Consider the following 54,284-nt stretch of genomic DNA (forward strand, 5'->3'; position numbering starts at 1 on the left):
TTTGGGAAAACTTGTGAGTCTCATGTTAGGATGCCTTGAAAAGGTCCTTCATAAATTGGTCTGAATCACTAGTATTTAAATAAAATAAATTAATTTTGTACTTAATACATATTAAGTTACAAAGCCACAACAAATAAAAGGAGGATAAGGAGCATAAAAATAGGGGTTATAAGTAGAAATTAGGGTTTTGTAAGCTTTTATTTTATTAAAATTAATAAAAAATTATATTCCAATAATTTTAGTAATATTATAATATATAATTTATATAGATATTTATTATAACAATTTTATTTAACAAGAAGTAAATAAATAAATAAAATTATTGAATGAACGAAATAAAAGAGAATCGCCACGAAGAAGTCCTTGGACAAGGCATAACTAAATTGACGCTTTGGGTGCTTGTTGATGGAGACAAGTGTCCAGAGTCCAGAGACTCTCAGTGTTGGGCTATTCATGAGGAGTTCCAGCGTGCTGGAGGCGAACCTGTAGTGTTAGGGACATCAAAATCATTTCGTTTTGCTGACTCAAGGAGCCTCGGCCTGCAATATCTTTCCTCCACTCCCCTCTGGTTGGAGAATTCTGAAGAAATAGCAGAGAAAAAGTAGAATCACTTGAGGCGAGATAGATTAGAAATGGCGCAGCTCGCAGAAATTTATGCTTGCGTGCCCTCAACAGAGCGAGGGCGGGGCATCTTGATATCTGGGGATCCAAAATCCAATGCCATCCTGTACTGTAATGGAAGATCTGTTATCATTCGCTACCTTGATAGACCTCTCGAAGCCTCCATCTATGGGGAACACGCCTATCAAGTCACTGTGGCTCGTTTCTCCCCCAATGGCGAGTGGATTGCCTCGGCGGACACGTCCGGAACAGTAAGGATCTGGGGACGTTATAACGATTTTGTGCTGAAAAACGAATTCAAGGTTTTGTCGGGACGCATTGATGATCTTCAGTGGTCCCCTGACGGGATGAGGATTGTTGCCTCGGGCGACGGGAAGGGGAAGTCTCTCGTTCGAGCCTTTATGTGAGTACTGTTTCCTTCTTCCATTTTGAGAGTTTTTATCAGAAGGGATTGCAATGCATTTGATTCCTCGAATAGATTTATTCATTTAAGAGAAGTAATTCTTATGAATGGTTGAAAAATTGGAGTTTCTATTATGCATTGGTTGCCGATGATTTCTTCCACCTAAATACAGTTGGTGGGAATTTATTTATTGGTAGATCAAAGCCAGTATTTCTAATTTAGTAGGATTTTGAAATGAGACTATTAACAAGTTGCTTAGTGGCTGCTGATCAATAGTTCATTTGCTGTCACTACCAGCAAATTTTGATGTGATTGTGTTTTTGCTTATACGATAGCATTATATCTTTGTGGAAAAGAACTTGAGGTGGCAAATTTAATAATGATTGATACATTTTTTCTGTTGAGATGCTAGCATCTTAATTTGGTGAAAAGCAAAGTGTCTATGATTGTCTATGCCTGTTGGACTTGATGATCCGATTTTGAAGACATATATGTAAGTTTGAAACATCACTTATCATGCATTGTTTCTCATCATCTGTGTTTTCTCAACTCGGCTTAGGCCAGTTGTATCAGCATATCTAATGTGTAGCACTCATGTCCATGGTTTTTTGGTAGGTGGGATTCTGGTAGTACTGTTGGAGAGTTCGATGGTCATTCACGGCGTGCTTTAAGTTGTGCCTTTAAGCCAACAAGACCATTCCGCATTGTGACTTGTGGGGAGGATTTTTTGGTAAACTTTTATGAAGGGCCGCCATTTAAATTTAAGTTATCTCACAGGTTAGTTTTTAGTTATTGCAGTTCAGCTTTTCATTATGTGTTTGTGTGTGTACATATATGCAGCCTGGTCTGACAACCAAGCCCATCTCTCTCTCTCTCTCTCTCTCTCTCTCTTTCTATCTATCTTTATCTCTTTGAGCACCTTAACACGTTAAACTGAATGAATCTCCATCTATTGTAATTTGGAAAGGTTTTCTATACAGAAGAAGATTGGCTCATGGAGTAACTACATGTCACACTTTTATCTGGGATATTAAAATAATGTTTTTAATTACCGGCTAACTAATAATCGATCCAAAACAAGGTTCATAAATTGTGGACAGGAAGGGCTGTAATCATGTACTAGCTTGTTCCGTATGAGGTGAAACTAGATTGAATACAATGGCATCTAGAGATGTTTTATATGTTTCAACTTCTTCAAGCATTTTGTGTTTATTTTCTTCTATTGTACTTGTATATAGACCGGGCATGCTATGACGCATTATGATTTTCTTGTACTTTAAATAGATAGAACAATCTTGAAGAACTTCAATCTTAGCCAGTGTTAGTAGACTCATCATTCCTACTATAGGGTGAATAAGTAAATTTGGCTTCTTTAGACCATAAAATGTTGACTCCATATTCTAATGGTTTATTGCATTCATGAGATTCCACTTTTGGAATGACAGGAAGCATGCGAATTTTGTAAATTGTATAAGGTATTCTCCTGATGGTAACAAGTTCATAAGTGTAAGTTCAGATAAGAAAGGCTTTATCTATGATGGCAAAACAGGCGAAGTGATTGGGGAGTTAGTGATGGAAAATGGTCACACAGGCAGCATCTATGCTGTTAGCTGGAGTCCTGATAGCAAACAGGTGTGCATTTCTGTCAACATCAACAGTATGATGTATGTTGAACAGTCAGTGTACCATACATTATCCACATTTCTGTTACTTCTGTATTTCTCAGATGTATGTGCTGGTTCCTGGCATATTTTTATTTTCATTTGACTCGTGGTCTTTATTTTAGGTGCTGACAGTATCTGCAGACAAGTCTGCAAAAATATGGGAGATTGCTGAGGATGGAAATGGAAGGGTAAAGAAAACTTTGGCTTGCCCAGGATCTGGCGGAGTAGATGACATGCTAGTTGGATGTCTATGGCAGAATGACCATCTAGTTGTCATTTCTCTTGGTGGAACAATCAATATATTCTCAGCAAGTGACCTAGATAAATTACCTATATCTTTTTCAGGGCATATGAAGAGTGTGACTGGATTAGCTGTATTCCAGCAGAGCTCCCAGAAATTCATCTTATCTAGCAGCTATGATGGGGTGATAGTGAGGTGGGTTCAAGGTATAGGATATAATGGTAGATTAAACAGGAAGGAAATTTCTCAGATAAAGTGCTTTGCTGTGGTGGAAGAAGAACTTGTCACATCTGGGTTTGACAATAAGGTAAATACTGAACTGTTTACCAATGTGAGAGAGAGTTGATTATTCTAATTAGTTTTCTAATTATTTTTATTTGATATTTCTTCTTTGCTTAAATGCTTAGGTTAGGAGAACTCCCCTGATTGGTGACCAATGTGGAGAAACAGAGGTCATTGACGTTGGTGCTCAGCCAAAGGACCTCAATCTCACCCCTAACATGCCTGAGTTTGCTTTGATTTCAATTGAGTCAGGAGTTGTCATGATTCAAGGATCTAAAGTAACCTCGACCATCAATCTTGGGTTTCTAGTGACAGCATCTGCCATTTCACCTGATGGAAGAGAGGCCATTGTTGGGGGCCAGGATGGTAAGCTACACATATATTCAGTTAAAGGAGATATGCTTGTGGAAGAAACGGTCCTGGAGAAGCACCGAGGTGCCATCACTGTTATATGTTATTCTCCTGATTCTTCTATGATTGCCTCAACCGATGTCAACCGTGAAGCTGTCGTCTGGGATCGTATCTCCAAAGAGGTAATGCAGTTAACTTCTCTTTCTTTGCAAGACCTTATATTTTGCACCATACAGCTGGAATGTCCAGCATTTCTCCTCATAGATGATTATTTATGAGGCCATGTATGGCCTCCTCTGTAGTTGTTTCTAGTTCAGCCTGTCAAATAGTGCATATGAAGGCCTGTACCAATTTGGCTAACATGTGAAACACACACATTTTACAGAGAGTTGTTTAATCTTTTACAGTAGCTGCTTACTAGTGAAGCTGGATAGGCAGTTTGTTTGTATCAAAATTCTGCCCCTGTGTATAGGTTTCATGAAGGTACTTGCTAAGAAAGGACTTTCAAATGGTGTATATCAACTTGTTAACTCCAGATTTGGTATAAAATTATGCTTCTATGCTTCCTTCAAAGAGTTCATACAGAAAAGTGTCTGTTGGCCCTTACCCATCCTTAGGTAGATATTGAGACAAATTTGCTCTGTTGCCATCTCTTGGTGCATTTGGCTTGAGTCAAACCAGAGAAATTCAGCCACAAAAGCTGTTCATTGGAGGTTATTGCGATTCTTCATCAGTTCTTCTCTTAGACTTACCTGTTGGATGTCTTTGAAAATTCTACCAGCACTGTGATCCACTGGAGGCTGATAGCTTCTTGTCTCCTCAAAACCAGCCTCTTACTCCGTAGAATCCTCCTTCCTTCTCCTGGATTTTTTAGTATGATGAACTCCTCATTGTTGTGGAGAGCAATGTGAGGTGAGTGAGGCGAGAGTGGCAACGTTAAGTATGGCGAGGCAAGAGTGGCGACATTGAGGATGGCGAGGCGAGGAGAGTGAAGAAACCCCTCGAGAACAGGACACAGTGAGGAGACCTGGCAACCAGAGATGCTCATTGCCGAGAGGGATGGCAGACTGTCATGAGAAGAAGAGATAAGGAGGCCTCAGGGTTAATGGAAGCAGCTGAAAGAAATGTTTCTCCTTCAGGTATGGAAGAAGTCTCACCATTGAGGAGAATCTAAACTGACAGAATGTGGTAATTAGAGTCACTGTCCAAAATGGTGACAAAAGATGGGTTCATCAGTATTCAAAAGGTAGTGTGTGAGAACTTTGTCCAGCAGCTTCAAAGCACTATCGGTGGTCAAGCCTACCGCACCCGAACCAGGGAGCTCTGGACAAGTAACCTTAGCTTCTACTTTTGTGTTTCAAATACAGAGGTGCTTGGGAGTGCAAAATACTGCAATGTTGTGGATGGAGTGATGATGTCAGGATCTGTATTCCAGAACACACTGCAAATGGCTTTGGACGGATCCTACCCACTACCTTTGTAGCTTCACCACAACCACTGAACGTGCAAACCCCTCCACCGAAGCACCACCTCGACAGCCCACACTTGGTAGCTTCTCTCCATTACTACCGCAACCTGAAACTAGAAACCGTGCAACCACAAATGCCTAGTTACTTTCCTCCATTACCACCATGACTCAAAACCAAAACTCCTGCAATCACCCTGCCTCCAACCAAATGCTGCCCAAACCTAACCCTGAGAATACCAAGGATGAAAGAATAACCATCATGATTCACCCACATACTCAAATTGATGGAAGGGAGAAGATGGTGAAATGTTTGGTGGTTCGATTTGCTGATGATGCTGGTAAGGCCTTCTTTAAGAGCATTGAACTTCCCCTGACCACCTCTTTGCTACAATCAGAGATTCGTGTCCAATAGACTCTGAAGACCCCTGTGGGCAATGGATTCGCATATATGGACTCCCAGTGACCTCTGGCAACCGTCTGTTATCCAACAAATCATGCACACTTTCGGACACATGATCTAGCAGGAAGCGGTCACTGCTATCATGATCAGACTTGATTATGCCAGAATGTTGGCCATCCCTGCTAAGCTCTGGAGTGGATCTCAGATGTTAAAATTAGAAGTAGGAACTGAATGATTCTGGATCACAATCATGTTTTGAGGAATTTACCAGAAGAATGAAGAACACAGCCAAAGGGAGTAGCGGAAGAGAAGATGTCAAGTTACCAGCTAAGATGCTAGTGACTCGCCTTCAAACCGGCATCAAGTGGACCTGGAAAGCAGCATCACAACTTGTGACGACTCAGATAGTGAGTCAGATCAGGCTGAGGTCCATCTTGCCTCTGCTCCAATTTTGAATTTGAATTAAAATGTTGCCTGTGATATCTGCAGCATTGGCAATGGAGCAGCTGCAATTCTGAACCCTTAGCCTTTGACACCCCACCCTTTCCAACTCTCAGAACTTGCCCCCCACCACACCTCACTCAAATTCCCTGTGACCATTGAATAAGGACGAGATTAAGGAGAAATAGAAGAGAGGGAGAGGAGGGAAGAGAGGAGGGAAGTTGGAGAAGCAGCAAGTGACAGCTATTCTTGGATTAGGTCTCTGAATTTGAGCCTAGTTGTCACGCGGTTAGATTTGGGCTAGGTCCGTCTAGCCAAGCGGAATATCTACCCCGTGCGGCCTAGCTCTTCCGAAGAACTAGTCAGCCTCCTTGAGCCTCGGATCCTCCAACCAATACTTCACACAAGAAGTTGCAAGCCAAATGGGACAACGAAAACACCAAGGTATAGAAGAGAAAAGCCTACTTTGTATTGAGAATACAAGATTACAAAGGGTGGCCAAACACTCTTGAAGGCCAAGGCTAAAAACTCTCTCTATACACTAAACGATTAAAGAAGGCTAAGGATTTTTCGACCCCTTTACAATGGGAGAGGCCTCTCTATTTATAGTCTCTCCTCTTGCCTTTTGAAATCTCAAAAAACGCTCAAAAACCCGTCAGATCCCAAAAATTCGGTTTTTGGCGTCAAGGGGCGCCCTGGTCAGACGGGCGCCTGGCTACCTGGTCGCCAGGAAACCCCATTTCGCGCGGGGCGCCTGGCGCCTCAGGAAACCCCATTTCGCGCGCGGGTGCCTGCCGCCTCAGGAAACCCCATTTCGCCCGTGGGCGCCTGCGCCTGGCATCCTGAGGAAACCCCATTTCGCCCCGCCTGGATTCTTGGTTGCGCCCAACCCCATTTTGCCCCGCCAGAAGTGTCTGCTGGCGTGCTGCCTTGTGTCTGAGCTGGCTGTTGGGGTTGTTGTGCACCTTGTTGCTTGGCCATCCGTTTGGCAAGCTCAAGCGTGTCTTTTTTTGCTGAAGTTGATGCCGGGCAGGCCATATGTGTGCGCCCCTCTGGGCCGTGCCATTGCACTTGGCCTTGGCCATTACTTCTATTGCTGTGCACTGGACTTGCATAGTCTTCCACCTTGGTGTTTGGCCACACCATGGCTTCATCCTCCGTCTCATACTCCCATTGCCATAAGGCAGATGCCCTCGTCTGCAACCCCTGGCGATAGTCGGCTACCTCCTTTTCGAACTGCCATAACTCGGCAGCGTCTTGCCATATTGCCTCGCTTTCCGGTTGACCTTGCCACTTGACCAAGTATTGCGTCCTCCGGGGCTTGCCCCTTTGGTGCTCCTCTCGGTCTGCAATAATATACTCTACCCTATTGTCAAAGGTAGTAGATATATCCATGGGAGCTCTTGGGTCAACTACTCTGTCCGGGTTCGGGTCTTCAAAATAGGGTTTAAGGTTCGATAAATGAAAAACATTGTGGAACTTAAACCTTTTTGGCAGCTGCAATTTGTAGGCGAGGTTGCCCACACGTTCAATGATAGGAAAGGGTCCTTTATATTTCTTCAAAAGACCTTTGTTCCTGCTTCTAAGGTGATGAAATTGCTCAGGTCTGAGTTTGAGAAGGACCCGGTCACCGATATTGAAAGAAGACTCCTTCCTCTTCAAATCAGCATGTTTCTTCATCTTTTTGGCTGCCTTATGCAATAAGACCCGTGCCAGCTCCGTTTTCTCTTTCCACCTCTTCGCCAGTTGATGATCTGCTGGACTTTTCTGTGAAGTGTCTGGAAAGAGACCCGTGGGAGCCAAAGGCTGTCGTCCTGTCGCCAACTCGAAAGGACTATGCCCGGTTGATTCCGATTTCTGCAAATTGTATGAAAACTGGGCCACGTCTAACAAGTCTGGCCAGTTTTTCTGATTTGCTGCAACAAAGTGGCATAAGTACTATTCTAACAAAGCATTTACCCGCTCAGTTTGGCCGTCACTTTGAGGATGAAAACTAGTGGAAAAACTTAGAGATGTTCCCATTAGTTTGAATAACTCGGTCCAGAATTTTCCTGTGAATCTGGGGTCATGATCACTGATGATCGTTGTGGGCAATCCCCAATGCTTCACCACATGTGCCATGAATGCTCTAGCTGCTCCGTCTGCTGTACAATCACTCGGCACTGCTACGAATGTTCCATACTTCGTAAATCTGTCTACCACCACCATGATAGACGCTAGCCCATCTTTCTTACGTAATCCAGAGATGAAGTCCATCGAAATAGACTCCCACGGCCGCTTTGGAATAGGTAAGGGCTGTAGCAAACCCCTAGGCTTGCGTTGTTCGATCTTATCTTGTTGACAGATAAGACACGTGCGCACAAACTCCTCCACATCATTCTCCATGTCTGACCAATAATACTGGCCAGACAACAAGTCCAACGTCCTTCTTTGACCTGGATGTCCTGCCCACAAGGTATCATGGCATTCCCTCAAGAGGTCACGCCTTAGGTTATCGAACTTAGGCACATAAAGTCGATTACCTTTGGTCTTGAGCAATCCGTCGTCAAGCCAAACTCTTCTCGTCTCTCCCAAGGCAGCAGCTTGTACAATGCTGTAAGCCTGGGCATCTTGGCGAATTCCAATGCGAATCTTGTCTAGCAACTCTGTACCAACTTGTGTAATTGCTGCTAAGGCTTGTAATCGCAAAGTTTCATTTTCTGTTTCTGTGCCAAGGTGGTCTTCCATGCGCGCGCGCTTGCCTTGCGCAAAGCGCATGTCTCCTGCGCCTACTCTTGCGCCGCGTGCCTCTTCGTGTACTGCTGCTACCGCACTGCGCGTGGTGCGCGTGAAGCAAGTGCCGTCTGCTGCGGTATGCGGGGATTCAGCCGCATGCGTCTTCTCCTCTGCCGCATGCGTGCAAGGTGCTGGTCCTTCTTGCGCCATGTGCGCCAAGCTCTGGCTGGTCTCTTCCTCGTAAGAGATAGGTGCGTCCACCTTCCTGCTCAGTGCGTCGGCAACACCATTTGTCTTTCCCGCCTTGTACATCATCTCAAAATCAAACTCGGCCAAGAAATCTTGCCACCGGGCCTGTTTTGGACTGAGCTTTTTCTGTGTAAGAAAGTAACTAAAAGCAACATCGTCAGTTCTTACAATAAATTTGGAGCCTAAAAGATAGCGCCTCCAAAGACGTAAACAATGCACTACCGCCGTCATTTCTCTTTCTTGTACAGTGTACCGTTGCTCAGTTTCATTGAGCTTCCTACTCTCATAAGCGACTGGGTGTCCTTCTTGTTCTAGCACACCCCCAATGGCATAATCTGAGGCATCGGTATGTACCTCAAATGGCTTGCTGAAATCAGCAAGGTGAAGCATTTGTTCAACCATCATGGTATCCTTCAGCCGCTGGAATGCTCCTTGGCATGAGTCCGTCCATTGCCATTTTTGGTCCTTCTTTAGGAGATCGGTCAAGGGGGCTGCTATAGCTGAGAAACCCTTGATAAACCTCCTATAATAGTTGGCTAAGCCAAGAAAACTTCTAAGCTCACGCACCTTGGTAGGGATAGACCAATCACGCACAGCCTCCACCTTCTTGCTGTCCATCCATATCCGTCCTTCCCCTATCCAATGTCCAAGAAAGGACACCTCTTGCAACCCAAATGAGCACTTCTCCTTCTTGACATATAGCTGACTGTGTCTTAATTTCTTGAACACTTTTCGAAGATGTTCTTTGTGCTTTTCCATACTCTTGCTATACACCACAATATCATCCAAATACACAACGACAAATTTGTCTAAGTACTCGGAAAATACCTCGTTCATGAGAGTGCGGAAAGTTGGTGGTGCGTTGGTTAGGCCAAAGGGCATAACCATGAACTCGTAAGCCCCATATCTCGTTACACAAGTAGTCTTCCCCTCGTCTCCTTCCGCAATTCGAACTTGGTAGTAACCATTTCTCAAATCCAGCTTGGAGAAAACTCTAGCCTCCTTCAATTGATCAAAGAGATCAGCAATAAGAGGAATAGGGTACTTGTTTTTTATGGTTACCTTGTTGAGCGCCCTATAGTCGATGCATAGTCTCATACTTCCATCTTTCTTTGTCTGAAATAGTATAGGGGCCCCATAAGGTGCTTTGCTTGGCTTTATGAACCCAGAATCCAGCAGCTCGCTGAGTTGTCTCCGTAATTCATCCAACTCTTTGGGCGCCATCCGATATGGTGCTTGTGCTGGCTTCCTTGCTCCGGGCTCAAGCTCTATGCGATGGTCTACCCCTCTCCTAGGTGGCAACCTCGCTGGAAGTTGCTCCGGCATGACGTCTCCATACTCATGCAAAACGGTTTGTATCTCCTTAGGGGTAGGCAATGCCTCATTCTGCTCCATAGCACAAAGAGAAGCAATGTAAGTAGAACAACCCTGCTTAAGACCTTTCTTAAGCTGGAGGGCTGATAGCATTAAATCCTTGTTTGTTACATCTTTGTTCTCAACTTCAGAAATTGTACAAGGACTTTGCTCGTCCATAATTCCCACTACCCCCACATGTGGCATTATAAATGCCTTACAAACCTTGAAGAACTCCATTCCCAAAATTACCTTGAAATCGTCCATGCTAACAATGGTAAAGTTCTGAAATCCAACCCACTTGCCTATCACCACCGGTACATTCCTGGCAACGCCTTGGACTTCACGAGCAGCAGAATTTACCGCCTTCATCTTGCTTCCATCTTTCTCTCCTCGTATTCTTAGGCGCCTAGCCTCCTCCTCCGAAAGGAAGTTGTGGGTAGCGCCCGTGTCCACCATTGCCTTAACAGTGTGTCCAGCAAGTGTGAGAGAAATAAAAAGAAGTTCTCTTGAGGGTCTTACCGGAAGTGGAGCAGCCTTCTCCTCCTTGGAACGGACAACAGCATTGAGAATGGTTAGAGAACCCATCCTAGGCTCAATTCCTCCATTGTCCATTTCTGTTTGAGCAGCGTTGAGGAGTCTCTTTTTAGGACAATCCCTCGCATAGTGCTCTCCCTCACAAATGAAACAATGTACCTTCTTCCTCTGCTTGTCCCCTCTCTTCTTTTCTTCCGGCCTAGCCTTGGTATCCTTTACCCATGGCTTCTTCTCCCCTTTCTCCTTCTTCTTAAAATTTGTTTTACCATTATTTTCCTTGGACACCTTGTTAACCGAATCATTCCTCCTCTCGTATTCGGTTAACTTTTCAGCCGTAGATAACGCTGAAACTAGTGTTTTTACCTCCCTCCTTCTCAATTCTTGCTCAGCCCATGGACGAAGGCTAGCAAGAAAGGAGAAGAGACGGTCCTCATCCGTCATGTTGGAGATACAAAGCATAAGAGAAGTGAAGGATTGTACATACTCTTTAATTGTACCTTTTTGCGTCAATGCACGTAGTTCCTTCCTTGCTTGGTACTCGACATCCTCCGGAAAGAATTGCCTCCGCAGCTCCCTCTTGAAATCCTCCCAAGTGTGGACGGGGTCCTCTCCCTCTTGCTCATCTCCCATGCGTCTTCTCCACCAAAGAATAGCATCATCGGATAGGAACATGGCAGCCGTACTAACCTTAGCTTGCTCGTCGGTGAGCTTGCTTGCATGGAAGTATTGCTCCACTTGCCATAGAAAATTATCTATGACCTTCGCGTCTCTCCCTCCATTGAAAGACTTCGGCTCGGGCACCTTTATCTTCGCTTGTGTGTGAACAACCCCTCCATTTGCTAAGGCTCGTTCGCACAAAGTGAGTCTTGCCCCAAGCTCTCCCGAGAGATCTTTGACATCCTTCCCCAATCGTTCCATTTCCATCCTCATGACAGCCATGGCCGAATGGACGTCCTCCTCAAATCCTCTCAGCCAATTCGGAGTTGGCTGATGCTCCTCAATAGCCTTTTGAACGAATTCCTCCCAATTCGTACAAAGGTTCTCAACACTGTCCAAACGATGTTCAAGAGTAGAAAAACGAAAGTTAACATCACTTACTTGATCTTTGCCTCTTGAAGCATCTTCTCCACTTGTGGAAGCCATTGATTGCAACGTACGCTCTGATACTGGTTGTCACGCGGTTAGATTTGGGCTAGTCCGTCTAGCCAAGCGGAATATCTACCCCGTGCGGCCTAGCTCTTCCGAAGAACTAGTCAGCCTCCTTGAGCCTCGGATCCTCCAACCAATACTTCACACAAGAAGTTGCAAGCCAAATGGGACAACGAAAACACCAAGGTATAGAAGAGAAAAACCTATTTTGTATTGAGAATACAAGATTACAAAGGGTGGCCAAACACTCTTGAAGGCCAAGGCTAAAAACTTATCTATACACTAAAAGATTAAAGAAGGCTAAGGATTTTTCGACCCCTTTACAATGGGAGAGGCCTCTCTATTTATAGTCTCTCCTCTTGCCTTTTGAAATCTCAAAAAACGCTCAAAAACCCGCCAGATCCCAAAAATTTGGTTTCTGGCGTCAAGGGGCGCCCGTCTGGCGACCTGGTCGCCAGGAAACCCCATTTCGCGCGGGGCGCCTGGCGCCTCAGGAAACCCCATTTCGCGCGCGGGTGCCTGGCGCCTCAGGAAACCCCATTTCGCCCGCGGGCGCTTGCGCCTGGAGTCCTGTGCGCGTGGGCGCCTGGAGTCCTGCTGCGAGCGTGCCTGCGCCTGGCGTCCTGAGGAAATCCCATTTCGCCCCGCCAGGATTCCTGGTTGCGCCCAACCCCATTTCGCCCCGCCAGAAGTGTCTGTTGGCGTGCTGCCTTGTGTCTGAGCTGGCTGTTGGGGTTGTTGTGCACCTTGTTGCTTGGCCATCCGTTTGGCAAGCTCAAGTGTGTCTTCTTTTGCTGAAGTTGATGCCGGGCCGGCCATATGTGTGCGCCCCTCTGGGCCGTGCCATTGCATTTGGCCTTGGCCATTGCTTCTATTGTTGTGCACTGGACTTGCACAGTCTTCCACCTTGGTGTTTGGCCACACCATGGCTTCATCCTCCGTCTCACTAGTCCTCCTCTTATACCACTTAAGTGAACAATTACAGAAATGGCAAAAAAACCCTTAAGTAGAAGTATGCCTATATCTCGTACAATATATATCAGAATTGAATGAAATTAAAGGCATAGATAGATGAGAAATAATGTAGCAGATTTGAACTGATGTGGCTTCCATATATGATTGTCAAATTACTAAATTACCCTTCTACCAGAGTTTCTACACTCCCTCAAGCTGGAGAGTAAATATCAAACAGTCCCAACTTGTCACAGAATGCTAAATGCTTCTGCCTTCCAAGTGGTTTAGTGAACACATCCCTTAACTGCTTTGAAGATTTAACAAAAGGCGTGATCACTTTCCCTTGCATAACGACATCTCTTATGAAGTGACAATCTACCTCTATATGTTTAGTTTTGTAGAAGTTTGGGTTATTGGCTATGAATATAGTTGCTTGATTGTCACACTTTATAGTCATAGGTTTTGAAAGTGAAAATCCAAATTCAACTAGACAAGATTTTTCCCACATAAGCTCAAAGGTTGTGTGAGCCATTGCCCTTTACTATGCATTAGCATTGGATCTGGTTACTACAACTTGTTTCTTGCTCTTCCAACTCACCAAGTTACAAAACAATAGTAACCGGTGGTAGATTGCCTATCCATTTTACACCTAGCATAATGTGCATCAGAATATCCCTTAATATCAACCCTACCATTATGAGTAAACCGTAGACCTTTACCAATTGCACCTTTCAAATACTTTTAAGATTCTTGGAGCTGCTTCTAGATGTACCAGTCTTGGGTTTTCCATAAATTGACTTACTACTCCCATTGTGAACAATATATCAGGCCTAGTAACTATAGTATATATCAATTTACGTACTAGGCGTCCATACTAAGTCTTGTCTTTGATTTCAGGATTGAGAATTATGTACGTTGGCATTCATCTCCGTAGGAGTATCTACTGGTTTAACACCCAAAAGACTATGTTCCTGCAACATATCCTCAATGTACTTCCTCTGAGAGAGAATAATTCTTTCTTTGTTGCGAGCCACTTCAATCCCAAGGAACTACTTTAGCTGCTCCAAATCCTTGGTTTGAAAGTGAGTGGCCAAATATTTTTTTATCTCAATTCTTTCCAAGTCACTTAAAAAAAGGATAATATCATTAACATCAACTACTAAGACAACCGTGCCTGTCCTTTTTGGCACAAAAACAGAATGGTCACAATGACTTCTACAAAAACTAAAGTTCATAACCACAATGTTGAACTTTTCAAACAAAGCTCTAGAGCCTTGTTTAAGCCCATAAATAACCTTCTACAACTTACAAACTTTCTTGTCTCCCCCTGAGCAACATGCCCCGGAGGTTGCTTTCTGTACACTTCTTCCTTAAAGTCTCCATAGAGAAAGGCATTCTTAACATCTAGCTGGAATATGGGCCATCCTTGATTCATGGCCAATGAGATCAAAATGTTAAGAGAAGCGAGACGAGCATCAGAGGAAAAGGTCTCAAATACATCAACTTCATATGCCTGCGTATAGCATTTCGGCCACCAATCTAGTCTTATATCTCTCATTAGTCTCATCTGCCTTGTATTTAACAGTATAGACCCAACGGCGCCCCCACAACAGGCGCCTTAGATGGTGGACCACAAAGACTCCATGTGCCTCTAGTTATTGAGGCGTCTCCTCATCCATAGCCCGTTTCCACTCAGGCGAAACCATAGCATCCTGCACTAAATGAGGGGTAGAAGACAGACAAAGACATTGCATATGAAGCTAACAAGAAATCACATCATACAAAGTGAGAGATAGGGTGAGATGTACAAGATCATTTACCTTTGTGAAGACTAATAGGGAGGTCCAAATCAGATGAAGTTGGGCTTGTAGGCAACGAGGAAGATGGCAAGTCCTTAGAAGCGAGGTCATGTGTTGGAATGTCAGGAGGCACTGGTGAGGGTAATAATCAACAAGGCCGTCATCTATATACCTGAAATGGTGGAGTGGTACCTGCAGATGGTGCATCCATAACAACAGTAGGGACAAGGTTATTCACACTCGGTTTTGAAGAAAATTGAGACTTAGTAGAGGATGTAAAGTACGAAGTGTTCTAAAAAAATGTTACTTCAGAGGAAACATGTCCTTCTCTTATTCAGATCATAACATTTGTATTCCTTTTGATGTCATGATTAACCCAAAAATCCAAGGATTGACATCAAATAACTTACATTTCGGTTTTAAGATATGCACAAGTACTTGTCCTTGTAAGACTGATGAAGGCATGCGAATAAACAAATAGCATGAGGTTAACACAACATCTCTACAAACTGATTTAGAAACATTCATGTGAAACCTTAAAGTATGAGAAACTTCAAGTAGGTGTCTATTTTACGCTCAACAACCCTCGTTTTGGGGGGGGGGGGGGGGGGGGGGGTATGCACACATGAAGTTTGATGAGTAATGCCACATGAAGCAAATGGCTGATTAAGAAATTCAAGACCGTTATCAATACAAAAAATATTAACACATGCACCTAATTGATTTGTTATTTTATTAAAGAAATTTTCAAATACGTTAAAAACATCAGATCTTTCTCGTAAAAGGTACAACTATGTAACTCGATTTTAAGTCATCTAGGAAGGACACAAAATACTTAAAACCAAAAGGACTGGTGACTCTAGAAGGACCCCACACATCAGAATGAATCGACTCAAATAGACAAGAACTATGACTATTACTAACTGGAAAACTAGATCTATGATGTTTTCCTAGTTGACATGATTCACAATCAAATAAAGTATAAGCAGGTAGGGATGGAAAGGATTGATGGAGTTTTGTTAGTGATGGATGCCCCAACAAGTGCCACAAGAATGGAGATTCCTTTGCAGCTAGTGCCATAGTCGGTGAAGCAGAGTTATCATCCAAAAAATAGAGTCTACCCTTCTCATGTCCTGAACCAATCGTCCTTTTCGTCTTCAAATCCAGAAACACACAAGAAGTGGGAGAAAATGAACAGTTGAGTAGTTTAGTTATATGACTGTCAGAAAGCAAATTGATAGGAAGGTTAGGAACAAATTGAACTGAATTCAAAGATATATCTAAAACATGATGCAAATTGGGGAGGTAGAATCGTCTGTTGACGACATGATTGAGAGAGACTAATAGACTAAAGAAAGGACTTCATACCTGACATGTGAAAAGAGGCTCCTGAATTGATGATCCAGGAGGGAGAGTGGGACACATCCAGAGCTGGCATAGTTGTGATGGCCATCGTAGTACTTGCCGAGGTAGAAGTATCTGGCTTAGGGGTAATAGAGGCAGTAGTAGTAGTTTATAGTGGTCAACTAATCAAGTATCTGAAGTAGTTGCTGAGTTTCTTCCTGATGACCCGGATAAGGGGATGATTCGGGACAAATCATAGTAGATTTAGCCCAAGCTGTCTTACCAAATTTCTCCCAACATTTATTGGAGAAATAATTGGTCCTTCCACAGTAGATGCATTTCTATCCCCTTCGTCACTATGGCCGTGGCCACGATTAGAGGAATCTCGTCCCCATCCTCTAACCATAACTCCCACGACCTCGGTTCTTAACCTTATTATTAGAGAAGATTGTGCATTTTTCTCATTTTTGCTTGTCACCACACCTTCTGCATGTATGACTAGGTTAAATGCCTGTCCCAGTGCAATCACATCACATTGGCTAGTAGTTGAAGCCTTATTGCATCATATGCTGAACCCAGACCATCAAGGAAGAGAGCAACTTGAATCTGATTTTTCTCCTTGCAAATGTCTTCAACGTTCGTGGTAAAGGGATGAAAGATGTTTATTGTTTAAAGTGCACCTTTGATCTTAATGAAGTAATAAGTCACTAACTGGTCACCCTCTTCAAATTAAAATACCGGGCATAAAGCTCATATATACGAGATAAATTACTCTCCTAGGATAAAATTAAAGACAAAGTATTCTACATCTCTTTAGCTGTTCCATAGTGTAGACAAGCTTAGGTGGCATTATTGTAAATATCTTATGTTCTTTGTCTTTTCTTCATTCTCTAGGATGAAAGGTATACTTGTCATTTATGTACTCTTGACATCTATAAATAAAGGTTAAGGGGGATGGTTTGGATATCTTCCACAACTCTTATTCTCCCCTTTCTTTTCTCCTCTACGTGTCTATCTCTCTCTCTTCCTCTCACATCCGTTCTTCTCTCTCTCTTCCTTCACCTCACTTCACTTCTTCTCCTCTCCTCCGTTCCTCTTCTCTCATACACTCAACATTGAAGACTTTATATTATGGAATCCTGAAATCAATGCATAGCTCAAAATCTGATCACTAAACCTTGGTTCTATATTTTTAACTAACTAAATCATTACTTTCTTGTCTTCTTCCTCCCAGTCTTCAAAGAAGGGAGAAGGTGGATCAGGTGGATCATCTCTAATGTACTTTGACTTCCGTTTGGAAACGGAAGGAGACCAGTTCACATAATTTGCCCCATTTAGCTTAATGGAAGTAATGTGTATAGAGCTTGAATCTTTACCTCTCAAAGTATCTAAAGGCAGCAACATGTTAGCTGGAATCCGCCATTTAAACCCTTCAATATACCTCCAATAGACCCAATTAGGTGTTCCCAAGAAGCTCCAAGACCACTGCAACAATACTTCTAATTCCTCAAAAATAGGTCATGTGCCACACCACAAAAACTATGGCAAATAACCCAATGTGCCAACCACCAAAATATGTAATAGTACAAAATATGCACTCAGATCAACATACGCCACAAAAATCACCACAAGTAGGGTTGATGTCAGCCTATTGAAGGATGATGCAGGCAAGGAGACAATAATATGGTGTGCATAAAGCAAAAATCAGTAAATCTCAACTCAATAAACCCTCATGGGGCAGTAGTTGGGTACAAAACTGCTCAAATTGAGTAAAAAGGAGAAAAAACTGAGCTTTTACCCACCAGTAGCAAATTGAGCAAATACCTTCCTCTACATGTGTGAAACCTGTAGAACACCTGAGATTATTGAGAAGGGAACACCTGAGATTATTGAGAAGGGACTCCCTAAAACAAGGACCACTGCTCTGATACCATGAAAAGGATGGGATTAAGGAGAAATAAAGAGAGAAAGAAGAGGGAGGAGAGGAGAGAAGTTGGAGAAGCAGCAACTGATGGCTGCTCTTGGATTAGGTCTCTAAACTCGAACCTAATCCTTCTTTTATACCACTTAAGTGAATAATTACAGAAATGGCAAAAATGCCCTTCAGTACATCTATGCCTATATCTCTTACAATATATATCAGAATTGAATGAAATTAAATGCATAGATGAGAAGTAATCTAACAGACTGGAACTGATATGACTTCCATATATGATGGTCAAATGGCCAAATTGCCCTTCTACCAGAATTTCAACAACCCTGATGGTGACACTTAGCGCCCAGCTTCACCGATTTTTGTGACGAATCCCCACCACCCAATGCTGCCCCACCTTCACTGATCCCCGTTCCTCCCTTTGACCAGTCCTGCATAAGTCAAGACCCAAAGCAGATAAGGACAACATAGCAGACCAATCTGACAGCAGCCCAGAGATCCTCCAATCATCCAGGCCATGCTCGACCTTCAGACATACTCTACACATGTCAGCACCCAAGACCAGCCAGCAACTGCACCACCTGAACCAACTTTTGACAATTGGCTACCTGACTCTAACATGAAATGGCAAGCTCTAGACATGCTACATTCCTTTCGATTTCCATTTCTATATGCAACCACCTTTCTCCTCCAGGAAAACATGAAGAGCACACTTATGATATCTCAGGAAACAACATGAACCCCAGCAACTCCCTCTCCTTTATCCCTTCAACCTCTTGCAAATTCTGACACAGAGTCCTCTTCACAAGCCAACACCCCGACACCACTAGGCTCACCTCAAATACCAGACCATTTAAACATAGCTGCAGTACTTGAACAACAGCTTCCCAATTCCCCAAAGCCCTCCACTATTACCAACTTGAAACCTCAAGGCACAGAGGTAGAGGCAGACCAAGGAAAACTCAAGCGGAAACTAGCACACCAGTTACATATCCAGAGTGCAGTGAAACTAGGAGATGGTTTTTTCTCCACCGGGTGAAAGATCATGACAGCTAGTTGAGGGGCTTCAATCTGAAAAACACATGTATGATGAAGACACTTGGTCTCAGATGATGGAGCTAGCTCAGGTTATGGGAATTGTCTACAAGGGCAGATTCCCTGGGTGAAAGAGGATAAAAGAGAAGAAACCAAGAGGGCTAGATAATGATTGTTAGATCTTGGAATGTTATGAGAACTAAATCCAAGAAAAAGAGTCTCTATCCAAGCCCTTCTTGAATCCAAACTTTAGTTGTCCTTCAAGAAGACCCAAGACATGCTCGACGACACTGTAAAGGATCTCTGGTATTGCTCCTCATTGGAATGGAAAGCTGTCAATGTGGTGGGCCTCTCTGGTGGCATCCTTGTGATGTAGGATAGTAACTTGCTTGACGTTTTTGTTAGGAATGTGCTTAATTGGTCTGCATCTAGAGGTTCACAATTCTGGAGGTAAATGGTGTCTCTCTGGAGTATATGGCTGAACAAGAAAACATGCTGCCGTCAGGGATGAATTGTTTATCCTCACTCAACAGTGGCCCCTATCTTGGCTATAGCTGGGAACTTTATTGCTACAACAAAAAATTTCTGGTGGCCACCAAAATTACCTCATCAATCCATGGATTTGCTGGCTTCAGAGGGACTTGTGAGCTTGAAGAAATCACTCTTGCTAGTAAAAACTTCACATGGAGCAATCCTTTCTAGATTAAACCATTTTCTTGCCACTTCTGACTGGTTAAGACTGTATGAAGATGCTACTGGCTCATCCAACTGGTTACTAAGTTTGATAGGGGAGGATTCAAGCCATTTAGATTTGAGAATGCTTGGTTATGGTTAAAGATTTCGATAAGCTAATAGAAGGTTGGGTGGAATGAGCTGAATGGTGATGGAAGCCTGAGATGGAAGTTGCCTCTCAAACTCAAAGACCTAAAGACTAAATTCGAGCTCTGGTCAAAGGCTCAACAAGTTGCTGCTTATGCCCGAAAGGATTCTCTCCTTTCACAAATTGCTGCCTTCGATGTCAATGAAGAACAAAGGTCTCTCTCACCCACTAAATTCTCTAACAGAATTGATCTCTCAAATCAATTTCAAGCAATTACACATGAACACATTCAATGGAAACAACAAGCGTGTTTTAAGTGGTTGGCTGAGGGAGATGACAACACCAAGTTTTTCCATTCAGTTGCCTTAGCCAGGTAAAGATCTAACCACCTGATTGTCCATCAATGTTGAGATGACCTAGGATAGATCTCGTATAACTAATGAACTCTTGAATTTCTTTGCAAATCTATACATGGATCAAAGCACTATTAGACCAGGCATACAAAACATTCACTTGGAAAGAATATCTCCGAACATTGCCGGTCTTCTTGAAATGCCTTTCTTGGAGAAAGAAGTTGAGAAAGCTGTCCTGGGCCCATCCAATGATTGTGCGCTTGGACAAAGCACCTTTAATGGAGAGTTGTATAAACAATGCTGGCCAATTCTAAAGCAAGCTGTTCTATGCATGGTCAACGACTTCTACTACATAACATCAAATGTAATGCAATGGAAGCTTCCTTCATTGCGTTAAAAAAGAGCAGTGTTGAGCACCCCAAAAACTTCCGTCCCATAAGTCTAGTCTCCAACACGTCTAAGATTATTGCCTGGCTTCTCGCTCAGAAACTCGAAGTGGCCTTACCTATGGTGATTCATGATGATAGAGCGCCTTATCAAAGGTAGGAGCATAATGGATTCTGCAATAACCATGCATGAGGTTATTATCCTAAAACTTGACTTTGAGAAAGCCTTTGATCATTTGAATTTGGACCTGGTTGATAACATAATGGGTTTGATGGGATTTTGAGAAATATAGAAGTTTTGGATTCGGATTGTGTCTTGTCAGCCACCTACTCCCTCCTTTTGAATGGTATGGCATGTGGATACTTCAAAGGGACCAGAGGAATTTGGCAAGGAGACCCCTTCTCACCGCTGTTGTTTGAGCTTGTTGCTGAATATTTCTCCTCTATGCTGTATGCTGCCAATGAAGTTGGTTGGCTTGCTCCGGTTGCTGATGAACCAGAAATGGATATTCCCTTCAATTTGAAAATAACACCATCTTTTTTTGTGAAGGTTCTTTTGAGTAAATGCACAAGATGAAAGCACTCGGACTCTTTGAGCTGGCCGGCGGTGAAAAAATCAATTGGGGAAAATCTGTGATTATTAGACTAAATGTTGATGATGATGCAACTAGCACCTTTGCTGCTTATATGGGATGCTCCTACCCATCTCTGCCAGAGACCTATTTGGGGCTTCCCATGTTTGATGAAAGACCGGATAAGATGCTATGGAACCCAGATGTGGAGAAAATTGAAAGGAGTCCCTCCACTTGGAAAGGTAAGCTCCTATCTAAAGCTGATAGACTCACTTTATTAAACTCCAGCATTGCAGGACTTCCACAATTCATGCCCGGCACACATCAGCTATAGGATTGAAAGCCTCAAAAAAAGATTCTTATGGAGAGGAGTTGAGGATGGCTTCAAATATTATCCAGTAAATTAAGCTGCTGGGAGCTCATTGTATCAAGGAAATAAATTAGGCTCTCTTGGTTCAGTGGTTTGGAGATTTAACAGCTCCCCTAAGCTTATGTGGAGACAAGATATGGTGAAGAAATTGGATTGTGGGGGGGGGGGGGGGGCGCAGTTGCAGTAAGTTTGCCATGACCATCAAATTCTATGTGGAGATTGGAAGCACATCCCAAAAAATTTCTTTGCACTTTAGAAGAGATCTGCGGGATGATGAGACTGAAAAGGCCAGCAACCCGATTCCTGCTCTCCAGGCGGTGAGAATTCTTGACCAAGCTTAAGATAAGATCATTTGGACATATGATGAAAGTGGAAAATTCTCCGTCTTCTCAGCATATGCTTAGCTTAAAGGATGGCTGGATACCTCAGCCCGTGATGCATCCATTAGCAAGAAATTATTGGAACCTCCTAAAATCTGATTTTTCCTTCTAGTGCGGTGCTGGGCAAAATGCTTACAGCTGATAAACTTACATGAACATATAACATGATCTAGAATGACTCTTGCAGTTTCTATGGAGATGTGGAGGAGAATGTGGATCACATCCTTCTACATTGCACCTTTGCTTGGTAGATATTGACTAACTTCTTCAACATAGTCGGGTTAAATCTATGCATTTCTGGCTGCCTTAATCAGCTCTACCATTTGGTAAAGGGGTTGGATTTCCTGCACTGGGCAAAACCCTCCTCTCTGCGTGCATTACTCATATTCCATGGGGGATTTTAGCTTGAAAAAAAAAAAAACAGTCACTGGTTCAGAAATAAATGCTCCTTGGTGGATGAGGTAATCTGCAAAATTGTTGGTTTATTGCAGCATGGCTAAGCACTAGAAGTGAGTTTTAAGGTCTGTGGTGTACCTCTCTCTATGACAATTGGCACCTCATTGCCCAGATATCTATCTCCAACTTATGACTATGACTGAATCCAACTTATGACTATGACTGAATGAATCCCTCCCAATGTGACATTATAAAACTGAACTTCAAAGGATGTGCCTTGGAGCGTCTTAGTTCAGCGGGGTTTGTGGAGTGTTAGGAATCATGATGGTGTCAGTCTTGCATCTTATTCAAGTGCTCTTGGCATTACTGATTCAACTGCTGCTGAACTTCAAACTCTCAAGTATGTGCTTCTCGTCTTCAAAGAGCGTATGGATGGGCATCTTTGGATTGAAGGGATTCTAAAGTGGTGATTGGTGGTGCTCTTTAGTTTCTTACCCCGCTTGGTGGCTTTGGTAGGCATTCCATGAGATTGTTGACCTTGGCTCTTTGTTTGTTGTCTCTTGGCTCCATGTTCCGAGATCAGCCAATTCCTTGGTTGACTCTTTTACTAAGTAGGGAGTTTCCCTATAATCCCTTGTTGTAACGGGTCCCTCCACACTTAGCTAGTTGAAATTTTCTTTTGGCCTCTAATAAAATTTACCTTTTCTCAAAAAAAAAAAAAAAAAATCCTTAAGAGGGTGAAATATTCCAGGATGCTCGAGCTTTCATGCTCTCTTGCCTGTATTGAAAATTTATAGAGAAACTCTGGGGCCCTTAGATGTGAAAGGTAACTCTAAAGTTGTTATTGAATGGTTAAAAATAGCCCTGCCCCCCATAGGAGGACTTAAAAGGAATTATCTTCAAGTACTTTATTTTACATAAAGAGTTTTAACCTCCTTTTTTAGTGGCATGTATCTTCAATCAATATCAGTTTTCGTGGACAAAATATCATATACTTTCTTTCCAAATCTCTGCATTTGAATGCACCGGATCCCATATAAACTCTTTAAGTACTGCATTTTTTGGGGAAGGGTATTACTAGGATGGGTGACTTCCTAGGAAGTTCTTGTGTTCCACCTGTCATTCTTTACACCATTTGACTTGTGGTCCTCATCACACCTTTGCCGTCGTATTGGGGGAGGACAAGGGTGACAAAACTTTATTTGTCTATTTATTTGAAGGACCCCCTTGGAAGCTTCTTTCCTCAATGAGATTCATGATTTTTGGTTGGGTCTCTTGGTTGCATACTTATACTGCCAGATTGCAGTATCTTTGAGCTTGTTCAGTGTCTTTTCAACATCTTGTTGTGAAAGACTCTTTCCATTTCAAAAGGATTGATGCCTGTTGTATCTTGCTTTTTTCTGGCTGGCTTTTGGAGGGCTTGTCTGTCTTCTCTTTCTTCAATACAATTCTCATCGTTTAGAAAAAAAGATGTTTGGAAATCCTTTCCATCTTTCACATTTAAGATTGTATTTTTATGTATTATGTTTTAACATTAAGCATAGAGAAGAGAGAAATAGGAGTCCGACTGCTTATTGGGATACAATCAAGACCTTGAAAATCCTTCAATAGTCTATGAAATGAAAAAGCAAAACTAGACAAGAAACTGATAAGGTGAAGGAGAGTTCTTTTCTGATCTACTTGAAAGCAGATGAATTTTTACACTTCCTGAACTCAAATCTATTGTGTGCAATCATGTGTAGAGTTAAACCGAATCAAAGTCATACAGCTAAAACATTTAGGAACCTATAGCTTCTTGAATTTGCTTATTAGGACATGTCAAAGTTTTTCAATGAATGTCCCACAAGTGTTCCTCTTTTAGCTTGACTGAGCCCAATATAACTTTCAATTAAGCAGTCATTTTAAAAAGAGGGCATGTTCAAAGCTTTTTATTAGTTTTACAGATTCAATTGAAGCTTGCATGAAACTCTTTACATATCTTTTGTAACAACTGCAGGTTAAGCTCAAAAATATGTTGTATCACACAGCCCGTATAAACTGCCTTGCTTGGTCGCCAGATTCCAGAATGGTTGCCACTGGGTCCCTTGACACGTGTGTCATTATATATGATGTGGAAAAGCCTGCATCGAGCCGAATAACCATAAAAGGAGCTCATTTGGGTGGGGTGAATGGAGTGGCATTTGTTGACACCAGAAGCGTGGTGAGCTCAGGGGAAGATGCATGTGTGAGGGTTTGGCGAATACTCGAACAGTAGTGAAGATTGCAAGAAGAGTTGAATGAAGATTGTTCAAACAAATAAGTGGTTTTGTTGGTGCTTATCATGTTTTCTCTGCAGCAGCGAGTTGTTTTCTTTTTTCAAATTTGTTTGTTTATTTGCATGTATATTATCATTCATGATGACCGCGCGGATGTTTTCATAAGAAACTCAAATGTTGTTTTCTTGCCATCCTGGGCATCTTGTAGTGTGCTCTACGTGATGACAAGGAGGGTACAGACCTGTTTAGGTTTCCTTCCCCTTCTTGGTCTCTTCTCTGGAAAAAGAAAACTAACAATTTCAAGTTAGATTTGACTCTGACATTGGTGTTGAAGGAGGCCCTTGGATGTTTTCAAGCAGTAAGTGGTAGAAAATCTAACTTGTGGTTCAATGTCATATAGGATAAGATTGACTCTATGACAATCTACAGGGTTTGGGATCTTATTGAGTTGTTTAATTGGCCCAAGGCCATTAGTTATAAATGAGTCTTCAAATCTAAGGACTCATTAATATTATATGATACCAGACATCACTCTTAGTGAAAGGATTCACTTTGAAGGAAAGAATTGACAATCAACAAACCTTCTCTCCAGTCTCTAAGTATTACCATAGGGTGTTAACTCTTATTTTGACTTAGATGTACATTAGATAGATGAAAAATGACTGTTCTCAATGGAGACTAAGATGAAGAGGCTTAAATGAACCAACCTGAAAGATTTACCTCAAGTGATGGTGGTCATTTCATTTACAAGCTTAAGAAGCCCATACACAGGCTAAAACAAGTCTCTTGTTTTTGAAGTGATGTTATCTCATTTGCTTAATCCACAGACGGTTATGATTTTGGGATTACATGATCAATTGGTTTGAACTCTCCACTTGGGATATCCTAAACTATGTTCCAACAAGAAACTTAATTTAGAATCATTAAATTCAACATGGGAAATCTAAGAGCCCAATGACAATTGACAACCAGACAGTCTTCCTCGTCATTGTTGGTTGATAGATACATGACATTTTGGCTCAATGGTTATTATATACATTTATATATATATATACCTCAGAAAGCTTACAAATGAGTCAAAAATATGTACAAAGGGGATATATTAAAGAAACAAGGAGGCTGTGAGCTGCTCCTCTCAATCAATCAGTTCAGTCTGCATAATGAACTCTATTCAAAAATGGCAACCAAGTGCAGCCAAACGAAAACATAAGTCAAGTACAAAAATTGGCTTATCTCAGAAAACTGAAGTACCTACATGAATAACTCTTAATCAAGGTCCCTACATGATTACTTGGAACTGTGATTGACCAGTCCAAACTCTCTTCTATTGGGGTTTTCTAAGCTCTGTCTCACCTTGAGATTGAATTAGAATTACCTTTTTATGTGAAGCCAATTGTCACACTAGCTAGTATATGTGTATTAACATTGGACTGACATCCTCTAATCATATGAAAAAGATTAAAAAATACCCTTTAAAAAAAATCGAATGGGTTCTATTCATCTCTCTATATGATTGGAAGGGACTAGCCCCTATTGGTAATACATATATCATTAAATCTGAACTTGAAACTTGTATGAAAAGATGGGGTCAAATCTATTTGTAGGCATATACTAACATTGGGTTGGTCTCCAATTGCATAGAGAGACTGAATAGGACTCACTTCTTCATGTAAATGGTTTTCAATAATCTAGTCCATGTAGTTGGAGGGAATTAACTCCTTTTTTAGTATATGTATTAGCAAATCTAAACTTTGCATTAAGAGTAATGTCGTAGTTTTTTTTAACATGTCTCTCCTTTGTCAAAGTTCAAGGTATCTTGCTCACCGTATAAAGGGATCCGACTTCTGAAGAAATTATAAAGTTTCAAGGGATGAAAGGATCCTATCTCTAGCATGATCCTTTTGTTTGATCTCGACTTGAACTTAATTAAATACCTTTAAATTAGTCTTTGCTTGACGTTTGGACGAGAAATTTTGGTTTTGTTATATTTTGCACATTTGAAATACGACAAAGCGATGACATGAGAGATCTACTTGACACGACTATGAGACCCTCACACACACACACACACACACACACTACCCTCCTTCAATCTCTCTTTGTTAAGTCATCATCCTAAGAGATCGCAACATGTAATGAAACCAAGTATCTTCTCACAACACGTGGCAAAGCTAAGTCTTCTTTTCATGAAATTATAACACATTATAAAACTAAGTTTCCTCTTTATGAGATCGCAATCTAATCCAATTTTTCTCACATGGTACAACAGTCCATTACTTAGTTATGCTATGTGTTAAATGACATGGAACAGGTTGTGCCACTTGGAGCTCCTGTTGGTGTCATGTGTAGCCTACTGGGCAGGATTGACATGTCATGTTGCTGTCTTCCTCTGCATTGCGCTAGTGGTAACTCCACGTTGGTTTCTCTAGTCCAGAACCCTGATCTCCTCCAAAGTCTAATATTCTTGATGCGGTGTTACGCTATGAGCCACACCTCAGGTGTAGAGGACGATGGGACCCTTCCGTTTGTAAGAAAAAAGTAATCAATCAGACGTGTTTCCTTGTCGAAATATATAGATGCGATGAATCATTTGTTTTCAATTTTTAGGAAGGATTTGACGTTTTCATCTTCTCTGGACGATGGCGCAGATTGCAATGTGGTTATTAACCAGGGATTGTCCTGAGCTGCTAAAGGGACTCTCGTGGTTTTTACGTCACTGCTCTCGCAATTTCGACACATAAATCGTTAGATTGGAAACGGGAAACTCCGATTCAATTGTTTGCATAAATAAAAGTTCTGGTTGACGATTTCTTATTCTTCGTTCCTTGCCAAATGGTCGACATGGGAGAAGAGCATATTGGGTTGCAGCATGTGCTCTTCGTCTCTTTCCCTGGTCAGGGCCACATAAACCCATCACTGAGATTTGCCAAAATTATCGCTTCGAAGGGTGCGCTGGTTACCTTCTCCACCAATGAAGCCACCGGAGAGGTGATGCAGAAAGCCACCAGCAACACCCCTGGTACTCCTACTCCCATCGGGAAGGGATACCTTCGGTTTGAGTTTTTCTCCGATGGGTGGGACATCGGTAACACTGACCTCAACGCTTTTATGACCAACCTGAAGACGGCAGGTCCACCGGCTGTTAGGGAGCTCATCTGCCGACAGGCAGACGAGGGCAGACCGGTGTCTTGCGTCGTCAACAACCCGTTCATCCCGTGGGTGTTGGACGTCGCGGAGGAGCTGGAAATCCCGAGCGCCGTCCTCTGGGTCCAGTCCTGTGCGGTTTTCTCCATCTACTACCATTTTTGCCACTTCCCAGAAATGTTCCCGGCGTCCGAGGAATGCTGGACTGGCTTCTCGCTGAAGCTGCCAAATATGCCGCGTCTCCGAATTCAAGATCTCCCTAGTTTCATGCTTCATTCGACCCCTTACAGGAGCTTAACTCAGGTCATCTACGACCAGATTGAGAACATCTCGAAAGCTTCGTGGATACTGGTGGACTCGTTCGAGGAGCTGGAGAAGCCAATCATGGAATCAATAGCGCAGCTCTCGCTTCCGCTCAAACTCCTCCCGGTGGGTCCCCTCTTCAAGTTTCCATCCAACTCTCCCACCCTTCTCGGCGACATGTGGAAAGCCACCGACTGCATCGATTGGCTGGACTCCCAACCCCCGGCGTCCGTCCTCTACGCCTCCTTCGGCAGCGTGGTGGCTCTAGGCCGGGAGCAGATGGTGGAGGTAGCGCACGGGATACGCGACAGCAGGAAACCTTTCCTCTGGGTAGTGAGAGACACGGCCAGGAAAGACCTGCCGGAGGGGTTCGAAGAGGAGACGGCGGGGAAGGGTATGGTGATCCCCTGGAGTCCACAAGAAAGGGTACTCTCGCACCCTTCCGTGGCCTGCTTCATGACCCACTGCGGGTGGAACTCCACTACGGAGAGCCTGAGCTCCGGCGTCCCCGTCATCGCCGTCCCACAGTGGGGAGATCAGACGACCAACGCCAAGTTCCTCGTCGAAGTCTACGGCGTCGGGGTGCGGCTCGGAGAAGGAGAAGGTGGGCCCCTGATCACAAAAGCGGAAGTGATTCAGGCCATCGACGAGGTCATTAGTGGACTCAGATCGGGGGAGTTCAGGGCGGCCGCTGTGAAATGGAAGGATAAGGCGGCAGCCTCGGTGGGAGATGGGTCGTCTGCTAATAACATTCAGACATTCATGGAAGATATCAAGCGCGGGGCCCGAAGTGTTCCGAGTTGAGTCTGGCTGGCACCGAGTTAAAACCCGAGACCCCCATTTCGGTTAGAGAAAATCAGTAATATCGCTACATAAAATCTTCTCTAGATCCGGTGCGGATCAGAAAACTCCGTTGCTCGCGGACTACGGAACATTCGGCCCTGGTAGTGGGGTGGGGGGAATTTGGAACGGATTCTGTCGCTAAGAGAGTAAATTTTCTTGTAGTTGCCCCTTCTTCGTCGTTATCTCTTACCCTTTTGTCACGCTTTCAACAAACTGGAACGAGTGGAATCATATTGCATGCGTGACAACTCTTTTTAGTTACAAAAGTTTTTTTAGTGAGATATTAAGTTTTAGTCATATTTTTAGGGTTTAACAAATAAACTGCTCAAGATGAATGATAGGCACACTTCTTTAATTTTAAGGTAGTGAGTCCTAACTCTGAAGTGGTACAAGATGATCAATTAAAGGAAAACTAGAGGAAAATAGTTTTAATCGGAAGAAGACGACTATTCAACATTCATACTTCCTAAGTGATATTTTCTAAAAAAAAAAAAAAACTAGGAGAGACTATAAGGGTAGAACATAATAAACTTGACCATTTATAACTTTTTTGGGTGACCACAATTTTTTGGAGTTAACTATGTAGAAGATACACAACCAAAGAACTGACATTTGACTCAAAGAGCTTTAAATTGATATCTAGTTTGACATAAAAAGATTATTTTTTTAATCTTTTATGAATTCTTGATTTTCTTTGTTTTGTAACTTGAACCTTACCGTCTCCAATGCGAATATCTCCTTAAATATAGATCAAATTGACTAAAAAAATCTCTCAATCTATAACTAGACTTCGATACCTTTCATCCAAGTATAACATTTCTTCATAAAATAGACTTATTTTGAGATAAATAATCTGATAGATTTCGGACTCTATAATCTAGCGGAACTGAGTATTCTTTCTTCTTTGACCTGCATGACCATTGACCTTTCCGAGATCGACATATCCTTCTAGAAAACTCAGAATGAAAATTGTTTGGATAGGTAAGAAAGATAAACTTACATACATTTCTTTTGATATGTAACTCTTCATGTAAAGTCTCGCTTTTGATGGCTTAAAACAACTCAAACAGTGAAGTTTTCTGTTGCTACTCGAACCTCTCTTGCAATCTGACCTTTGTTGCTTCAAATATCTATTTCTCTTTGAATAAAACTTCAATTGCAAAAATTCTTTTTGAGTTGGAAATTAGACTCGAAGATATTTCCATAAATATATAACTTGAAATATGAAAAGTTCAGTGTGGAGGTGCGAGTGCCAAGAAACCAATGGGTACTGGGACAAGAAAGAGAGAAAAAAGTTAGAATATGAACCTAAACTACTAGAGATGATAGATTAGAAAAGGATCACATTATCTTTGTGGGTTAACCGAGTCAACTCATAGAACCCGCTCTGATACCATGTTGAATATCTAGAAAAGAGAAATGCTTCACTAACTTGTTGTAATTTGAGTACATGAGCCTCTATTTGTAATAGAGGAAATAAGTAAAATCCAATTATAATTAAACTACCCTTATCCCAGTTACCCCAAAGTTAAAATATAAGTCCTAGAGTAATTGAACAACTAAACATAAATAGAAGACTAACATAACTAAAATACTTTTAACTGAGATTCTTCTATGAGATCTCCTCCTATGAGACTTTTGTAACACTCCACCATATTAATTCTGGCTCTATGAAAGTCATGTGTGACGCTTCCATACTTGCTCTTCAACAATTCCAAAGACCCTGAACATCTTACTAGTAAAGTTGGTAACTTAACCTCCTTATCCCTTTGTGTTACAGACTAATTTGTATCCATTGCAGATTGGTCTGAGAATAAAGTTCAAGGTACTAGTACCTCTCATATATCATCTTCTCAATCCATTAATAATGTTTTGTTTGTTCCGCAATTTCCATTGAGCATCCTATCAATAAGCCAATTGACGAAAAACCTTAATTTTTGTGTAACATTTCCTCCCCTCTCATTGTGTTTTTAATAACATCCAAGATGAAATAGGTAATTGGTAGGGACAATGAAATAAGAGGTCTCCATCTTGGACTCTTCCATTTTGATAGTTGTAACTAGGGGTGGCATCGAACCGAGCCAGTTTGTGAGCGGCTCGAGCTTAGCACGATTCGATTCGATTTATTTGAATCTCAAACCAAGTTTGAGATCTAGATGAGGCTTGTTTAAGTGAACGAGCCGAGCTCGACCGAACCACGGTTCAGTTTGAAAGCTCGTGAGCCGGCTCGTTAAGAGCCAGGAGCGGGAGGTCTTCGATTCTTCATCTTTCATTCTCTCAGGAATCAGGGGGAACATGGAAATGGCGTTCAACAAGCGGAGATTGAGCAAAAATGGGGGGACTTTCGTCTTCTTATTTCTCATTCTCCCTCTTCGATTTCTTACTCTGAGTCTTAGTCTTTGATTTCTTACCCTTCTCTGATTTCTTCCTCTTCACTTTCTTCTTCTCCAATCTTCTTTCTCTTCGATTTCTTATTTAAACATCTTCCTCGCCGATGGAAGTGATGAAACAGAGGTAAGTTCTTGATATTCCGGGTCTACACTATCTACAGTTGTTGGATCAGAGTTTGACAGGAGCCACACCTGGTTTTTCTCGCCCTCCTTCTTCCTTTGCCTCCGGCTCAAACCTTGAAGAATCATCAAACTCAAACCCCATAACATTTTCTTCTCATCAGACGCACATCCCACTTGAGTTTTTCGAGCCTTCTCCCCCATCTCCACTTCATTTGACTCACTGCAGCTGCTATGAATGCACCCCATTTGAAGAAATCAGGAGAATAATGATGAAATGAGAACAGAGAGAAGAGCAGACACAAAAGAAAGAAAACACATGAAAGCTGCAAAGGGAAAGTTCTTTGCATGAGGAAGAGAATTTAGTAAAAAAGGAGATGGGATTTGGGAATTTATGGCATTTAATATTTTCATCAATGTACACCAAAAATTAAAATAATTTAAGTAATGGAGGCTAATATGGTCCTAGTGGATATGGATCAACGATCAAGGGAAATTTATTAAAGGGGAAAAGGCGGGAACTGGAGAGAACCTCAAAAGGCGAGAGATTCTCCTTGCCTTGAGTAAAGTGGATAGAAGGAATCGACAGAGAGAAACAAAACGAGTGAAACATGTACAAAAGGATTGTCCTAGTCGACTAGGTGTTTGGAGTTTAATTATCTGGGTTGATAGATGAACAATAAGGCAAACAAGGGGAAGAAAACTGATCGGGTTCGGTAACCATCCAACACCTTTTGATCCCAACCACTTGTCTTCTTCCCTTGTCGCTCTTATGTCCCTACTTGACTCTCTTTTAATCTTAATCTTCTAGGTTTTTTTCGTCGTCGACGTATAGACTAACAATGATTTTTTTTCCATTTTTATCTTCTGTATTCCATTATTTCTCAGAGGTAATGGCTCTCACCCTATTGTTGATGTTTCGATTTTTAGCTCTTACTGTTCTGTTAATTTTTTAATTTTTTCATTGTATTATTTTGTTGGCCATTTTAATTGTTTTCCAAACTATTCGTCAATCCTCAGTAGTCAGTATTGCTAGATATCTGTAGACTGTAGTTTTATCGCATCGTGTTTCGAGCTCTCAATTAAAGAAGAGATATCAACCATTTTATATTGATATTGATATTGATATTTCAATGATGTTTTTGTGTTTGATTATTACATAAATTTTATGCATAATTATGCAAATTTTATGAATAATTTTATGCAGAGTGTATAGATAATTTTATATACAATTTATTTGATATGTATTTTATGCAAAATTTTAAATATAGATAGAAGCTCAAACTCAGCTCGAGCTCGAACTCGAATTCAGTTAAAATCTTTGGGTTCGAGCTCAATTATAATTTTAGACTCGAGGCTAGGCTCGACTCTAGCTCGAGTTTGAAATATTTAAATCAAATCCGGCTCGAACATAAGTAGGTTTGGGCTCGGCTCGATTCAATGCCACCCCTAGTTGTAATAACAACAAATCCATATGGAAAAACAGTGGCATAAGAGGCTTGTCATCTCTTGTTGGTTATTCTACAAAAGTTGGTTCCATCACTTAAATCTCTTACTCAGTTAAGTTTTGAGTTTTGTGAACTTGGAAATCATCACATATTCGTGTTTCTTCCTAGGTAAGATAAAGTAGTTTCCAATTTGTTTTCTTTAGTTCATTCAATTGTTTGGGGACTAGCTCATTGATCAAATATATCACAATCTAAGTATTTTATGAGTTTTGTGGATTGTTATTCTAGAGTAACTTGGCTGTATTTAATGAAGGATTGATAAGAAGTTTTATCTATCTTTGAATTGTTTTGTCCTATGATTGAAAATCAATTTAACCAGAAGATTTAGATTTTTAAGTCAAACAATGACATGAATATTTCTCTTCTTAGTTTCAGTCCTTATGTCAAAGAAGGGCATCATTCATCAATCCTCTTATATTTACACACCTTAACAAAATGGTGTCTCAAAGAAAGAATAAACATCTTGTGAGGTTGCACGAACTATTACGTTATCCATGAATGTACCTCAATATTATTGGCATCATGCTATTCTCAATACCTATTTTCTTACTAATCAAATGCCTTCTAGTGTTTTACAGGGTCAAACATTATCCTCCAAATTGTTTACAAATTTATTTGCCTTTTCGTTACCTCCTTGTGTGTTTAGATGTGTTTCTTTCTGATATGAACCCAAAATTACCCCCACAAAGATTGGAGAAGAAGAAAAATAGAAAGAGAAGCCACCACAAAATAGAGAGTGCCACCTCCAAAAAACAAGGGGTGTGGGACTTGGGGGCAAAAGAGGGTAAAAAGGAAAAAATGCTCCATCTTCTTAATAAGATAAAATTCTACTATATTAGATGTATTTTTAATTGATGTAATCTTTCAATTACTAGTATCTCTTCTAGACTAATGTAATCCTTTCAATTCTCTAGAATCTCTCTTCAAGTTATGCAATCATATTTGATTAAGGAGGTTCCTAAATAATGATATAAATAAGGGTATTGCTTGAAGAAAAACTAATCACACCTATTCCAAAATATCTCGTCTCCTTCCTCTCTCGAATTCATGCCTTAGCATCTCTCCTCTCTCCTCTCCTCTCTTCTTTTTTGTTTTCCTTTAGCTCTCACTCTATCTCCGTCATGTCCTCTACTTGACTTCTCTCACCTTCCCTTCTCTCATATTACAACCCTTATAACCTCTCTATTTCAACTCTTTCTTAAACTTTCAAAAAAGATAAGGACCTTGCTCAAGTGGGTTGTCATTAGTTAGTAGTAGAGCAGTCCTTTGGGAGCGTCTCTGTCTCAACCATTAACCAAATAGAAGATCAATTCAGCTACATTGCACATATGATATTTATCATATTATCTACTTCACAGGAAGCATATTGTATGTGAAAATATTATGCTTTAATGGAAGATATTCAAGTTTAGTTTTGGAAGAAAGAGATTTAATATTAATCTAATCTCTCTATAAAGATATATCCCCATTGGAGTCAAACCTGTTGTAGAATAAAGCCAATCAAACAGTCCAAAAATATTCAAGGTGAGAGTTTTATATATCAACTTATGGATAAAATTAAAGATCTTCGCGTCTACTTCTTGGTGCAATAAACTATTTGGTATTCTAAGCTATTTTCTATGAGATATCATCATCAAAAGCCATAAAAAGGTCAATCTTGTTGAAACTTTTTTTTTTCCTTGAACCCATTCAACCTAGCCCTCCCTTTCTCTTCACCATTAAATTATGTACCAAATCTAAAGAAAACATAGATGTTGGAAAATTTTAAACGTTAGTTGGAAAACCTATTCATCTCACAGTTACAAGACAAAACAATGTTTTTAGTTAGTTTATGCATCAATCATGACAACGTCATTGATTGACTTTAGAAAGAATCCTTTAGTATCTAAAGCAAATCCAAGTCAAGATATATTATATAAATCTCATGGGCATATAACAATATTCAAGGATTTGTAGATGTAGATTGGATTGGTTCTCCTTATGGAAGAAAATCTACTTCAGGATATTGCGCCACTATTGGAGGCAACTTGGTCACTTGAGAAACAAAAAATAAGAGTGTGATAGCTCGATCCAATGCAAAAGCAGAATATATGGTCGTAGCGCATGGGCTTTGGTTGTTAATGACAAATCTTGGGTTTCCAATAACCATGCCCATGCAACTTCATTGTGACAATCAAAGGATTATTCATATTGTGGCCAATCTAGTTTTATGAAAGCACAAAGCACATCAAAATTGAATGTCATTTTGTTCGAGAGCTACAAGCTAGCGTATATCTATGCAATATATTTCCTCTAGAAATCAACTAACAAACATTTTCACAAAAACTGTTATAGTAGGACCATTTGGTTCTACTTGCACAAAACTTGGTATATTTGATATTTTTGCACCAATTTGAGGGGGAGTGCTAAAGAATCACTAAATGACTTATCTTGTAATGAAAAGAATGAGGGGGCATACCTTGTAATTACTAAGCTTTTTAAGTTCATTTTTATATTTATCATATGATAGGGTTTCTACCCCTGATTATAAATAAGACATCAGGGGAAGGTGATATGGCTCATACTTGAGCTCTCCTTGTATGGCTCAAAACCATAGCTCGAGGTCTCTCCTTACTCTCCTTCCAAGCTCTTTTTTTTTTTTTTCCCTTCTTTTCTTCCTACTTGTTCTTCATTCAATTTCAGCTCTTTCAAACATGAAGCCCTAGAATCAAACAAAACCAAGCAACAAAGTTTTCTTCAAGTCAAATACATCATGTCATCATCAATAGTTTGTAATTTGCTTAAGCATCAAGGTAGCCAACTCTCCATGATGTCACCTGCCTCTACAAAATGATTTCCTCCCATGAGATCACCAAACATGAAATCTTCACTCCTTTGGCAACCAAGTCCTTTAAATCTTCAAAATAAATGAAGCACCACAATAAATATTCAAGGTTTAACCGAAACTGAAAATTACTGACTTGGTACTACTGAAAGAAAAAAAAATCGAAGCTTTTCATAAGAAAGTAAAACGGAATCCAAGAAGACAAGACGCCTTAAAGCGTCTTGTAGACTTGAGAATCCATGCAATACTAAACTGGGAATTTCAAGTACTGTGTCAATTTTACAAGGACTATCAAATGTTCGCACATGCATACAAAATTTGGGTTATGTTGAAAGTCAAAGACTTAATTCTAAACATCTTCCTTGAAACTATAAACTTAGTTCTTCACTAAAAGGGTTATGGTGTTTAATTTCAGAATATAATCTCATATGGACAAGCCCTTATCCACTCAATTATCTTTAAAACTGAATATTAGAGCTTCTCTTATTCTGTATGACCCGCGTGTTAGGTTTGATGATGAACAAACTTGGGGGAGGGGGAGGATGAATAGGTTTGTTAACTTTTACCACTGATTGTAAATCTTTTGGCTTAATCCTTATGTTTTTATATTTATCATTTCAATTAATTCAAAGTGTAAGGTCAATGTTACATATTATGATTATGTACAATGATCAAAGTACAAGTGGAAGCAAACACATATAAAGTACACAAAATTTTTAGGTAGTTCACGATCCTTCTCAAAATCCTTCTACATGTTCACAAACCTTCTACAGATTGCTAGTCCTTCTCAAAATCCTACTACATGTTCACAATCCTTCTACAGATTTTAGTCAATTCAAAATCCTTCTACAAATTTTTAGGTAGTCCACAATTGCTAGTCCTTCTCAAAATCCTTCTACATGTTCACAATCCTTTTAAAGATTTTTAGGCGGTTCAAAATTTTTCTACAAATTTTTAGGCGGTTCAAAATTTTTCTACAAATTTTTAGGCGGTTCACAATCCTTCTACTCGGATAAGGCACACACAAATGGAAACTAGTCCTTCTCAAAACAAGTGAAAGCTTGAGAGACTTGGTTTTTTAAATATGGCCAAATTATAAATACAACCTATGGAACTAGCAAATCGCTACAGTCCATATGGAACTCAAAGCACGCCCAAGTAAAAAACTTTGTGCTCATGTCAAGAAAACTGATAGAATACCAGTGATCAGAGCCATTATGTTGCTGTCTTCCTCTGCATTGCTCTAGTGGTAACTCCACCTTGGTTTCTCTTTCTTAGGGACAATTATGGTGGTCCAGAACACGATCTACTCCTCCAAAGTCGGATATTCTTGATGCGGTGTTACGCCATGAGCCACACCACTCACTAACACTTCAGCAACCCCAACGACGTTCGTAATAAGACGTAAATCTCATAAGAAAAGGTAATCGATCAGAAGTGTTTCCATGCGATGAATCATTTTTTTTTTTTCGATTTTTTGGAAGGATTTGACGTTTTCTTCTTCTCTGGACGATAGCAAAGATTGCAATGTGGAATAACCTGGGTTTTACGTCACTGCTCTCGCAATTTCGACACATGAATCGTTAGATTGGAAACTGGAAACTCCGATACATTTGTTTGCATAAATAAAAGTTCTGGCATACGATTTCTTATTCTTCGTTCCGCAAATGGTCGATATGGGAGAAGATCATATTGTGTTGCAGCATGTGCTCTTCGTCTCCTTCCCTGATCTGGGCCTCATAAACCCATCACTGAGATTTGCCAAAATTATAGCTTCCAAGGGTGCGCTGGTTACCTTCTCCACCAACGAAGCCACCGGAGAGATGATGCAGAAAGCCACCAGCAACACCCCTGGTACTTGTTAGAACCTCAAACAGAAAAGAGCCGTTGAGCTCTGTCGTCGGGGAGGCGAAACCGAGAAGACGAACAGTAAAAAAATAAATTTGATTTCTCATTCGTCACTTCACAAATTACAATTTAGGGTTTTATACAATGAAGAAGGGTAAAATGGTAAAAACACAATATTACAAAATAATAAAATAATAACATTATAATACTCCTCCTCAAGGTGGCTTGTAAATGTCCTTGACAACCATCTTGGACAACAAAGAAAAAAGGTGGGTAGAAGGGAGAGGTTTAGTAAACATGTCAGCTAACTGGTACTGAGAACGGATGGGAAGTAACTTGAGGACTCCCGAAGTAACACGTTCACGAACAAAATGACAATCAATCTCAATATGTTTGGTGCGCTCATGAAATGTAGGGTTAGAAGCAATGTGTATCGCAGCCTGATTGTTGCAGTAGAGCAGCGCATGAGAATCAACTTTGACTTGAAAATCTTGAAGAAGTCGTTGTAACCAAATAAGTTCACTGGCAGTGGAAGAAAGAGCTCGATATTCAGTTTCGGCGGAGGAGCGGGAGACGGTGGTCTGCTTTTTGGCCTTCCAAGAGACCAAAGAATTACCAATGAAGATGCAAAAGCCTGTAGTAGATCGGCAAGAATCAAGGCATGATCTCCAATCAGCATCAAAGTAAGCGCATACCTGCAAGGAAGAAGTAGAAGAAAACAACAAACCTTGACCAGGACTGGTCTTGAGATAACGAAGCAGATGATGTACTGCCTAGAGATGAGGAAGGCGGGGTTGGGCCACAAATTGAGTGAGCTTGTGAACGGCAAAAGTAATGTCGGGGCGAGATAAAGTGAGGTAAAAAATTTTTCCAACAAGCCGCCGATAGTGGGTTATATCAGGAAACAGGTCACCGTCAGTGGCAGTTAAAGGAAGCTTGGGATCCATGGGAATACTAGTGGGTTTACAAGCTAGGTAACCTGAGTCTTCAAGTAATTGTAAGGTGTAATGGCGTTGAGAAAGCACAATACCGGCCTTGGACTGAGCAATTTCAAGACCAAAGTGCTTAAGACAACTAAGATCCCTGAGCTTGAACTGAGTATGCAGAAATTGTTTGAGCTCAGCAATAACACTAGATGAAGGGCCAGTAAGGATGATATCATCCACATAAACCAGGAGGGCGACAAAGGAGGAGCCATGTCCTTTTGTGAAAAGAGAGTAATCGGATTTCGATTGAAGAACACCAAAGGTGATTAAAACGTGAGAAAATTTTGTGGCGCGAAGCCTGTTTGAGACCATAAAGGGACTTGTGAAGCTTGCAAACCAGTTTGTTGGGAGAGGAAGGGGACTCCCCCTGTCGAAGGTAGCCAAGAGGGAGATCCATATAGATTTCTTCAAAAAGATCACCATGTAAAAAGGCGTTATTGACATCAAGTTGAGCAAGATGCCAACCATGGGAAGCAACAAGAGCAAGAAGAACCTTCACAGTTACTAATTTGGCTACTGGAGAAAAAGTGTCGACAAAATCTAAACCTTCTTGTTGGGTATAGCCTTTAGCTACCAAACGAGCCTTATGACGCTCAAGAGAACCATCAGAGTTAAGTTTGATTTTATAAATCTATTTGCATCTAATGGTATATTTATCAGGGGGCAGAGGAGTGACGGTCCAGGTGTTGTTTGCTTCCAGAGCGGCCAACTCGTCACGCATAGCCAACCTCCATTCAGGACACTTCACTGCTTTATGATAATATTGAGGTTCAACCTGATAAGAGAGACTGAGTGCAAAGTGTTTGTGGGAATCAGAAAGGGCATGGTAAGAGATGGAGTTAGAGATTGGATAAGGCTGAGAGAGTGGAACAGATGGAGGAGAACCAACAAGTAAATTACAGTGATAATCCTGTAAGTAATGAGGTTGATGAGTCTTCCTAATAGATGTGCGAAGAAGAGCACCAACGGATGAGGAAAGAACAAGTGTGGGAGGAGCATGAGGTGAATGACTAGCAACTGGAATATCAGAAATAACGAGGGAAGTAGGAATAGGGGAAGAATTGAGGTTGGGAAAAGGATGAGCTTGGAGGGAGGAGTGAGGCAGAACTAAATCAGGAAAGGGATTAGCAAGTTGATCTGAACGTGTGATAGTATGGAAACGAGCCTTATGGCGCTCAAGAGAACCATCAAAGTTAAGTTTGATTTTATAAATCTATTTGCATCCAATGATATGTTTATCAGGGGGCAGAGGAGTGACGATCCAGGTGTTGTTTGCTTCCAGAGCGGCCAACTCGTCACGCATAGCCAACCTCCATTCAAGACACTTCACTGCTTCATGATAATATTGAGGTTCAACATGAGAAGAGAGACTGAGTGCAAAGTGTTTGTGAGAATTAGAAAGGGCATGGTAAGAGATGGAGTTAGAGATTGGATAAGGCTGAGAGAGTGAAATAGATGGAGGAGAACCAACAATTAAATTACAGTGATAATCCTATAAGTAATGAGGTGGATGAGTCTTCCTAGTAGATGTGCGAAGAAGAGCACCAACGGATGAGGAAGGAACAAGTGTGGGAGGAGCATGAGGTGGATGACCAGCAACTGGAATATCAGAAATAACGGGGGAAGCAGGAATAGGGGAAGAATTGAGGTCGGGAAAAGGATGAGCTTGGAGGGAGGAGTGAGGCAGAATTAAATCAGGAAAGGGATCAGCAAGTTGATCTGAACGTGTGATAGTATGGAAAGGGAAAACTTCCTCATGCAACACGGCATCTCTGGAAAGAAAAACCTGTTTGGTTTCCACATCATAGAATTTATTACCTTTCACACCAGCTGGATAACCAAGAAACACACAAACCCGAGCACGAGGGTGAAACTTGGTGCGACGAGCAGCTAAGGTGGAAACAAAGGCTAAACAACCAAAGACGCAGAAGATGGAATAATCAGGAAAAGTGTTATAGAGCAAATGGAAGGGGATGTTATGGCGTAAGAGAGGAGAAGGAGTTCGATTAATTAAGAAAGTCGCATTAAGAATACACTCGGTCCAAAAAGGGATGGAGATGCGGGATTGAAAAAACAACAATCGAGCTACATTCAAAAGGTGTTGATGTTTATGTTCAACAATTGAGTTTTTCTGAGGCCTTTCACCACATGAGAACTGGTGCAAAACTCCTTGAGTTTGAAAAAAGTCAACAAAGGATAACTCAGGTGCATTATCAGATCGAAAAACCCTTAAACTGCTTAGAAACCATGGTAAAAAAATGCGGTATCACAGAGACAACATCAGATTTAGCCTTCAATAGATAAATCCAAGTAAATCTAGTACAATTATCAATAAGAGTTAAGAAAAAACTGATGACCAGTATAGGAAACAGTTTGATATGGTCCCCAAATATCACAATGCACAAGATCAAAAGGAGACGCTGACAAATGATTATGAGATTCAAAAGATAATCTACGTTGTTTAGCAAGAGGACAAATATAACAAGGATTGGATTTATGTAATCTAGTTACATCACAGTTTAATTGATCCTTCAAAAAATCAAGTCTCTTAAAAGAAATGTGTCCTAGCCTATTATGCCAAACATGGTCAGAAATATTGTTAACAAAAATATGAGAAACATAATTCAAATTTTGAGCATTGAAGACATAGAGATCTTGGATTTTGTCACCCTTGCCAATCGTCCTCTGGATGGAGAGATCCTGGATAACAAAACAATCAGGAAGAAAATTTACTGTGAGGCCAGAGTTAGTAACTAAAGCACTAACAGAGATCGAGTTGAATTTGAATTGAGGAACAAACAGTACGTCTTTAAGCATAAGGTGATAATGCAATTTAATATCACCAGCAAAGTGGACCAAAAACTGAGAATTATTGGGCAAAGTAACAGTAGTGTGTGGGATAGCATGCAAGGAAACAAAAACATGAGCGTGAGAGCAAATATGTCTAGTTGCTCCGGAGTCTACAATCCATGATTGAGGTGAAGAAATTAGAGGATTTAAAGTTACAAAAAAAAAGTACCTGCCAAGCAGTTGGATGTAGAAGATGTCGGAGCAGTAGTGACTGTTGCTAAGCTATGCAGGTGTGTAGAAAGCATTGACATGAGTTGCTGATATTGAGTAGGGTCCAGATTCTGAACAAAACTTCCAACAGAAGGAGAACCTTGGCTATCATCAGCAATAGAAACTTGATGAGCAGCAGCATGAGGATTTTGGTTGGTTTTGGGTGTGGGGCCAAGCGGATGGTAATTGCTTAGTTCTTCCCAAATGGTTTTCAACTTGGTGAAATAAGAGCTAACAGAATCCTTGTCTTGACGCAAGGTCATCAATTCTCGTTTAAGCTAAAAAATACGCGGGCCATTGCTCTATTAAAAACGATCCCGAAGGTCGAGTAAAATTTCTTGGGCAGATGTAGCAAAAATTACACTCGTAGAGATTTCCTTGGAAACCGAATTTAGGATCCAAGAGAGGATCATGTTATTATTCCGGGTCCAAGAGTTAAGCAAAATAGGATCAGCACTTTGAGGTTCAGGTATGGAACTATCGACAAAACCCACTTTGTTCTTCACGGATAAGGCGATCAACATCGCACGACTCCAACTGATGTAATTTTCACCGGTGAGCAGCTGCGAGACAAGAACTTGCCCGGGGTTGTCCGAGTGGTGAATATAATATGGGTTCGATGGTTCTTAAAAAACGGACCGAGACGAACTGGTACGAAGACCAGAATCGGAAGCAGCCGTCGATGAGTAAGTCTCCATGGATCACTGACCAAAGCAGACCACCAATGCAACGCCAAAAAAAATTCACCAAGAAATTACAGTGAACACTGCGCCAACCAAACCAATCCAACACAAATCTTAACATAAATCGTCCAATCAAACAGATCCAACACAAATATTTTCCCCACGGCCAACAGTGAAGGCTGCGCGGAAAAGTACCTTCGCGACCAGCCAAAATTTTTTTTACCACTGCCAACAGTTTCGTATCTTCTCAAGAACGGAAACGCCCAGACAGAAAATCGAATCCGTAGCGGAACCAGACGAAGAGAAAAAAAAAATTAGAAGAGGTACGAAAGCTAACCTCTTTGCCGGGAAATAACCAACAGAGCCAACAGAGGGAGAAACCAGCCACTGCAGAACACCGATGGCCGAAAATAGGTCGCCGAAGGCCGGAAAGCTTCGCCGAAATCCGTCCTCTCGGTAACGGAACTAGACGAAATAAAATTAGAGGGTCGTGGACTAACCTCTTCGCCGGGACGCCGATGGCCGAACCAGACTGAAAAATAATCAACGGAGTGAGAACCACCGCTGCCGAACTCCGATGGCTGAAGCCAGTCGCCGAAAATTTTGGGGAAAGAGATGAGGAGAGGTCCGTTGTCTGAAGATAATCAGAAAATGCAGATTGACTGGTTTGATACCATGTTAGAACCTCAAACGGAAAAGATCCGTTGAGCTCTGTCGTCGGGGAGGCGAAGCCAAGAAGATGAACAGTAAAAAAAAATTTTGATTTCTCATTCGTCACTTTACAAATTACAATTTAGGGTTTTATGCAATGAAGAAGGATAAAATGGTAAAAACACAATATTACAAAATAATAAAATAATAACATTCTAATAGTACTCGTACTCCCATCGGGAAGGGATACTGACCTCCGATGGGTGGGACATCGGTAACACTGACCTCGACGCTTTTATGATCAACCTGAAAACGGCAGGTCCACCGGCTGTTAAGGAGCTCATCTGCCGACAGGCAGACGAGGGCCGACCGGTGTCTTGCGTCGTCAACAACCCGTTCATCCCGTGGGTGTTGGACGTCGCGGAGGAGCTGGAAATCCCGAGCGCCGTCCTCTGGGTCCAGTCCTGTGCTGTTTTCTCCATCTACTACCATTTTTGCCACTTTCCAGAAATGTTCCCGGCGTCCGAGGAATGCTGGACTGGCTTCTCGCTGAAGCTGCCAAATATCCCGCTTCTCCGTATTCAAGATCTCCCTAGTTTCTTGCTTCAATCGACCCCTTACAGGATCATAACTCAGGTCATCTACGACCAGATTGAGAACATCTCCAAAGCTTCGTGGACACTGCTGAACTCGTTCGAGGAGCTGGACAAGCCAATCCTGGAATCAATAGCGGAGCTCTCGCCTCCGCTCAAACTCCTCCCGGTGGGTCCCCTCTTCAAGTTTCCATCCAACTCTCCCACCCTTCTCGGCGACATGTGGAAAGCCACCGACTGCATCGATTGGCTGGACTCCCACCCCCCGGCGTCCGTCCTCTACGTCTCCTTCGGCAGCGTGGTGGCTCTAGGCCGGGAGCAGATGGTGGAGGTAGCGCACGGGATACGCGACAGCAGGAAACCTTTCCTCTGGGTAGTGAGAGACACGGCCAGGAAAGACCTGCCGGAGGGGTTCGAAGGGGAGACGGCGGGGAAGGGTATGGTGATCCCCTGGAGTCCACAAGAAAGTGTACTCTTGCACCCTTCCGTGGCCTGCTTCATGACCCAATGCGGGGAACTCCACTATAGAGAGCCTGAGCTCCGGCGTCCCCGTCATCGCCATCCCGCAGTGGGGAGACCAGATGACCGACGCCAAATTCCTCGTCGACGTCTACGGCGTCGGGGTGCGGCTAGGAAAAGGAGAAGGTGGGCCCTTGATCACGAAAGTGGAAGTGATTCAGGCCATCGACGAGGTCATTAGTGGACTCAGATCGGGGGAGTTCAGGGCGGCCGTTCTGAAATGGAAGGATAAGGCGGCAGCCGCGATGGCAGAAGGTGGGCCGTCTGCTAACAACATTCAGACATTCATAGAAGATATCAAGCTCTCGAGTTGAGTCTGTTGGTGTGAGTTCCTCCAAAAGAGGACTTATTCTGATGCGTAAAAAGAGTGGAAGAAGTCCGGCGAGACCGGTTAAAATTACCCATAATCTTTGTATATAAATAAGGATGTATTTGTATGAAATTAATGAATATGAAAGAAATATTTTACGAGAGTTTACATGGTATCTAAGGCTAGATCAACCAGTTCGATGATTGTAGGAGTAAAATTCTGGTTCGGCAACGACGCAGGGAACTGGTATGCGAGCAAATCTGAAACCCCTCATCTTCCTGTGCCGCAACCATAGCAGGGAGCGGGCTGAAATCTTCTATGGAGAACCCACATGCAACGCCTCTACTGGTGCTTCTACGGACCAGCGAGAAACCTCAATCCGATAGGCTTGCTCTCTGCTGGTGCTCCGATCCGGTATTCCGAGAGGCTCGCTTTGTCACCTATGTTCGAGCTGAGCTTAATTTAAATATTTCGAGCCGAACTTCAAGCCGAACTTCGTTTCGAGCCTAAAATTGTTATCGAGCTCGAGCCTAAAAATTTTAAACGAGTTTGAGTCGAACTCGAGCTTCAACATACATTTAAAACTGTTTAATATATATATATATATATATATATATATATATATATATATATATATATATATATATATATATATATATAAAATATTGTATATAAAATTATGCATATATTTTACATAAAATTGGGCATGACCTCTACATAAAATTGGGCATAACCTATATATATAATACGTGTATAAGATTGGGCATGACCTCTACTTAAAATTGAGCATAATCTATGTATATAATACCTATATAAAATTCAACATGACCTCTACTTAAAATTTGGCATAATCTATATACATGATACCTGCATAAACACTCCATAAACACTCCATAAAATTATCTATACATTCCATAAACACTCCATGAAATTGTTTATACACTCCATACACTCCATAAAATAGTCTAAACACTCCATACACTGCATAACATTATGAATAAACTCCATACAATAATCAAACACAACAAAATTAAATGAAATATCACTATCAATTTACAATCATGCCTTTAAATGAAATCCTATTACTATTAGAGACTAACTAGAAAATTACAAGAAATATTTTAAATTTTTCTTAGGAAAGTTAAATGGACCTCTTATTGCCTCTTCTAAGGAAATAAATAAAAATTAATAATTAATCTAATATATTACTATACTTATCGATAAATTTTTAATCAAATAAAATGTCAAACAAAAAATTGCTACGAAAATTGCCTAATGCTAAAAGTATTATATCATCAACTATCAAATACTTATTCAAAACTTTTCTATACGATTGTCTAGCCCATCTTGGTTAGAAAATTTTACTTAGAAAATTATATGATTTTTAACAAGAATTTATAATTAGAAAAAAGCATGAGGCACTAATGGTTCCTATATTTCTACTAAAAATGTCTTTTCAACATTTATTGAAAAAATCACTAATAGTCTCTAGAAACGTATTTCTACTAAAATATCTTTTCAATTTCTTCAAGAGCTATGAGGAAGGGACAAGTTTTTTTCCTTGTTTATGATCTCGCACGTGTGATTTTCACACGCGTGAAATCCGTTTCATGATCTCGCACGTGTGAAATTCACATGTGCGAAATCGACTCACCTGTTAACGAGCTAGCTCGCGAGCTTTCGAGCTGAACCTTGATTCGGTCGAGCTCGACTCGTTAAGTCAAACGAGTTGATTTCGGATCTTGAGCTCTGCTCGAGCTCAAGAGATACTGAATCGAACTGAGCCGAACTCGAGCCGCTCGCGAGCCGGCTCGGTTTGAAGCCACCCCTACCTATGGTCATTAGAGACGAGCGATCCGTCAAGACCTCCCAACCTGACGTTGAGGCCTCGTCGAAGCCTCCTCCATTTCCGAGACCTCCCGTCCCACTCTATTCAGGAACCAACATTGTGGGGACAACAATGGTTCGAATTAATTCCACTTCCTAACTTTGGGTGGAATTAATTTCAAGTCCAATGACCTGACCCGACTTGGACCAGACCGGACCAAACCCAAACCAAGTCAACCCTGACGACTCGGACTCGGACTCGGACCAAAACTCGACTCAGACCAGACTCGTGTCTTCATCCATGGCCGAAATAGACTTCCAGTCTAGTAAATATTGGTCCTCCTCTACTCTGGACGAATTGACAATGAGAATGACTGAAGCTTGGAGCAAAGCTTCAGCCCTGACCCAGACCACTGATATTGCTGCACCGATTGGAATCAAGTGTTGATGAAGCTCTGAAAGACCCTAGGTGGGTTCAAACCATGAAGGAAGAAATGAAGGCATTAATGAAAAATGAGACCTGGAGTCTTGTTCCTTTACCTAAAGGTAAAAGAATAGCGGGATGTAAATTGGTATTCTCCATCAAATATAAATCCGATGAAGCAGTTGAACGGTACAAGGCAAGACTAGTTTCAAAAGGATATACATGCACATATGGCGTGGATTATCAAGATACATTCTCACCAGTGGCCACTACGCCAGTTTGACGTTAAAAACCTTTTTCTCCATGGAGATCTTGAAGAAGAAATTTACATGGATGTTCCTCTAGGATATATAGCAAATTCTGAAGCAAGGATGGTGTGCAAACTCCACCGAACTTTATATGGTTTGAAGCAATCTCCTAGAGTGAGGTTTGGGAGGTTAAGTTTGGCAATGCAAAAATATGGTTTTAAATAAAGTAACTCTAATCATACGCTATTCTTAATGCATCAACGAGGTAAAGTAACAACATTAATAGTGTATGTAGAAAATATGATCATTACAGGAGACGATCCAGAAGAAATAGCAAGACTTCAAGAGTAATTGGCAACAAAATTTGAGATAAAAAATCTGGGAATTCTCAAATATTTTCTAGGAATCGAAGTTGCTAGGTCCAAACAAGGCATATTCATTTCCCAACGAAAATATATCCTAGATCTATTATTAGAAGTTGGACTATTGGAGTGTAAGTTTGCAGATACCCCAATTATCGCAAATTACAAGCTTGGAAAATACCCAGACCAAGTGCCAACAAACAAAGGAAGATACCAGAGGTTAGTTGGGAAACTTATTTATCTCTCCCATACATGAACTGATATTGTATATGCAGTAAGTGTAGTAAGTTAATTCATGCATTGTCCAAGTGAAGATCATATGAATGTTGTGAATCAAATTCTTCTATGCCTAAAGTCATCACCTGGGAAAAGACTCATGTTTTCAAGAAACCGTCACCTAAGGGTTGAAGGTTATACAGATGATGATTGGGCAGGGAATATTTCAGATAGAAATTCCACCTCAGGCTATTTTACATTTGTTGGAGGGAACCTAGTTATCTAGAGAAGTAAGAAACAGAAGGAAGTAGCGTTATCAAGTGCTGAAGCTGAGTTTCGTGGGATGGCCAAGGGTCTTTGTGAGCTTCTTTAGCTTTGAAGATTACTAACCAAAATTGGCTTTGGCCAAAATTTTGAAATGAACTTATTATGTGATAATAAGGTAGCTATTGATATTTCACATACCTCGGTTTAGCAAGATCAGACTAAACATGTGGAAGTAGATCCACACTTCATCAAACAAAACCTTGAGGCAAAGATAATTCGATTTTCGTTTGCTAAATCTGAAGACCAGTTGCCAGACATACTTACAAAAGTAGTATGCAGTAAGAACTTCTACAACTCACTTTATAAGTTGGGCTTTAGAGATCTATACGCATCAGCTTGAGGGGGCCTCTTGGTGTGAGTTCCTTTAGAGGAGGGCTTCTTCCTCTGGAGCGGTCTTCCATAACCATAAAATGAGAGGAAGAAGTCTTGCATAACAATAGCTACGGAGATGATCCGAGAGACCAGTTAAAATTACCTGTAATCTTTGTATATAAATACAAATGTATAAGCAAGAATTTTTTTACTAGAGTTTACAAAAGTGTGGCTGGCACCGAGTCAAAACCAGAGACGCCATTTCGGTTTGAGAAAACCAATCATTTCGCTACATGAAATCTTCTCTAGGTCTGGTGCGGATTAGAAAACTCCGTTGCTCTTGGAATATGGAACATTCTGGGTAGTAGGGTGGGGGGAATTTGGAATGGATTCTGTTACTAGGAGAGTGATAGAAAAATCATTCTATTTTTGAGTAATTTTTCTAGTAGATGCCCCTTCATCATGATTATCTCTTCCTTTTTTTCACTTTCAACTAACTCGAACAAGTGGAATCATATTTCATGCGTGACAACTATTAGTTACAAAAGTTTTTCTAGTGATATATTAAATTTTAGTCATATTTTAAGGGCTTAACAAATAGACTACTCATTTTTTAAAGGTAGCTCAAACACAAATCACCTATTGGGTAAAAACCAAAAGACTTACTCAAGATAGATGTTAGGCACACCTATACTTTTAAGGTAGTGATTCTTAGCTCTGAAGTGGTAAAAACACAAGATGATTAATTGAAGCAAAACTAGAGGAAAACAATTTTAACCGGAAGAAGGCAACTATTCAACACTCATACTTCCAAAGTGACATTTAAAAAAAAAACTAGGAGAGACTATAATGGTAGAAAATAAAAAACTTGACCAATTATAACTTTTTTGGGTGACCACAATGTTTTGGAGTTAACTATATGGAAGATACACAACTAAGTAAAAAACGCAAACATTGAAGCAAGATATTGCATATCTCGAATGAGAACATCATGGAGTGATTTAAGTCTCATCAAAACTCTTTGATTAGAAGAGTAATTTGGCAAAAAAACCTCAGATTTTAGGGGAAAGAAACTCAATTCATGCCAATGCATGGAGAAATAATAGGAGAGAAAATAGGAAAATGAGAGATATTCGACAGAACTGACATTTGACTCAAAGAGTTTTAAATTGATATCCAGTTTGACATAAAAAGATTTGTTTTTGAATCTTTTATGAATTCTTGATTTTCTTTGTTCTTTAACTTGACCCTTACTGGCTCCAATGCGAATATCTCCTTAAATATAGATAAGATTGACAAGAAAAATTCTCCTTCTAAAACTAGACTTCGATACCTTTCATCCAAGTATAAAATTTCTTCATAAAATAGACTTAGTTTGAGATAAAAATAATCTAATAGATTTCAAACTGTAATATGGCCGAACTGAGTACTTTTTCTTCTTGGACCTGCATGACAATTGACCCTTCCAAGATCGATATATCCTTCTAAAAAACTCAAATTGAGAATTGTTTGGATAGGTAAGAAAAATAAACTTACATTTCTTTTAATTTATAAATCTTCATGTAAAGTCTTGCTCTTGATGGCTTAAAACGGTTCGAAAAAGTGAAGTTTTCTATTGCTACTTGAACTTCTCTTATAATCTGACCTTTGTTGCTTCAAATATCGATTTCTCTTTGTATAAAACTCCAATTTCTAGAATTCTTTTTGAGTTGGAAATTAGACTCAAAGATATTTCCATAAATATATAGTTTGAAATATGAAAACTTTAGTGTGGAGGTACAAGTGCCAAGAAACCAATGTGTACTAGGACAAGAAAGAGAGAAAAAAGTTAGACTACGAACCTAAACTACTAGAGATGATAGATTAGAAAAGAATCACATTATCTTTGTGCGTTAACTGTGTTAAATCATAGAACCCACTTTGCTACCATGTTGATTATCTAGAAAAGAGAAATGCTTCACTAACTTGTTATAATTTGAGTACATGAGCCTCTATTTATAATAGAGGGAATAAGTGGAATCCAATTATAATTAAACTACCCTTATCCCAGTTACCCAAAGTTAAACACTAACATATAAGTCCGAGAGAAATTGAACAACTAAACATAAATAGAAGACTAACATAACTAAAATACCTTTAACTAAAACTCTTTTATGATATCTCCTCCTATGAGACTTCTGTGAGACTCCACCATATTAATTCTGCCTTTGTGAGAGTCATGTGAGACTCCACCATATTAATTCTTCCTTTGTGAGAGTCATGTGAGACTCTTCCATACATGCTCTTCAATAATTCGAAAGTCCCTAAACATCTTACTAGTAAAGTTGGTAACTTAACCTCCTTTCTCTGTGTTATAGACTGATTTGTATCTGTTGCAGATGGGTCTGAGACTAAAGTTTAAAGTACTGATACCTCTCATATATCATCTTCTCTATCCATCAATAATATTTTATTTGTTTCGCAATTTTCATTGAGCCTCCTATCAATTAGCCAATTGATGAAAAACCTTAATTCTTGTGTAGAATTTTTTTCTCTCTTTATGTGTTTTTCATAACATCAAAGATGAAATAGGTAATTGGTAGAGACAATGAAAGAAGAGGTCTCTACTTCTTGGAATCTTCCATTATGATAGTTGTAACTAGGGGTGGCATCGAATCGAGCCGGTTTGCGAGCAGCTCGAGCTTGTCTCGGTTCGATTCTATTTATTTGTATCTTGAATCGAGTTCGAGATCCAAATGGGGCTCGTTTAAGTTAACGAGTCGAGTTCAATCGAACCATGGTTTAGTTCAAAAGCTTGCGAGGCAACTCGTTAAGAGCCAGGAGCGGGAAGTCTTTGACTCTTTGAGTTCAAGTGGAAACTCTTCGTCTTTTGTTCTCTCGGGAATCGGGGGGAACAAGGAAACGGTGTTCGACAGTGGGTGATCGAGTAAAATGAGGGGAATTTCGTCTTCTTATTTCTCATTCTCCCTCTTCGATTTCTTATTCTCAGTCTCAGTCTCGGATTTTAAGCTCTTCTCTAATTTCTTCCTTTTAGATTTCTCAGTCTTCGATCTTCTACCTCTGAAGTTCTCCCACGCTGACGGAAGTGATGGAACAGAGGTAAGTTCTTGATATTCTTGGTCCGCGCTGTCTGTAACTGCTAGGGCAGAGTTCGCCAGGAGCCACGCCTGGTTGTTCTCGCTCTCCTTTGTCCTTTGCCTTCGGCTCAAACCTGAAGAATCATCAAGCTCAAACCCCATAATGTTTTCTTCTCATCAGTAGCACAACCCATTTAATTTTTTCGAGTCTTCTCCCCCAGCTCCGCTTCGTTTGACTCACTGCAGCTGCTATGAACACACCTCATTTGAAGAAATTACGAGAAGAAAAATGAAATGAGAATAGAGAGAAGAGCAATCAAGGAAGAAATAAAAGAGACAAAAGTTGCAAAGGGGAGGTTTTTTGCTTGAGGAAGAGAATTTGGCAAAAATTGAGATGGGAAGTGGGAAGTGGGAATTTATGCCATTTAATATTTTCATCAATGTACACCAAAAAATTAAAATAATTTTTAATAATGGAGGCTAATATGGTCCCAGTGGATATAAATCAACAATCAAGGGAAATTTATTAAAAGGGAAAAGGTGGGAGTAGGAGATAACCTCAGAAGACGAGATTCTCCTTGCCTTGAGTAAAGTGGATAGAAGGAACCCACAGAGAGAAACCAAATGAGCGAAACATGTACAAAAGGATTGTCCCAGTCAACTGGGTGTTTGGCATTTTATTATCCACGTTTGCAAATGGATAAGAAGGCAAACAAGGGGAAGAAAACTGATCAGGTTCGGTAACCATCCAACACCTTCCGAGCCCAACCACTTGTCTTCTTCCCTTGTCTCTCTTATGTCCCTATTTGCCTCCCTTGTAATCTTAATGTTTTGGGTTTTTTTGTCGCCGACGTAACAGACTAACAATGATTTTTTGTTTTTATTTTTATCTTCTGTATTCCATTATTTTTCTTCGATCTCGCATTAAAACTGCTATGGATGAACGCCTCATGCTATTTTAGGATCTTCTTCCTATTTCTCAGAGGTAATGGTTCTCACCCTATTGTTGATGTTTCTGTTTTTAGCTCTTACCGTTTTGTTGATTTTTCTATTTTTTCATTGTATTATTTTGTTGGATGTTTTACGTCAACTGTTGATCATTTGGAGCAGCAAATCCCAAAATATCACACTAGTATCCAATCAGACCAATCCTAACCGAATATGGAAAATGATCTTGTGTAATCATCTAAAAGTCAAACACAAAAAAACATCATTGAAATATCAATATCAATTTGCAATTATCAATATCAATATCAATATAAAATGGTTGATGTCTCCTCTGTAATTGAGAGCTCGAAACACGATGCGATTAAACTATAGTCTACAGATATCTAACAGTGCTGACAGTTGAGGATTGACAAATAGTTTGGCAAAGGTGTTAATTTTACCCATTTATCTATTTTAATTGTATTGTTTATTAAAGTAAAGATTCTCATTCAATTAGGTGTTAATGTATTTTTATCTAATTAAGTATCAATGTAATTTTACCCGATTATCTGGCTATTTTTTATTAAATGGAATAGAAACGACTATGGGTTATTTCATACTATATTTCCCTATTATATATTAGGAAAATTTAGTTTTTGCAGTATACATGTTTGAGATATTTTATAATTCTAAAAATTTGTTAAAGGATTTTGTTTTACTGAATTGTTGCACATTAGTGTCATTGTTCCAAGCTTTGGTGTATATAGTTATGTGATTTTCTGAATAACTTTCATGATGTTTATAATATTTAAAATAATTTCATTATTATTCCATTTGTTTGCTCAATAGCCTATGTTACTATTCAATAAATAAGTAAATAAACTTATGTGGAATAAGATGTAAATAGTTAGGTAAAGCGAGATCTGATATAAGTTGTTCATAATATTAATAATACATAAAATCACTTATTTTGTTTCATTTATATATCATTTATACCCCATACGATATGTGGTTATCATTATATTACCAAGGTAAGGGGCTGGCTCTCCACCTCCCCTTGCTTTATTATATGGAAAAAGGTAAGAGGGGAAGCTTCATGTCTCATTTTCTCTCAACAGTGACAACTCTAGCTAGAGAAGAAAATTTTTAAGGGCCCTCTCCCTTCCCCTATGTCATCGCAAGGGAAGGGGGAGGTGATCATCAAGAGTTCCTATAGGAGCATGAGAATGGGGGGGGGGGGGGGGGGGGGGGGGGGGGGGGGGTTGGTGGTGATCATCAATAGTTCCTATAGGAGAATGAGAATGAGAATGAGGGGGGGTGGGGGGTGGAGGATCCTTTCCTCTTTATTCCTCTTTTCTACATCTCTATAGGGGAAGGAAGGAGGAGATCTCCCCTCCTTCGAGGAGAAACAGATGAAGACAAAATTTTCATCTTGATCCATCCATCATATGAGTAGTACATGTTGTTTACTTATTGATGGACTAGTGATTTCTTCTCCTATGGATAAGTCTTATTCATGTCTCCTACCAAGTTGGATAGTTCAACCTATGTTATTGGGAGGGCTCTTGTTTGCAATTCAAATCTTGGTAAAGATGCTATGGAGCACGTTGAAAAGGCTGATTTGAAACCATTAGATTTTATCATTATTGAAGATAAGTCGAACAATACTAAGAGTACAAAGGTCTCCAAAACCAAATTTTAAGTCATGTTATTTGAAGGATTCTCATGTAGTTGGTTGAATTAAGGTTACTTTATTTCTTGAGATTTTGGCATAGGACACTGCCATTCAGAATGCTTATGATTTATTTAATCATTGTGAAACACTTATGCCATTCAAATTGATGCTCAAGCTTGCCAAATGAAAATGGATTTGAAGGATTCTAACATAGAAGTAAACGGTGGTTGGATTTTATAATTATATTAAAAGCATTTGTTCAGCTGTAAGTGTTGGGTGAGACAGTGTCACATAGAGATAACAACGTTTTACTTATTTGATGGTTTGTAAAAGGAATACCAAAATCTTATTGGAACACTCACTACCCAAATTTTGTTGACTTTAAAACATTATTTCTTTTACTATTACAACAAGAATAATTTCTCTTTAAATGGAAACAACCAACTTTCCAAGACAACACTACTATGTTGGCCACTATGACTTATTATAATCAAAATCAGAATAGAATAGAATAAGTCCAATGGCAACAACACATATCATAGAAGATCTTGAGGTAGATTCAATGGAAATAGAGGGGCCGAAATAGTGGTTGAAGTCTAAATCGAAGCATTGAGTGTTAATATTATGATAAAATGA

At 40.6% G+C, this 54,284-nt stretch overlaps 2 protein-coding genes and 1 pseudogene across 2 annotated transcripts; all 3 read left to right on the top strand.

The window, feature by feature from the left end:
* Positions 1-401: 401 nt before the first annotated feature.
* LOC137953806 (actin-interacting protein 1-2-like) lies at positions 402-24,789 on the top strand. Its single transcript, XM_068801321.1, has 6 exons — positions 402-1,024; positions 1,640-1,801; positions 2,470-2,656; positions 2,811-3,236; positions 3,337-3,744; positions 24,213-24,789. Exons 1-6 carry the CDS (start codon positions 633-635, stop codon positions 24,468-24,470), a joined length of 1,833 nt encoding a protein of 610 aa, XP_068657422.1. The 5' UTR covers positions 402-632; the 3' UTR covers positions 24,471-24,789.
* Positions 24,790-27,212: 2,423 nt separating this feature from the next.
* Positions 27,213-29,042, top strand: LOC137953957 (gallate 1-beta-glucosyltransferase 84A24-like). The gene has a single exon (XM_068801533.1). The coding sequence runs from the start codon at positions 27,304-27,306 to the stop codon at positions 28,720-28,722; it is 1,419 nt and encodes a 472-aa protein (XP_068657634.1). The 5' UTR covers positions 27,213-27,303; the 3' UTR covers positions 28,723-29,042.
* An 8,237-nt stretch (positions 29,043-37,279) lies between these two features.
* Positions 37,280-44,361, top strand: LOC137954028 (gallate 1-beta-glucosyltransferase 84A24-like; annotated as a pseudogene).
* The last annotated feature ends 9,923 nt before the right edge of the window (positions 44,362-54,284 follow it).

This window comes from Aristolochia californica, unplaced genomic scaffold, assembly GCF_029961685.1.
Source record: "Aristolochia californica isolate CCGP_79_NKW_82.1479 unplaced genomic scaffold, dmAriCali1.0.hap1 SCAF_16, whole genome shotgun sequence".
Classification (NCBI taxonomy): Eukaryota; Viridiplantae; Streptophyta; class Magnoliopsida; order Piperales; family Aristolochiaceae; genus Aristolochia; species Aristolochia californica.

Bases quoted from the DNA above. Each gene is read 5' to 3' on its own strand.
- LOC137953806 (XM_068801321.1), top strand. From the start codon at position 633: ATGGCGCAGCTCGCAGAAATTTATGCTTGCGTGCCCTCAACAGAGCGA. The intron at 2,657-2,810 runs GTGTGCATTTCT...TCTTTATTTTAG, and splicing joins GGAGTCCTGATAGCAAACAG to GTGCTGACAGTATCTGCAGA. The intron at 3,237-3,336 runs GTAAATACTGAA...TTAAATGCTTAG, and splicing joins CATCTGGGTTTGACAATAAG to GTTAGGAGAACTCCCCTGAT.
- LOC137953957 (XM_068801533.1), top strand. From the start codon at position 27,304: ATGGTCGACATGGGAGAAGAGCATATTGGGTTGCAGCATGTGCTCTTC.